Here is a 72,089-nt window from a genome sequence, read left to right on the forward strand (position 1 = left end):
TTTTCTTCATATATATATTTTCTTTCTCATATTTTGGCTTTACTGTCATTGAGTATTTCAATTTTAAAGGACCCATGAGCACCAACCATGTTCTTACTAGGAGCATGCAAATTGTATGTCAAAAGAAAGCCAGAGAAGAGACTGTTGTATTACTGGTACTATTAAACTCAATGCTATTGGTTTGAAATTCATAAATAAACTTAGATACAAGGCAGGTGATTGGTGAGCTGTGGGGAAGAAAAAGAGTATCCTTCAAAATGTGTATAAAAGTGTCTATTTGCCTGCACTCCTTCAAAGCTTACCAGCTGATCAAATGTTCGAGTTCAAGTCGACTGACAGGACCAGAACTCAAGAACTGCAATACTGATTTACTGTACAGGCCTGAGGGAGACGCTTGGTTAGATCAGTGTTAGATCAGGGCCACCCCTGCCCCTATACACATGCCTCCTAATGGGACCTCGTCTGGGGAGGTATTTGAGGGCTCTCAGGTAGCAGCTCGGGGTGAAGGCCAAACATAAAATAGGTGAATAAGGATGTGTAACCAGGCAAGGCTGGAAGATGGAGGTGTAGGAAGATGGCCAGAAGATGGAGGGTGCAGAGACCACCAGGAGGCCTCCTCCCCATAAAAGGGGTCTGTCTATTGATTTCTCCCTCACCTCAACCCCTTGCACATATTTTTTTATATAAAATTCCCACCAGGGACTTGAACACATCATTTTCTCTCCCTGTTACACACGCTAAAGGGATAGTTCACCAACACTATTTTTGTGCTTGTTGATTTTTCTAAACCAATTCAGCACATGATGTCATCAATTCAATGGTCATTCAGTATGATCTAAATATAAATGGTAGCAATTACTGAGTCAGTCAACATGGTGTTCTGTTGTATAATGAATAGGTTTGGAGGGTTTGGAAGAATTGTATAACATTCTCAGAAATATTTTTGTAATATATAATAATAATAATACCAAAGAATGGTTTTAGGGGAGGGGGGCTATGAATAAATGTAATAAGTGTAGTCTTTAATTGGGGTAAACATTTTCAAAGAATATACAAATCCAGCCCATCAGTTAATACTTTTTGTACCCTTTCCTTGCCAAGACAGCATCACTGACTCTTTCAGAATGTCGGATGAGCTGAGAAAACACGCTATATTTTTGCTTATACAGTGGGGTGAACAAGTATTTGATACACTGCCGATTTTTCAGGTTTTCCTACTTACAAAGCATGTAGAGGTCTGTAATTTTTATCATATGTACATTTCAACTGTGAGAGACGAAATCTAAAACAAAAATCCAGAAAATCACATTGTATGATTTTTAAATAATTAATTTGCATTTTATTGCATGACATAAGTATTTGATCACCTACCAACCAGTAAGAATTCCGGCTCTCACAGACCTGTTAGTTTTTCTTTAAGAAGCCCTTCTGTTCTCCACTCATTACCTGTATTAACTGCACCTGTTTGAACTAGTTACCTGTATAAAAGACACCTGTCCACACACTCAATCAAACAGACTCCAACCTCTCCACAATGGCCAAGACCAGTGACCTGCACAAGGCTGGGATGGGCTACAGGACAATAGGCAAGCAGCTTGGTGAGAAGGCAATAACTGTTGGCGCAATTATTAGACAATGGAAGAAGTTTAAGATGACGGTCAATCTCCCTTGGCCTGGAGCTTCAGAAAACGATTAGTAACACATTACGCCGTCATGGATTAAAATCATGTAGCGCACGCAAGGTCCCCCTGCTTAAGCCAGTGAATGTCCAGGCCCATCTGAAGTTTGCCAATGACCATCTGGATGATCCAGAGAAGGAATGGGAGAAGGTCATGTGGTCTGATGAGACAAAAATAGAGATTTTTGGTCTAAGCTCCACTCGACGTGTTTGGAGGAAGAAGGAGGATGAGTACAACCCCAAGAACACCATCCCAACCGTGAACCATGGAGGTGGAAACATCCTTCTTTGGGGATGCTTTTCTGCAAAGGGGACAGGACGACTGCACTGTATTGAGGGGAGGATGGATGGGGCCATGTATTGTGAGCTCTTGGCCCTCAGTAAGAGCATTGAAGTTGGGTCGTGGCTGGGTCTTCCAGCATGACAACGACCCGAAACACACAGCCAGGACCACTAAGGGGTGGCTCTGTAAGAAGCATCTCAAGGTCCTGGAGTGGCCTAGCCAGTCTCCAGACCTGAACCCAATAGAAATTCTTTGGAGGGAGCTGAAAGTCTGTATTGCCCAGGGACAGCCCCGAAACTTGAAGGATCTGGAGAAGGTCTGTATGGAGGAGTGGGCCAAAATCCCTGCTGCAGTGTGTGCACACCTGGTCAAGAACTACAGGAAACGAATGATCTCTGTAATTGCAAACAAAGGTTTCTGTACCAAATATTAAGTTCTGCTTTTCTGATGTATTAAATACTTATGTCATGCAGTAAAATGCTAATTAATTACTTAAAAATCATACAATGTGATTTTCTGGATTTTTGTTTTAGATTCTGTCACTCACAGTTGAAGAGTTCCTATGATAAAATGTCCAGACTTCTACATGCTTTGTAAGTGGGAAAACCTTCAAATTCGGCAGTGTATGAAATACTTGTTCTCCCCACTGTATTACCAATTTTCCTAAGGTATGCAAACTTTTGAGCGCAACTGTAATTTTATGGGAGTGAATTTACTGAATAGGTATTGTTCACCTTTTGATACTGCTAGACATTGCTGCAAATGGAGGAGTATTTTGGACATTTGATCATGTAAATGAACAAATGTCCATTACATCCAGTGTAGCCTGAGTTCGCCACTTCATAATCATATTACAAAAGAGAACCGAACGATTGAGAAGCTTACAACATTTATTGAGATGTTCTTTCAATTCAGCTACTGTTGTAACAATTATTTATTAACAATTAAGATATCTTTAATGAAGCAATAATGTGCCGCGGGTCAGTGCTGTATAGAAATAGCTCTGCTGCACGGTATGCTTAATTGTCCCACAGCATTAAGATGTTACTGTTGTTTTTTGGCTGCATAAGCCACTGTATTTCTCATGACTTTCTTTAAGGATAATGATGAAGGCTTTGTTTTATGCTTTGTTCCACCAAATCTGCACATTTGGGTGGAATAGTCAGGAAATGAAATCACAGAGAATTTAACTATTCTGTCATTGATTTCATGGAATTATTTAAGCCACTTGATTCTCTGTATAGTTAGCTAATGTAAGTGGGGCATAGTATTCTGTTACTCCTCAATAGCTACAATAGATATTATCTTTTTCCTGAATGTATTTTTAACAGAGCTGAGATTTACTTTGAAGTGTGAAGTACAGTTAAAATCAGCCATCGCCACAGAAATTGTGGCGTAGGAGGAAGATTGCAATCCCATGAACCAAATCCCTTTACAAAACCGTGACATCCTGGGGATATATTTTTGTTTGCAGAGTAGACTTTCTTCATCTTAGGAGGAAGAGAGCAGGACATTAGGACTCTATGATGTCAAGGAGAAGATTACAACAGAATGAAAGTATGAGACATGTGATTGTGGGTTGTTTGTTTTGAAAGTAGTCTCTCAGACAATAAGTATAGTCGGGAAAGTAATCACAATAACTTTCCCGAGCGACTTATATGTGTAATTTAGGCAGAGTTGCTCAAAGGCAAAACAACAAACTAGCTCAAGGATTGAAACGAGCAACATTTCAATCTCACCCTACCACCCTAATACCTACTTGATTAAAAAACACATACACTGATGAACCAAAACATTATGACCACTTGCCTAATATACTTGTTCCTCCATGTGCCAAAACAGCTAAGGCATGGGCCCTATAAGACCCCTGAAGTTGTTCTATGGTACTGTATCTGGCACCAAGACATTAGCAGCAAATCGTTCAAGTCTTGTAAGTTGCGAGGTGGACCTTTTGGTCCAGCACATCCCACAGATGCTCAGTTGGATTGAGATCTGGGGATTGTGGAGGTCAGTGCAACACCTTGAACTCTTCATCATGTTCCTCAAATCTTTCCCGAACAATGTGTGCAGTGTGGCAGGGCTCATTCTCCTATTTAAATAGGCCACTGCCATCAGGGTGATACCATTGTTATGAAAGGGTTTACCTGGTCTGCAACAATGTTTAAGTACTATAGGTGGCATGTACCAAATTGAAAATCACATGAATTCCCAGACCCAGGGTTTTCCAGCAGAACATTGCCCAGGGCATCACACTCCCTCCAAAGACTTATCTTCCCACAGTGCATCCTGGTGCCATTCTTTCCCCAGGTAAACAGTGCCTACGTGTATGTGGCTGTCCATGTGATGTAAAAGAAAATGGAACTTCTTCCACTGCTGCGACTTCCAGTTCTAACGCTCGAGTGGGCACTCTGACCCATGGCTACGCAGCCCCATATGTAGCAGGGGGCAATGCACTGTGTGTGGTGACACATTCATCTATTTCATTTCATAAAATGTTTCTGTGACGTACCAGATTAGACCTTGGTTCTGGCCAGACAGGATAGCCTTTGCACATCAATGAGACTTGGGCACCCAACACCCTGTCATCACTGTTGGTAAGTACTCACCACTGCTGACCAGGAGCACCTCACTAGCCTTGTCGTTTGCTCTGACCCAGTAGCCTGAACATAACAATTTGGTCCTTGTCCAGGTTTGCTCAAGTCTTTACTCCTGCCCATTTCTCCATTGACTATGAGAACTGATTGTACATTTACCATCTAAAATACACAGACCTTGACATGTGCTCTTGTTAAGAGATGATAAACACTATTCGCTTCATCTGTGAGTGGTCATACTGTTGGGTTCTTCAGTATATATACAGACGGGTGACAAATTAAAAGAAAAAACTATAAAAAGTGTCTCAGTAAGGTGTTAAGCCACCACAAGCCGCCAGGACAGCTTCAATGCGCATTAGAATAGATTAGAGTCTCTGGAAATCTACTGGAAGGATGTAACACTATTCTTCCATAAGATATTCCCTCATTTGGTGTTTTGATGATGGTGGTACAGAGCGCTGTCTAACATGTCAGTACACAATCTTCAGTAGATGTTGAATTGGTTTGAGATTGGATGACTGTGAAGGCCATTACTTATGACTCACATCATTTTCCTACTCATCACACAATTCAGTACCACCAACAATGAACCTATCAGAACTCAGGTGAGGACCCAAATGCATGACACAGGAGGCAGAAACTACCGATTAAGTGTTTAATAAAAACGGAGTGGGCAAGCAAGAATCGAACAGTCAAAACAGGCTGGGGTCCGCTACACAGGTGATCTCAGCGAAGGTACAGGCGGACGATGAGCAGAGTGGATAAACAAGCAGGAGTCTGGTACACGGGATAACTAGACACAGAGCCCTGGGAAATACAAAGAACCGAGAACGCGGTAGGACTTGGAAGAACACAGAAGATGAACTGGCAACTGGAACAAGCAGAGATGAAAGGTTAAGTAGGCAGGGATAATGAGGTGATGGGAGACACCTGGTGGGGGTGAGACAAGACAACATAGGTGAACACAATCAGGGTGAGGACATGACAGAACTCTCAAAGTCATTTAGATCCTTTCCTCTTTTAATCTTGATCTAAATTCGCGCTCAACTGGAAGTGCTCTGTATTGTTATACATGCCAATCGGGTTGAGGCTGGGTGATTGAGGAGGCAAGGTCATCTAATGCAGTACTCACTCTCATTCTTGGCCAAATAGCCCTTGCACAGTCTGGAAATGTATATTGTCACTGTCAAGTTGAAAAAAAAATTATAGTCCCTCTAAACAAAAACCAGATTAAATGGCATATCGCTGTAAAATGTTGTGGTAGCGATGCTGGTTTAGTGTGCCTTGAATTCCAAATATAATAGTGTGACCAGCAAAGCACCACCACACCATCACACATCCCCGTCCATTCTTCATGGTGGGAACCATACATGCAGATACACTGAACAAAATTGTAAACGCAACACAAATCTGACTAAATCAGTTTAGACAAATTTAGACAGATTTGTGAACAATACTTGAGATAAATAGGTTTTTTATGTACATAGAGAAAGTCTTAGATCTTTGAGTTCAGATAATGATAAATGGGGGCAAAAAAAAAAGTGTGGCGTTTATAATTTTGTTCAGTGTATTATCTGTTCACCCACTCTGTGTCTCAGAGACATGACAGCTGGAACCAAAAATCTCAATTTGGACTCATCAGAGCCGCACACCCGCCTCATGTTGAGACCTTGCTTGGGGAGGTATTTCAAAGCTCCCAGTGAGCAACTTGGGGCAAAGGCCAGTGAAAGCAAAGAGAGGGAACATGGACTGAAGAAAAGGCTGGAAGCAAGAGCCAGAGGAAGACAGATGGAGCAAGCTGCCAAAGCTACGACCACCAGCACCCACTCTTCCCAAACCCCAACCGGGAGACTGCCCCAGAGTTGACACTTCCTCCCTAAAAACTGGGTTTAACATTTGGTTCTGGATTTTTTCTTCTATATTGAGCTACTTGGATTAATTGACTGCATTTTCTACGGGCTGGTGTTTTTTGCTAGACATGCTACAAATTCCGTTGTAATGTTTATACAACATTCCTTAAAACTGACATCCCAATAAGACAACATAAATCATTAGAAGACTATTCAAAGGTATGCATTCCTGATGGTGCCGCAGGAAATAGGTATTTTGTGCAATTGGTTACTATTTCACAGATCATCTAAATTTAAATCAATACCCTTGAGGATAACTAATTTAAGACAGAATATCCTAATTGAAACAGAATGATACAAAAGTGTTGCATGCTTCCACAGGGAGGCAGTATCAAGCTCTATACTGCTGTGTTGGAGTTCAGCAACTGCATGGCCACACATTCCAAACACCCCTCCCAAATTCAGGCGTGTATGAGACACTCCAACACAGAAAAAGGAGAGAGAGGAAGAGGGAGAGAGAGAGATGCCTCTGTCAAAATGTTCACTCCCTCATTTTCTCTCTGTGGTAGAAAGTCTGGTCTCTGCGCAACAATGATGCCAGTGCACTCCCAGTGACTGTACTCTGCAAACGGATCGGCATCCTTCTGCATCTTTCACAGATTGCCTACAGAACATTTGTTACGTCAAGTCGACAGCAGAGAAGGCAACATTTAAAATTATCATCTGGACCTGAATTTGTTAGTGTTTTGTTTTCTTTGGATGGCTTGGCAAATATATTTTATTACATATAGATGAAAAGTTATTTCAATTGATTTTAATTGTTTGAAGACCAGGGATGAAATATGGCTTTACAAACTTCAAATGACTGTTCTTCATTCACATTCCTGGACTGTCAGCCTCAGATGCAGAGCAACACATCCTTGAACGGAAATGGAAATATGAGTGTGGAAGTTACCAATACCACCTGTTGCAATGCATCTGTCATGACAAAAAACCCATCCACACGACAGAAAGGTAATACTGAAAGACTGCTAAAGATTGTCAATAATTTTCTGTTATTTTGAAATTGACTGTTGAATTGTTTTGTGTACATGTTATTTATAGGCTACAAGTGAGAAATTCTAGTGAAACGACTGTTCACACCAAATCGATCAGTAAAGTAATGTGCACAAGTGCAACATTTATTCATCAAGGCAAAAAATACCAGACATGTTGTATTTTAACAACAGCTATAAAAAACATATTTTTCACTTGGCTAGAGTAATTTCTTCAATCTCAGTAACGTATGTATTAATTGATTAAATATGCTAACAAATATTGCAGATATACTATTTTGAATACCACATTTTTTCATGGATAAAATAATACATAATACAATTGCAGATTAAATAATCATATTCTATAACTAAATCTAGTGGAAGTAAGTTTAAGTTAAGTTATATATAAGTAAGTTATTATCTGGCTGAAATGGACCTTCTGGTAATCAAGGTTTATTCACCATTCTCATTCTATGTAATTACTATCTACTAAAGTTAAATTAAAGTGGTCAAAAAAAAATTACCACTGCTGCATCACTTGCCATTGCCTAATATGCTGAAATAGCTTTTGCCACAGAACGTCAATATTAAACTTAGAAAACAGTTACAATTTAACAATCACCAGACAGTGGTAAATAATAACACGTGGAGGTAACAGTATTTCTTACAGATTTTTTATTGAAAACAGGTATAGAGTTACGGACTGAAATATGGTGATATAGGATGTAACTGCACCCATAGACATATAGCAACCCACCCCCCATACAAGCAAGTGCGTAAACTCGCACGCACAGTCCACATAGTTTTCCATAGAATGTGGACTTTATCTAGAAACTCCATGTATGAAACTCATTTTAGCTGACCAGGCTTTGCCAGTCTGCATTAAAGACAGAGCTATGTATTGCCCGGTGGTAGCTGTCCTTTCCATTATCATCATCACACTTGTTCATTATTTATGATGAAAGGAGAACAACCAGAATCTCGCTATCTGCACAAACACCTTTGAACTTGGTTGCGGTAAAGTTCTATGTGCAAACCAATCACACAATGTTAGGTGTTAATGAAGTGTAAGGTTATTGTATGTAAAGTTATTGTACTTACAGTATATCGAGTTAAGTTATTAAAAGTTCTGAAATCTGTTAAATGTGGTCTATTCGATGCAATTACATTCCTGGATAGGTATTTCACAAAAATTACAAACTCGTAAAATCTCATAGATGAATAACAAGTTGTTTGCCATCTTAAGGAAATATCAGTTTACTAAACTAGAGTTTTAGCAATATTGCTAGGTTTCTATTGGATAAATGTCATTTTAGTGAACCATTACTAAAGTGAATAAAAATATTTGATATTATCAAAAGGAAGGGTATTATCATACATTTCAATTATAATCAAAATACATATACATGTATAATATTTTAAACATGAAAACAAAGACAGACATAAAACAAGGACAGACGTAATAAAGACAACAACAACAATAATAATTATAATAGTAAACCATTCCCATCCATTTTCCCAAAGACAGATCAGGTCCCTCCCCTTTTGTTCCCACCATCCCTATACCTTACACCCCCCCCCCCCCCCCCCCCCCCCCCCCCCCGCTGCTCCAGTGATGAATACAACCACTGGAAATTAAAATGGAAGCACATTCAATATTCTAATTTAGAATGCAGTTATGGTAACATTTGTCATTCAGACTATACTAAATTATTTTTTATTTTTTGGAGGAGACTGGTCTTTTAACAAAAATATATATTTTTTGCCAGAATGAGACCACCCAAACAGAACTCCCCAGCATCTTCAAATACATTTCCACTTTAACCAATACAGTCATGGGTGAAAACTTAGTCATTCACCTTATAAGACACACTATTCCACTACACTTGAACCAATGTTAAAGTAATGTTTGTATATATAAGACCACTTTAAAACTTGAAAATGGGATGTGTATCACACATTAAACCTCAGAAATGACCTGACTCTGTTCCAACTGTGTCAGAGAGAAATCTCCTCAGGAAATAATCCAGTCTCTCTGGATTATTGGAAGACACAGATTTAAACAGAAACACTAATTATCCAGCGCCTATGTGAGTGCATGGGACCTTTGATCAAGCAAGGTAAACCTATACTCGGGTCATGTTAGGTTGTGAGGCGGTCATTGGAGTTAGATGTTGAGACTGTGCCAGTCAATTGAGACCAACTAGGGTGGACGCAAAAGCTTCAGTCCTTCTAGTGATGACAGCTGCCATCATCATAGTGTGAAGTGTTTGCAAACCTTGAGATAAGTCTGAAATATCCACCATTTTCACAGATTCTGTTCATTCTTGTGGAGATTCTGCTTTAACTGCTTTCTTGTCTTTAAGACAAGGTTTGTTTGCCATTTTTGTGAAACAAAATACTGTTGTAAAGAATTGATGAAAATAAGGAAAATTAAGAGATTTTTAGGTCAGATTTAGGTCAGATTTTTCAAGTCAAGCAGATCCTCCAGAGCTTGACTATTACTCCTACCGTTAAGCATTGACTGGGGAGAATTGTGGATGGAAATAAATTTCTCCTTGGAAACTGGGCTGAGCGATGAAGAGGGAGGAAGCAGCATTTGTGAAATCCATATTGGTCCCTCAGTGGAATACTGCTATGCACATGTCTACATCTGTGCCCTTGGGAAATCAAGAGAGGCTATGGGGTGAAGGATTGACTATGCAAATTGTTAAGTGTGAATACATTTTCACTCTTAATATTCATTGGGGTATGATGAATACTTAAATTTTGTTATGGATAGGGAGAAAATATAACCAAGATTGTGCATTTTATGAAAGAATAAGTAAACTTGGTACAGAAAAAATTGATGACTTAAGGAATATTTTAAAGATCAAAGAGAGCCCGGGAGTCTGTCTCAACCAGGCTTTTGAATAAATGTAAACCTATGGCCTTGACGTATCTCACCAAACTGTTTCCGTTCCTCATAATACTGCTTGCTTCAACCAGAATGTATTTGCAAGCACAAAGTTGCTTATAGAACACATTTAACTGATAAAAACAACTACTGAGCTTGCAGTCTTCCAACCTACCACATGGAGTTGCTAGAGAGAGATGAGGCAACCTTGTCTTCCATCAACCCCACCAACCCTGGACAGTGCTCAGCCCATTTTCACCCCTGCATGCAAGGCCCCAGGTATTTTTGGTATGCCGCAGTCAGAATATAAATTAATGTCTGCAAAGATGCAGGTGTACTGCAAGCTAGTGACTTTACCACATTCAGAAACTCCCCCCAAAATGATGCAAATAGAACCATACAGAATCCAGACATCCCACATTTCATAAATCTGTGGAGCCAAGACCAGTAATAAGGCATTTGAAAACAGCTGAAAGCTGGCAGCTGGAAGCAATTGATACACAAAGTTGATTATATTATGCAGATTAAAGCCTGTTGGCCTTTCTGTAGGTTGTTCATTGCATATGAAATCTCTAAGTTAAATTTTCAATGTAGTATCCTTTCATAATATTTACTAATAGCAGTGAAAATCAAGATAAATGACTTTGAACTCATACGAAAAACGTTTAGGATATGAAACTTTTTTCCTTAAGAAATGAAGGAAACAAGCTGCCATCTGATTGGTGCACCAGCTGAATCTGGCAAAGCTATCCTCGTCTTTGACTTGCTGTAATTACACTGAACAAAATTATAAACGCAACACTTTTGTTTTTGCCCCCATTTATCATGAGCATTTTAAAGTGGCATTTTATTGTGGCCAGCCTAAGGCACACCTGTGCAATAATCATGCTGTCTAATCAGCATCTTGATATGCCACACCTGTGAGGTGGATGGATTATCTCGGCAAAGGAGAAGTGCACACTAACACAGATTTAGACATATTTGTGAACAATATTTGAGAGAAATAGGCCTTTTGTGTACATAGCGAAAGTCTTAGATCTTTTGAGTTCAGCTCATGATAAATGGGGGCAAAAACAAAAGTGTTGCGTTTATAATTTTGTTCAGTGTAGTATAATGTGTATTAATTGTCTATTCCCTTGGGTATAGTGATTATTTGTGTTTCTGTGTGTTTTGTTAGTGTCTTGCAATTAAATGCCTTTGTCCATTTTTGGACACTGGAAATTACAATTGGTTCTCAACTGACTTGGTTAAATAAGAGTAAACGAAAAAAAGAATACACACCAAAGGAGGTTCCATGGATTTCTATTGATTTATTTTAAGGGAATCTCATTTTTTAGAAGCTGACACCACTTCATCTGCTTGGTTAAAATTAAACATATCATGAAGCAGATCTGATACTGTCAACATTTATTAAAGTCTCTTGGTTCTTCAGTGGAAGCTGTTTCCCCTTCAGGCACCAAGTGGGTTAAAAGAGAGAGAGAGAGAGAGGGAGTGATATGTCCCAGTGCTGCAGAGAAGTGCTGTACTGCACCATAATGAAGCCAATGATATCTTGTATTAGGGGCTACATATATCAAGTGTTCTTAGAGATCGACGACAGTCTTTTCCTGATTGTAATCTTATTCATTGTCAGAAATATGGTTAAAATGAAACAGCATTCTGTTGTGGAACTCAAACTAAGACTTGATGTAAGGAAAACATTTATTTCTAATTATTGTCCAGAAAATACATGCCAGTTGCCCCAAATGTCATTAGACTGAAATGGGAGATGTACAGGTTGAAATAAGGATATAGACTGTTTATCCTTTGTTGGCCCATAATATGCATGAAGGTACATTTTACTGCATGTTTTGGATGTGTAATGTAATTTTAACTTCTAGGATTCAGGAATAAGAAACATTTCTATTTCACTTTTCACTTGTGTCTGCTTGTTACTAACAAACTAATGTACTAGATCCATGGAATGAGCATAATATACATTATGCATCTTTCTGTTGTTGCTTGCAGCAAAGAATTGCATAACATTATTCTGGAAAACAGATAGTCCTCCTACACTTACACACTAGCTAAATTATTTAACTAGCGAAACTGCATACCTTCGGAAAATATTTCTATAACATCATGCATCATTAGCAGACTGCATGTTATTTATTTTCATATTAGTCATTCCCATATAATTTTCATGGCAAAAGGAGCACAGCATGTATTCAGTATGCCTTTTTTATTTGATGTTGACTGATTTATTTTTTTGATTAAATATTTTGCATTATAGGCCACTTGTACAGTTAGACTGAGATCTTAAAACTGAAGTGACAATATAAATATTTTGTAAGGAGTGCATGTGTACACCTGAGTATGCAATACAGCATGGAAAAATAACTAACCAAAAACATGCATCATTTAGTTACATTCATTTTTAAATATAAATAGGTACAAGTGTTCATTTTTGTCCCCCTTTTCTCCCTTTTTTAAATTTTATCGTATCCATTTGTGTCCAAAATCCTGTTCTCATATCAACTCCTGACAGATTTAGGAGAGTTGACGATCGAGGTAAACCTTCCTCCTAGGCATCCACACCAAGCCCTTCTGCTTTTACCACACTGCATGACCAATCAGAAAATCAGGTGTGAGCATGCTCAATGACCTCAGTTTGTTTTGTGCCCAAGCTGTCTTAGGGATACAGTGCGATAAGACTAGGAAATGTCTTCCTCCTGGGTGATGCTGGCCAATATGTATCTCTGACGCTTGTAAGGTAGTGGTACAGGAAATGTTGACCAATGTTGAGCTTGGTTTAACACCCTTTGTGTTTATTTATTTTGTGTAGTGTAAGTGTAAGATCAGTTCAGAGCCTATTTTATTATTATGAAGGGAGATACATACTGTGTATATGTATATGATTATATTTAATCTCAACATTGTGCTTAGGGACAATACAATGGGTTTGGGCTTGATGAAAAAAACAATATGCAAATGCATACTAAGTCTGCCAGCCTGTGGTGTCCAATGCTCTTGAAAATGAGGTTTCAAATTATGCACATTGACGTTATCAAGCATTACTGAGAAATGCTACGAGTACTTACAGTTCCAACAAGCCTACAAAAAATAAATAAAAAAAGTTCTCTCAAACCCTAAACATTATCCATTGCAAAATCCATTGCAAAAGCCTCACATATTACATGTAGTAGTGATATCTATGGACTGATGCAGCTGCTCCTGGTTTACTTTTACTTGGAAACAGCTGATGAGTTGATTAGATGTCAGCTGCCTTTAACATCAGCCTACAGTACATATCATAGATAAGAATAGTCCAGATACGCCCTATGTAAGGTCCCACAAGGTCGTACATTACAGAATCATGAAATTGCCACATACTGTAACAGAGTTGCTACAGCTTTTTTTAGTGGCAGTTACACTTACGATAGCATGATCTTTGAAGAAAATGGCAGGTAAGCTCAACACTTAGCTAGTCAATCTGGTTTCATAACCAAAGCTAGCAAAACAAACGTGTTTCTCCATTTATTAAACGTGATCTGTATTAGCCACATAGCTTGTGAACTTCATGCCATACAATATCGCCTTCCTCACTTTAACTGGTCCAGCACCAATGTCTTACTGACAGGCTGTTTCCAATGCCATTGCATGATCCTGCAATCATTCTCCATGAAATTGTTAGGTCACCTGAATATTCTAAAAGGTCCTCTTATTCGTAGTAAGATTGTTGGTCAGTGAAATGTACAGTAGTTTAAAAGAACAAGCAAACAAACACTAGCTAACTTTGCAGCATGCTCCCTAACATACATGTATGCATACCTCTTGGACAGAAGTGAGAAACTAGGAAGATTGCACATATGGACAGCAGTGCCCATCCTAATTTGAATGGCAAAATGTTGTTTCTACAACATCTACAATATTGAACCATGATACCAAGAGCTTGTAAAATTACATATATGGGTATTTTAGTTTGTGTTTTTTGTATGACCAGAAAGAGTACATTTGCCAAAGCCAATGGATTTTTCGAAATTAGAGTGTTCAGACATCTTTATCACTTTAGCTCCATTCAAAGCCAGTGAGTTAGAAACATCAATGTTATTGGATGACTGGAATCACTAAATGACAGTGATGACTCGGAATCAGTGACCACAGGTGTGGAATTATTCACACCTGGGAATTACATAAAAATAAAAGTCGGTCCATGTTTGAAACCACACCTGTCATTGTGACTTGCCATGTTAATTGTGCAAGTGTTTTCATTAAGATGCTTTTGTTTAAATTATCTTAAAACAGTGAGTGCTTACATTTCAGTACATCCCGCTCCATCAAGAATCAAACTTGCACCTCTGTCATTGTTAAACCCTTTTACCTACTGACCCAAACAGGAGTTCCAGTATGAACTTGTTTTAAATGTATATTGAATCAACTCAGTGCATTATACAGAGTGTAGCAATGTTGACAAAGACTCATGGGTAATTAAATGCATTTTTGGCATTGGGCCAAACAAGCATACATTTTTACAGTGCAGGCAATTAGACAGTATAATATGCTTGGGTCAGTCTTTCCCCTTCCACGGTTAGCATCACTCAAACAATGATTGCCTTAAATCATGCTGAGGTTATTCTTCTTTGCCTTTTTAGTCTAAGAAACTGAACTATAAAGACAGTTGCTGTTGGGTTCAGTGTGTTCAGCACAGTTTCAGCAAAGTTTCAGCACAGACTCATTTTGAAATGAACACTGATTCTGTATGTTTTTTCTGTTACTTTTATAAAATGGATGCTGGCTTCAAAATGTCAGGGACAGTTGCTACAGTAGCAGTTTTACTTTAGGCTTAAAGTAAGCCTAAAGTAAAATTGTTTACAGTTATACTGCGATGGACGAACTGCACCAACAAGGAAGATATTGCTCTTGATTTTGATTCACATTTCGTAGTGGTTGGCTGTACAACTGTCATTGTTTTCTAAAGAAAGGAACCATGGATGTGATGGAAATCATTGTTTTAATTATAAGTACTGTGTAGCTAGAACAAAACTTAATCCCAGGTACGGTGTGTAGAATTAAGAGGGAGATCGGTTCAGAGGCAGCCAGGTGGATGGGTGTTTGGGTATGTTCAGCCAACTGCCAGGAATTTGGGAGGGTAACCAGATGGTGTGAGTTCCCCACAAGCCTTATGTGCCCAATATTTGCATATGTGTTCCCATTTGGATAGGCTGTTGAAAAACGACTCATTCCATGAATGGCAGCAACACTTTTCTTCATATATATGTTTTCTTTCTCATATTTTGGCTTTACTGTCATTGAGTATTTCAATTTTAAAGGACCCATGAGCACCAACCATGTTCTTACTGTAGAAGCATGCAAATTGCTCAAAAGAAAGCCAGAGAAGAGACTGTTTTATTACTGGTACTATTAAACTCAATGCTATTGGTTTGAAATTCATAAATAAACTTAGATACAAGGCAGGTGACTGGTGAGCTGTGGGGAAGAAAAAGAGTATCCTTCAAAATATGTATAAAAGTGTCTATTTGCCTGCACTCCTTCAAAACTTACCAGCTGATCAAATGTTCGAGTTCAAGTCGACTGACAGGACCAGAACTCAAGAACGGCAATACTGATTTACTGTACAGGCCTGAGGGAGACGCTTGGTTAGATCAGTGTTAGATCAGGGCCACCCCTGCCCCTATACACATGCCTCCTAATGGGACCTCGTCTGGGGAGGTATTTGAGGGCTCTCAGGTAGCAGCTCGGGGTGAAGGCCAAACATAAAATAGATGAATAAGGATGTGTAACCAGGCAAGGCTGGAAGATGGAGGTGTAGGAAGATGGCCAGAAGATGGAGGGTGCAGAGACCACCAGGAGGCCTCCTCTCCATAAAAGGGGTCTGTCTATTGATTTCTCCCTCACCTCCACCCCTTGCACATATTTTTTTATATAAAATGCCCACCAGGGACTTGAACACATAATTTTCTCTCCCTGTTACACACGCTAAAGGGATAGTTCACCAATGTTTACATCTGGTCAATGTTTCACTCTTTTTGTGCTTGTTGATTTTTCAACGATGTCATCAATTCAATGGTCCTTCAGTATGATCTAAATATAAATGGTAGCAATTATTGAGTCAATCAACATGGTATTCTGTTGTATAATGACTAGGTTTGGAGGGTTTGGAAGAATTGTATAACATTCTCAGAAATATTTTCGTAATATACAATAATACCAAAGAATGGTTTTAGGGAAGGGGGGCTATGAATAAATGTAATAAGTGTAGTCTTTAATTGGGGTAAACATTTTCAAAGAATATACAAATCCAGCCCATCAGTTAATACCTTTTGTACCCTTTCTTTGCCAAGACAGCATCACTGACTCTTTCAGAATGTCGGATGAGCTGAGAGAACACATACCATGGGACCTGACACCCCTCATGTATGCCAAATCTCACTAGATCCTTCAATGCTTGGTTCTTGTTAGTGCTCTCTCCTCTTCAGCTGGTTTCCATATACTCTGATCAAGTGAACATTTGTCAAATCCTTCATGATTTATTATAACAGGCCCACAATGTACTTTAGTTTGATTTAAATGGGCATTAGAGTAATCCCTTGTATATACCATTCATTCATATGCATATTACCCTCATATGTATATATAAAATTCAATACTTCTACCATTCTGTTCATATGCCCTATCCTTCTCTTTCAAAAATATATGTTTGTTCATATTTTTTCTTTATTTTATTATTATTTTATTATAATATTTTTGCTTATTCAGTGGGGAGAACAAGTATTTGATACACTGCCGATTTTGCAGGTTTTCCTACTTACAAAGCATGTAGAGGTCTGTCATTTTTATCATAGGTACTGATAAAATCACATTGTATGATTTTTAAATAATTAATTAGCATTTTATTGCATGACATAAGTATTTGATCACCTACCAACCAGTAGGAATTCCAGCTCTCACAGACCTGTTAGTATTTCTTTAAGAAGCCCTCCTGTCCACACACTCTACCAAACAGACTCCAACCTCTCCACCATGGCCAAGACCAGAGAGCTGTGTAAGGACATCAGGGATAAAATTGTAGACCTGCACAAGGCTGGGATGAGCTACAGGATAATAGGCAAGCAGCTTGGTGAGATGACAACAACTGTTATTATTAGAAAATGGAAGAAGTTCAAGATGACAGTTAATCTCCCTCGGTCTGGTGCTCCATGCAAAATCTCACCCCGTGGGGCATCAATGATCATGAGGAAGGTGAGGGATCTGCCCAGAACTACACGGCAGGACCTGGACAATGAACTGAAGAGAGCTGGGACTACAGTCTCAAAGAAAACCATCAGTAACACACTACGCCGTCATGGATTAAAATTCTGCAGTCCACACAAGGCCCATCTGCTCAAGCCAGCGAATGTCCAGGCCCATCTGAAGTTTGCCAATGACCATCTGGATGATCCAGAGGAGGAATGGGAGAAGGTCATGTGGTCTGATGAGACAAAAATAGAGCTTTTTGGTCTAAACTCCACTTGCCATGTTTGGAGGAAGAAGACAGATGAGTACAACCCCAAGAACACCATCCCAACCGTGATGCATGGAGGTGGAAACATCATTCTTTGGGGATGCTTTTCTGCAAAGGGGATAGGATGACTGCACCGTATTGAGGGGAGAATGGATGGGGCCATGTATCATGGAGATCTTGGCCAACAACCTCCTTCCCTCAGTAAGAGCATTGAAGATGGGTCGTGGCTGGGTCTTCCAGCATGACAACGACCCGAAACACACAGCCAGGGCAACTAAGGAGTGGCTCCATAAGAAACATCTCAAGGTCCTGGAGTGGCCTAGCAAGTCTCCAGACCTGAACAAATAAAAAATCTTTGGAGGGAGCTGAAAGTCCGTATTGCACAGCGACAGCCCTGAAATCTGAAGGATCTGGAGAAGGTCTGTATGGAGGAGTGGGACAAAATCCCTGCTGCAGTGTCTGCAAACCTGGTTAAGAACTACAGGAAACGTATGATCTCTGTAATTGTAAAAGGTTTCTGTACCAAATATTAAGTTCTGCTTTTCTGATGTATCAAATACTTATGTCATGCAATAAAATGCACATTAATTACTTAAAAATCATTCAATGTGATTTTCTGGATTTCTGTTTTAGATTCCATCACTCACAGTTGAAGAGTACCTATGATAAAAATGAAAGACCTCTACATGCTTTGTAAGTGGGAAAACCTGCGAAATCTATTTCGCAGGTTTTATATTCTTCTCCTTAACTCTCACTACGTAGAGGTTCATTGTTTCATAAGAATTTCATTGTGCAGGATGACACAGTATTGTTCTGTGCAACAGTAGGCACATTTTGCTACGGGGCAATGCAGAGATTCACAAGCGTTTGCCCACTGCATCATTGTCCAATGGGTTGCCTTGTCATTTTCTTTGCTTGGGTGGTGTTTCATTTTCTCCAACACATCTATCTAGCTCAGACCTCACTGTTTGAATGCAGACAAGACCAATTTGTAAATTTTTGAAGGTATTCATTCCATGTCTTTGGAAATCACATCCAAACCTCACAGACACTGCTCAAAAGATTTAAGCAACACGGAATCATCACAGTAGTCAATTAAATTTCAGGGATATCAATATATCCAGTAAGAATGCATAAGCAATTGTGAATCAATGTCACCTGCTTTGGTGCAAATTAAATTGACAACAGGTGCACTGGAGAGGCAACAGCAAGACAACACCAAAAAAGGGAATTGTTTTGTAGATGGTGGCCACAGACAATTCCGCTCTCATTATCCTGCCTGACTGATTCGTCTCTAGTTTTGCGTTTTACTAGTGTCCTTGTCACTACAGGTTACATGAGGCAGTACCTGCAGCACAGGCAGTACAGCTCCTCCAGGATGGCACATCCATACTTGCCAAACACAGAATGTGCTGTTTTTCCCAGTACATTCTCAAAAGCATGGAGTAGATACCAGGAGACTGACCATTACACGAGGAGAGCAGGACAGGGCATCAACCAAGCAACAGGACCTGTATCTGCTCCTTTGTACAAAGAGGAACAGGAGGAGCACTGCTAGAACCCTAGAAAATGACCTCCAGCAGGCTACTGTTGTGCATGTTTCTGACCTGAATTCATGAGGGTAGACTGACTTTTAGACAAACAGAACCATATTTACATGTTGTAGTCAATTGCGACATTATAATGCAAGTTTCTGAGTCATATACAATGACACATATGCAGTTTTTAAAGGGGTGACATTTTTTCTTCTCCATTCAGCTACCCTTCAATACTTAATACAATTAATTTGAATGTGTCATAAGTAAACACATTTCAATGTCCTGCCAATTTATTCCATGAATATATTTTGGGCATTGTCTAATGTTATTGTTGGCTGGCTGTTAACCTGTCACATTGATATATTTTGGGCATTGTCATTGGTTTTGTCAGCTGGCTGGCTGTCAGACTGGCTGAGTATAGAACACTATTTATCTCCCATATTTAATACCCTTAGTAACTAATGTAATATATGTGCTCTCTTTTCTGAACTACACTTACTCTTTTATGCACATGCTCAACTACCTAATTTAGTCAAATAAGGATGGATCTTCACTTTTTTCTCTTGAGGGTTCATCTTCTAGGGAGTTTTGGTCAGAAATGACCTTCTGATAATGGAAGATAAATGGATAGAAAATCTTTACTCCAAGTACTTTTAGAAATGCCATAGGTACTTACAATTTTTTAGGGTTATTATTACAAAGCAGTATCGGAATTCCCAAGCAACAATAGAACATTTTGATGTACAGTGATTGCTAGCATTAAGGTCAAGTGGCTTGTGGCTTTGAGAACATAACTCTATTGATTGCTGAGACAGTGCAGGTTTCCCTTGCTGAAAGCTTTCTGACGCAGCACCAGAGCATGATAAGACTAGAGAGAGACTGATTAACTACGGCAGGACTGACCAGACCTCTGTCGTACAATCTGTGAAACCTGCAATTGCCACGCACCAGTTTTAATAATCAAATGTTTCCCCTTCCAATTGCAGCGGTATACCCTGTTGCTGATAGGTTACTTTCGTTTCTAATTTCTGTTATTTCTAGTGATTTTTTTCCACATAACTATTTAATGATTTGGCTAAAGCCTTTTACTTTGCAAACAATAATTTTCTTTTAAATAGACTGCAACTAGATATTTCAGAGGATTGTCTTTTCTGGTTTGAAAACAGATAACATTTGACCGCATGCAATGTGTCATGTCTAAGTATTGATTACTGTGCAGATGGTCATCTCTGTATAATTATTATTGTCAGGTCCTGGCTGGGGGACACCAAGCCATCTCTATGCGCCGGGGGCCACAGCCAGGTCTTGACTGTGGGGATGCCTCTAGACATCTCTACGCTACTATTAGCTGATCTCTGCAATCAAAGGCAGCCGCACCTCATTGTCTCTGATTGGGGACCCTATTTATGTTGCTCCTGTTTTTCTTTAGTTTGTCAGTCATTGTTTATTCTAGTCGTGCTACAGTTTGTAGTGTACCCTGCTTTTTGTTTTTGAAAGAAACTCCCTTTTCCACCTTCCACTGATATCACTATCCTGTGCGGTCTATACCACAATATAGTTTCACATGTAGAAATTACAGACCTTTTTATACATAGTCCCCCAATTTCAGGTGACCAAGTTATTGCTCAAACTGACAAACTTAATTGTCATATTTAGTACATTGTTGCAAATCATTTGCATTTGATGACTGAAATCTGCAACACAAACATCACCAGACACTAGGTTTCTGGCCTGGTAATGCGCTGCCAGGCTTGTACTTCAGCCATCTTCAGTTCCTGGGGGATTTGTGGCTTAAATGTCGGCTAAAGCTAGTTAAATTCATGTTCATTTGGATTTAGTTTGGCTGAATGACCTGGCTAGTCAAGACTCCTTGGTTGTTTTATCAGTATTTCTGGGGTGGGTTACTTGGAGTGCCGTCCAAAGAGTTTTGGGGCATTTGGTTGTATTTGAGCTGCCTGAAGTTCTCATGTGAAGTTTGTGTGAACTTCAGAATTCATGCAATTGCTGCCAACATCAGTTACATGCTACTGATGATATCATAGCTGCTGGAAAATTTTTGGATTAGGGGATGCTGATAATAGTTGAGTAAATGGTGGTATTGAATGGACAGGCAATGAGTGCCCACATTGCGAACAGACAGACGACACCCACCCATTGGTTTATACATTTATATACCCAAATTTAAGGTAATCGTTGGTACTTTTAGCCTTTAGCTTTTAGATGCAATGTGGCATATTTTACATCACAAGAACCTGGCATTTTAACAGGGGTGTGTAGACTTTTTATATCCACTGTAGATAGGTAGTATTTATATGAAAAATAAATGTGTACGTAGTGGGCTACCAGCTTTTTCTATCACTTAGCTGCCAGTTATGGAGATTTTAGGAACTTAAGCTGTGGAATTGCCTTGAAGTTTGTAAGGAATAGAAGATAAAGGAATATAGCAGTGCTGAGGAGGAGGACTCATAGTAACGACTCAGCCATTACCCAAGTTGGTGCCACAAAGAAGTGAAAATGAAAGCAGCTTTGAGATTAGAATTTTGCCAGGACTTGTCCTGGACCCCATCATTAACCTCGACCATCATATTAACACATTTCTTTGCTCAAGCTGTAACATGTTCAAATGAGCATTTAATGAGCTGCTTGAGCTGCCATGATATATTCCCTGTTACCTTTTTCCTCTTCAAACATTCTAAAATAATGTGAAAAGGGCTATACAAGTTCAATAAATTATTATTATGAATCTTGATACACATTTAGATTTTAGTCTTTTGTCTTGGTACACATTTTCAGGGCAATATTGTTTGTTTGGATTATTTGGTTTGTTGTATTTTTCACAAAATGTTGAATCAAAATAAAATATGCCATAAAAGGTCTTCAAATTATTCATACTCCATAAATTAAGTCCCTTACAGTCTGTTTCTGATAATGCACCTTGCCGATTTAATTTGAACCCTTGACCTTAGGGTGACATCACTGTTTGTAATTACCCAGCTAAGCAAATGGCCAGTAGTGACCTTGTCCTGTCACATATTGTCATCCTTAAACACAGGGGCCATCAACTTCTCTAGGACAGACTGGCATCTGAAGCTTTATGTCCCTGCAGTGCATTCTTAGATGATTGTAGATGGTTTTAGACCCACAAAGTGTATAAATGTATATAATGAATATATTCCTAACCATGCTGGTGAGAATGAATGATAGGGATATGAAATATATGTTCTTATCAATGCCGGTTTGGTGAAGGGAAAATATTCTGTGCCTGGAGAAAGTCTGCACACCCCTTGCATAATCTTCAGATTTTGATGCCTTAAAAACTAATTAAGTTTTTTCCCCCACAGATCTGAACATTCTTCTCCACATTCTGTAAAGAAAATTATATTACATAGTCCTATTAAATATAAAAAGATGGCTTTATCACAAAATGAGTCCATGAAGAATACTGCAAAAAAAGTGAATGCATCTAATTTACTACTGCTCAACTAGGCCTATTCATTTTAAACCACATTGAGTTAAAATGAAAGAAAACCTACAGAACTTCTGCTATTCCAGCATAATTTTAATTTATAATGTAATAATTTATATTTAAATTATCTAGCCTTATAGTCTAAAAGGTAAGAAAAACAAAAAATTGCTACTAAAAACATTTGGTCCAATCAACAAAATTATTTAATGTGGTTGCTCATAGTAAACTACTAATTTGTGTTTACTGTATGTGTTGGTGTGTATGTGAGCGCCGTGTAAGAATAAAGAATAAAGGTCTTGATTCACCCTGTCCATGAAAAGCCAGAACCACTGTCTTTTGGCTTTTTGTCATACCAGAGACAAACAATGCCCAACACTGCTGTATGTGGCTAAAGACTGTTCTGTCTGTTCTACCTACAGTATGGTTTGTTCACTATATACGTGGATATATTAGTCCAACACCTGGGTGCCTCTGACATATGACTATCATTTGGCCACATGGATTGTCCAGCAATAACCAACAATAACCTAGGTCTTATACTGCTATACTATTGTGCTGGGGGATTGGGTCAGTTCTCCTTCCCCACAAAGTTCTCCTTCTCCACTATAAATCGTTGTTGATATGATGAATACATTTTCTGAATTTTCCCAGTCTTCTCCCATTTTAAACATTTTAAACACACCTGCGGAGTACCTGGTTTGGGAGGCCCGTTGCTATCCCTGTCCTTGTCCATCTGGTCATGCTTCTGACCTAGTCTAATTTTAAATAGACTCTGGATTTAGCCCAGATACATCTATAAATTATTCCAAATTGGACTCTAATATCTCACCCAGCACAGCCAGAAGAGGACTGGTCACCCCTCTGAGCCTGGGTCCTCTCTAGGTTTATTCCTAAAATTCAGCCTTCTTAGGGAGTTTTTCCTAGCCACTGAAATCCAACACTACTGTTGTTTGCTCCTTGGGGTTTAAGGCCGGGTGTCTCTGTAAAGCACTTTGTGACAACTGCTGTTGTAAAAAGGGCTTTATAAATTAATTTGATTGGAAATTTGATTGGTTAAATAGCGTAGTGGTTAGAGGCTTGGACGTCCATGCCGTCGACCAGTGTTTTATCTGCGCCTCCGACAAAACAAAGTATGCATAAGAATTTGTTGAGGATTGCAGTAGCTACGTTATATAGTAAGCCTAAACTGTTACAAAACTGTACGGTAATATTGCTATTTCTGGTGGATTTACCACGGTCAAGATTACATATTCACACATTTTTCTACTTCCATGTACCGGTAAACTGTAGTTGGTCTGCCGACCACAGAGTGCTGAGTGTTGGACAAGGCTGTATCAACGTGCTGGAGAAAGGACCACTTAGGGACTGGGGTAAAAGTTAACTCATAATACAGTTGGTAGCTTATTACTTGAAAAGGATATTTCACAATGTCAGATTTTCATCTCAAATAGCAGTACTATAGTCTGCATGACATTGTCTAAGAGCGTCGACTTAGGTTTTCACAAATAATGAAGCACAGAGTTTTTGAGAATATTTTAAAGTTATCTTGTGAAATAGCTTTGTCAAATTTTAAGATATTCATCCCAAATCACATCCATATATTCCTCATAAAATTATCTAAGAGCATCAACTTAGATTTCTCACAAATAATCAGGTACAGAATTTTAACAAATATTAAAGTTTCTTTTTAAAATAGCTTTTTCATATTTTGAGATGTTCATCCCAAATCACATCCATATATTCCCCATTACATTATCTAAGAGCCTCAACTTTGATAGGTTATCGGAAATTGAAATAATCAAAGTTGAGGGTCTTAGATAATGTAATCAAAAGACTGCATTGATGCTAAAGGGAGCAGGACACAGTATTAGGAACTAAGGGTATGCAGACTTTTGAACAGGAGTCAGTTTTTTTCTTTATTTTATGATTGCGCCATTCTGTTATGAGTAGGAAATGTAGGGTATATTGGGTATATTTATGAGCCAGATTGATTTGACAGGTGGGCGGGACATTCGGTTTGCAGGGTGGGACTTCCGGTGTGACGTATGGACTTCCTGTATGACATGTTTTAGGGCTGTCTTTGTAATTGACGCTAACAAACAACACTTTTGAACTTTTTAAGAATGTTAAAATCAATTTTACGATTGAACAATCTGTCTTTCATGTTGTCTATTTAAATCTCTGGTTTAAGTTGAGTGGAATTATACCCAGCAGTGTTTGGTAAACACATTTTTGGGCCTTCAAATCTTGGTAAGTAGACTTTTGACATTATTGTTAATCAGCTTTATTTACCTGTATATGCTTGTTACACTTCTATTTATTTCAGACCAAGTGACCAGCATCAGTAGGACTGGGTGGTGGTGATCTTACACAACCTGAACAGATACTACTTGTGTTAGTCTAATTATTTACAGATTCTTTTAGTCTTGCACTAAAATGTTATTAACAATTACGAAAATATGCATACAGCTGAACCTTTGTACTCTATTTACCAACCAACAGATTAAGAACCCCCGGTGATGATACAGAGTACATCACCATAATGGCTTCAGTTATGGACACCCCACATTGTGGCTGCACAGCATCAGGGGATTGTTTTCATTGTTTTCTTTTATGTTATGTAATACATATTTTACCAATACATCAATACTGTGATGTATATAAATGATGTATACTCGCTTTTAAAAATATATTCAACATTCTTCCTACGCCTCGCAGGCACATTATCCAAAATGTCATCAACAAGGTTAACATTTCAGTCAGCAGTTTGATTAGTCTCAGTCATGTTTACTACATCAGCCCCAGTCTCAGACCCGGGTAGACTTAAAGTCAGTGTATTTGTGTCAAGCTCCCCCTGTCTCACAACAGTCAAATCTTTGTTAAAGAGCAGAGTATCTTTTAGCTTTCTCATGTAAATCCATATCAGGCTTCAACAGTATATTGCAAATCGATGAGTCCAAATCAATTTCAACAGATTGTCTTACAATTTTATTAGTCGTTTTGGATTCTCAACATTTTTCTAACTGATGTTGTGGCACCAGAAACATAGTTCTCATTCTCATTGATCTTAAACTTGGAAGGAAAGTAGCCTTTTTTCCGAATCCTTAAAACACATAGCACGTGGCAAGGCCCCCACCTTCAACGTAAGGAAGCAATGACTGTCAATGTATCTCTGATTGAATGTGCTGTCTGTAAAACTCATGTCATGTCATGCCAATAACATTGTTAGCAAGGTACTGCATCAAGATGTAACAATCGTGCTATAAATGTGTAGCCATTATATTTCGGTTGCTTACATTTTTTGAAAAAAGCAGCAACACAACCATCTCACGCTGAACACCACATCTCGACCTCTTGTCATTATATAGAAAAGAACACATAATGCTGTCCACACGTGGTTGAAATCATGTCCTGTAGTTTTTAACTGTATTCCACATTCTCACAGGTTTTCAGAAAGGCACTAATTGACTTGGGAAAATATGTATAATCTGTCATGTAAATAGCCAGCCATTGCCCCCCGGGGTGATTGCTTGGGTGTTTATTAACAATCATCCTTGATGCAACGTCTCGGACTGGTCCACTAGGTAGTTGGTCTCATGCCATCACACCATAGAAATGAGTCCTAGATTAAAATTGGTTCACCACACCGGTCAACTCTGCTGTATTCATTTCCACACCGTTTTCCTAATAGTAGTCAACCATGACTTCACGCACAAGTATTTGATACATCAGAAAAGCAGAACTTAATATTGCTTCTTACGGAACCACTCCTTAGTTGCTCTGGCTGTGTGTTTCGGGTCGTTGTCATGCTGGAAGACCCAGCCACGACCAATCTTCAATGCTTATATACACCCCTTTGCAGAAAAGCATCCCCAAAGAATGATGTTTCCACCTCCATGCTTCACGGTTGGGATGGTGTTCTAGGGGTTGTACTCATCCTTCTTCTTCCTCCAAACACGGCAAGTGGAGTTTAGACCAAAAAGCTCAATTTTTGTCTCATCAGACCACATGACCTTCTCCCATTCCTCCTCTGGATCATCCAGATTATCATTGGCAAACTTCAGACAGGCCAGGACATACACTGGCTTGAGCAGGGGGACCTTGCTTGCGCTGAAGGATTTTAATCCATGACAGCGTAGTGTGTTACTAATGGTTTTCTTTGAGACTGTAGTCCCAGCTCTCTTCAGGTCATTGACCATGTCCTGCCGTGTAGTTCTGGGCTGATCCCTCACCTTCCTCATGATCATTGATGCCCCACAAGGTGAGATATGCATGGAGCCCCAGACCGAGGGAGATTGACCGTCATCTTGAACTTCTTCCATTTTCTAATAATTGCACCAACAGTTTTTGCCTTCTCACCAAGCTGCTTGCCTATTGTCCTGTAACCCATCCCAGCCTTTTGCAGGTCTACAATTTTATCCCTGATGTCCTTACATAGCTCTCTGGTCTTGGCCATGGTGGAGAGGTTGGAGTCTGTTTGATTGAGTTTGTGGACAGGTGTCTTTTATACAGGTAACAAGTTCCAACAGGTGCAGTTAATACTGGTAATGAGTGGAGAACAGGAGGGCTTCTTAAAGAAAAACTAACAGGTCTGTGAGATCCGGAATTCTTACTGGTTGTTAGGTGATCAAATACTTATGTCATGCAATAAAGGGCAAATTAATTATTTAAAAATCATACAATGTGATTTTTTAGATTTTTGTTTTAGATTACTTCTCTCACAGTTGAAGTGTACCTATGATAAAAATTACAGACCTCTACATAAACTCCAGATTATAATGTTTGAAATTAAATAGATTTTTTTGTGTAACTTTCTGTTAAACTTTCACCAATCCAATGACAATGCATTTTGACAGAGGTCCTAAAAATAGGTTTTCCTGGTTGCAAACGTGACCCCCGGTAAACTAAATGTCCTCATACACACTCTTTCAATTGGGTACTTGGCAGTGGTTGAGAGTAGCGCTTGAGCGTGTCCAAGTTTCACGGCTGGTGAAACAGACAATTTCTTGACAAATAGTGACGCAGATAATATAACGCACATCCCCTTCCCCTCATATGACAAAACTCATCTTTACCGCGAACCATCATAACCTTTATGTCAACGCCGTTCAACATAAGTTTCTCTTGAAAGAAGATATCGCTATGAACAGGGCCAATCATTTCAAATTCTGTACTATCCGCTGAATAGGCACCCCTTTTCGTGAGTCCATCATTCTCGCCTGCAGGGTCCGTAACATCCATGTGACCTGTGGTGTCCTTGTAAAACAAACCAACCAAAAACTGTGTCTTTAATGTGTCACATCCATAATTCAGAATGCTCTCTATAACGGCTCTGTAGGAGTACGTGTTGCTACTCTGGCTAATTCAACGGTCACCCAAAGAGACACACTTTTTAAAATAGGGTGGCTATCGTGTAGTTTATAACCACAACACGTGCTCCGGCATCAATATTAGTTCTGTCCGGTTTAGTGACTTTTACACGTAGGTACAGCAAAGTATTGTTTAGATCAATGTAGTCTTTGCCATTTCTTGCAATTAAGAACTCCAGAGTGTTCCCTTTGAGAATGTCTTTTTTTAACCGTGGCGCTTGTTTTTGTCTCCTTTTCACTGCAATATGTGCAGTTCTCAACAGCAGGACATCACTGTCACCAACTCGTTGAAAATCAATTAAATCTGTGTAGATGTATAGGGTGTTAAACCCTGCCAGAATATCTGTGGGGAATGGTCAGTACCATGGGTCGTACCACCGATCGCCTGGTTTTAAGCCTAATATCTGTTCCAGTTTTGCACCTAATTTCCAACTAAAATGGGGCTCACCTTTTAGAAACATTCTATTTTTAAATTAATCATACCCCGCCTATACACCATGTGGTTTTATATAGAGTATCTCACAAAAGTGAGTACACCCCTCACATTTTTGTTAATATTTGATTATATCTTTTCATGTGAAGAAATGACACTTTGCTACAATGTAAAGTAGTGAGTGTACAGCTTGTATAACAGTGTAAATTTGCTGTCCCCTCAAAATAACTCAACAGCCCTTAATGTCTAAACCGCTGGCAACAAAAGCGAGTACACCCCTAAGTGAAAATGTTCAAATTGGGCCCAGACCATGACACTCACACCAGCATGCTTGAGTGTAGGTAAGACATACTAGTCTTTGTATTCCTCATCTGGTTGCGCCACACCCACTTGACACCATCTGAGCCAAATAGGTTTATCTTGGTCTCATCAGACCACATGGTTCCGGTAGTCCATGTCCTTAGTCTGCTTGTCTTCTGCAAAGTATTTGTGGGCTTTCTTGTGGAATCATCTTTAGAAGAGGCTTCCCTCTGGGACTATAGCCATGCAGACCAATTTGATGCAGTGTGCGGCGTATGGTCTGAGCACTGACAGGTTGACCTGCCCACCCTTCAACCTCTGCAGCAATGCTGGCACCACTCATACGTCCCCATAGACAACCTCTGGATATGACGCTGAGCACGTGCCCTCAACTTCTTTGGTCGACCATGGCGAGGCCTGTTTTGAGTGGAACCTGTCCTGTTAAACCGTTGTATGGTCTTGGCTACCATGCTGCAGCTTAGTATGAGGGAGTGTGAGAGCGACACCAAATTTAACACACCTGCTCCCCATTCACACCTGAGACCTTGTAACACTAACGAGTCACATGACACTAGGGAGGGAAAATGGCTAATTGGGCCCAATTTGGACATTTTCACTTAGGGGTATACTCAACTTTTGTTGCCAGCAGTTTAGACATTAATGGCTGTTTGTTGAGTTATTTTGAGGGAACAGGAAATGTACACTGTTATACAAGCTGTACACTCACTACTTTACATTGTAGCAAAGTGTCATTTTTTCAGTGTTGTCACATGAAAAGATATAATCAAATATTTGCAGAAATATGAGGGGTGTACTCACTTTTGAGTCTCCTGAACTCCAAACTGAATGTCAGAATGGGAAAGAAAGCTGATTTAAGTAATTTTGAGCGTGGCATGGTTGTTGGTGCCAGACGGGCAGTGTTTCACAATCTGCTCAGTTACTGGGATTTTCACACACAACCATTTCTAGGGTTTACAAAGAATGGTGTGAAAAGGGAAAAACATCCAGTATGCGGCAGTCCTGTGGGTGAAAATGCCTTGTTGATGCTAGAGGTCAGAGGAGAATGGGCCGACTGATTCAAGCTGATAGAAGAGCAACTTTGACTGAAATAACCACTCGTTACAACCGAGGTATGCAGCAAAGCATTTGTGAAGCCACAACACACACAACCTTGAGGCGGATGGGCTACAACAGCAGAAGACCCCACCGGGTACCACTCACCTCCACTACAAATAGGAAAAAGAGGCTACAATTTGCACGAGCTCACCAGAGAAGAGTGGAAGAATGTTGCCTGGTCTGATGAGTCTTCATTTCTGTTGAGACATTCAGATGGTAGAGTCAGAATTTGGCGTAAACAGAATGAGAACATGGATCAATCATGCCTTGTTACCACTGTTCAGACTGGTGGTGGTGATGTAATGGTGTGGGGGATGATTTCTTGGCACACTTTAGGCCCCTAAGTGCCATTTGGGCATCGTTTAAATGCCACGGCCTACCTGAGCATTGTTTCTGACCATGTCCATCCCTTTATGACCACCATGTACCCATCCTCTGATGGCTACTTCCAGCAGGATAATGTACCATGTCACAAAGCTCGAATCATTTCAAATGGGTTTCTTGAACATGACAATGAGTTCACTGTACTGAAATGGCCCCCACAGTCACCAGATCTCAACCCAATAGAGCATCTTTGGGATGTGGTGGAACGGGAGCTTCGTGCCCTGGATGTGCATCCCACAAATCTCCATCAACTGCAAGATGCTATCCTATCAATATGGGCCAACATTTCTAAAGAATGCTTTCAGCACCTTGTTGAATCAATGCCACGTAGAATTAAGGCAGTTCTGAAGGCGAAAGGGGGTCAAACACAGTATTAGTATGGCGGACGTCCCAGCCTGCAAACTGGATGTCTCGCCCACCTGTCAACCTACAGTTGAATGTGAATCCTATAAGAAATAAAATGTGTTTTGCCTGCTCACTCATGTTTTCTTTACAAATGGTACATATATTACCAATTCTGCAAGGGTATGCAATCTTTTGAGCACAAATGTATATTGCAAACTGGTCTCATTGGAAAACTATTTTATGAAAATATTTGACAACTGAATTCGTAAGATATTTTACTTTCGGGGAAGTAACGTGAGAATAGAAATCATTGGAATATGTAAACTATTTAATTAAAATCTTTGACAGATATATTACACTAGGTGAAGTAATGTTAGAGTAATAGTCCTGAAAGAAAATGCAATTGGCAGGCTGTGTTTTGAACCCATCTCCTTCAGCTCAGTAGACGTGCACTACCCACTTCTCCCAATAGGAACTTCCTGACCCAAGCCTATAACCTTAACCTTAACCGCAGTGCTGTGATACCTAACTTTAACCCAAACCTTAACCCCAGTGCTGCTTATTTCAGCTGATCCTGCCATAATATTGACCACCTATGGTACAGAGATAATGATGGGCTTCTGTATTCCAACCTTACCTTGTCACAACAGAACTGATTGGCTCAAAAGAATTAGGAAAATAAATTACCCAAATTAACTTTTAACTAGGAACACCTGTTAATTGATATGCATTCCAGGTGACTACCTCATGAAGCTGCCCGAGAAAATGCAGTGTGTGCAAATCTGGCATCCAGGAAAAGGGTGGCTACTTTGGAAAATATACATATAAAATGTATTTTTGTTTAACACTTTGTTGGCTGCTACATGATTCCATGGGTGTTATTTCTTCACTATTATTCTATAATGTGGAAATTATTTCCCCATTTGTTTTGCATGAGATCAGTATAAGTATTTTACATTTTCCAGTCTGTTTTTGCTAAGCTTAATCAAGATTTTAAATATAGACTCCTGACTGTATCGCTCTCTCTCTCTCTCCTAGAGATGGACTCGGTGCGGATCATGCTTTACTCTCTCATCTTCCTGCTCAGCGTCTTTGGCAACCTTCTAATTATCGTAGTCCTGACGGTCAACAAGCGTATGCGCACAGTCACCAACTCCTTTCTGTTGTCATTGGCCGTCAGCGATCTCATGATGGCCGTCTTCTGCATGCCCTTCACACTCATCCCCAACATCCTGGAGGATTTCATCTTCGGAGCTGCCATGTGCAAGACTGTCACCTACTTCATGGGTAAGATGGTGGCTGCATTCAAGATGGTCTGCAAAGCACCAAATTCACAAATGCAACTTAATTTACAGTCAGGTATCAAAATTGCAAAATTACTGAGGCTTATGATGTGCTGTGTTTGGATGTGGGTTGATAGATTTCCTGCCTGTTGGGTCCTGTCCGGGGCCTCCCCCGGGTAGGGCCACAGTGTCGCCGGACCCCCCCGTCTCAGTTCCAAGGTGTTACGCTGCTATATTATTGTGCTGGGGGATATGAGGAATGCACTTTTTAACTTTTCTCAGTCTCCTCCAGTTTTCCATTTTAGGGGGAGATGAGGTCCTGGTCCACACCTGCGGATTACCTGGTTTGGGGGGCCCGTTGCTGTCCCTGTCCTTGTCCACCTGGTCATACTTTTGACCTAGTCTAGAATCAAATAGACTCTGGATTTAGCCCAGAGAATTTTATTTATTATTCTAATTGGAATCTTAATATACACCCGGCACAGCCAGAAGAGGACTGGTCATCCCTCTGAGCCTGGGTCCTCTCTAGGTTTCTTCCTAAAATCCGGCCTTCTTAGGGACTTTTTCCTAGCCACTGAAATCCAACACTACTGTTGTTTGCTCCTTGGGGTTTAAGGCCGGGTGTCTCTATAAAGCAATTTGTGACAACTGCTGTTGTAAAAACGGCTTCATAAATTAAGTTGATTGATTTTTTACATTTGGCATTTTAGTCATAGTAGACACGCTTTCTTAACTTCAAGGGAGCAGTTTTGACAGAGCTGAGCAGCAGCAGCCCTCCCTTGAATCAGAAGGTGCAAATACCTGTCTCAGAGTTTGTAGAGAATGACAGGGTGTTGTTTAGGGTCAGGCCAAGGTTCTCTACAATCTGGGAAGGGGTGACATGCACTTTTTAACAATAATGGTGTGGCCTTTGAGTGCAGAAAAGCAGCTCCATATTTATTTCCTGATTAACTGTTTAGACGATCAGAAATATATTTTATAACTCAGCCAGCAATCACGGCAGCTCTGCTGTCACTATTCATATGCAGCTTGCGAACGATTCATTCTTTTGGAATTACTTTTTAGATTATAGATTAACAATAACTTTTTATTGATTCAACTGTATTGTTCAGTCGAACGGTTTGCAGCAGATTTCTACTACATCATGACAATCCTCCAGTTAAGTGCTCTGACCAACAACTGTTTGCAGAGAAAAATTGTTCATGCCAGACAGTACATGTTTATAACTGATAATTGGACTCATTAATGCTGTCATTAATAGTTGCAATCATTAATGCTGATAATTCATACTTGATTGTAATGATACACACATATTTATATGAAAACATACACAGGTGTTTTGTTAAACAGGAAACAAGACAAGCCTAGTTCAGCCGGCCCGCAATAAAATGTGTTAATCGTGGCTGTCCTTTTGAGAACCGAATCAGGGTCGCCCACGTGAAGGCATTGTCGTTAACCACCACGCCACCGAACTGCACACATGCAGCACCGAACTGCACACATGCAGGCATTAGTATATCCTCTTCGCATTATATTATTTTCACTCATTAACATCACACCAAGTTTGAATATTTTGTTAGACACCATAAACTAGTGTTAAACTGAGTAACGTTTCTTATTAAGTTTACCTCCACCACAAATAGTATATGAACTGCATGACTTTTGCCACAGGCCGTTTTAAAAACGTATTAGCCAGTAATATGTCGCTAGACGCTATTACGCACTCTAACCACTAAGCTATTTAACTAGGGGTAGTCAGCCAGTCAGTCAGGAATGGACTCACTCACTCAGTCAGTCAGTAAGTAAGAGACATTCGCTCTTCTAGGCCGGCTCCGCTTACGCAGTCCGGCAGAAATGGTAGAGATAGTTATTTATTTTTATGTTGTCATTATAACCAAAGAATTTAATGCAAATTGCTATCATTCATGTTACTATTATCTCATGCAATAAGATTATATAGTATCTCTGGAGACCCCCTTTCAATTTTGGTGGACCCCCCAAGAGTGTAGTAACTTTTCTCTCTCTGCTTTCTTCCTCTGTCACATTTGCGTCCAGTTTTAAAGCCATTGTCACTTCTGTGAAGCAGTATTATATTATTATGAGATTGATAATTTATGGTAGTCTATCTTCTGGTAAGGTCATAAATATATCTTGAACCAAATGCTGTTGTAATGGTCCCATTCAGCTTTAGCAACTTCTAATCTTGTTCCCAGACACTTCCGCTGATATTCGCAGAAGGTCTGGGGACGCTTGCTTCATATGTACCCATCCTAGTCTAGGCAAAAACAACAACAAATCGGCAACTTGAAAGCCATTTGCTCAATCTGCAAATTTAAACAATCAATCTCACACTATTTCATTTCTACCACCACTCTATGCAGCCAGTACGCTACCATAACGCATTCATAATTTGTACTGACCTGAACAAATGAAAAGCAAATACATAACTACAGTGGGGAGAACAAGTATTTGATACACTGAAGATTTTGCAGGTTTTCCCACTTACAAAGCACTTACAAAAGCAGTTGAAGAGTATCGTAGGTACTCTTCAACTGTGAGTGATGGAATCTAAAACAAAAATCCAGAAAATCACATTGTATGATTTTTAAGTAATTCATTTGCATTTTACTGCATGACATAAGTATGATAAAAATTACAGACTTCTACATGCTTTGTAAGTAGGAAAACCTGCAAAATCGGCAGTGTATCAAATACTTGTTCTCCCCACTGTAGGTTAAACTAATTAAAGAAGAGACTTGGCTATTCACAGTGTAGCATTAGGGTGAGAGTTTGAGTTAGAGTAAGGACAGCTTCTGTCATGTTTTCACTACAGAATTCTCTCCCAAAGTTAACTTATATGATAATGTTTTTGGAGACAGATTTATGATGATCAAGTGTTGTGCCCTAGTATAACTGTATCCAATGTCTTGTCAATAAAGAAGTTCATGTTTTTGCACTTCTTATTGGGATAGATTCCTTGACAAGTGAGATGAACCTCTACCACATTTTTCATCGTTTTAGCTGCCAGAACAATTTATCTAACTGGCTAGCTAGCCATCAAACTTAAATATCAGGGATTATATTCCAAATGTACATTCATTCTTCAAGATTGTCATCTGTTTCACAAGGCAGAAGTCCAGGGCATTTAAATATTGCATTTCATGTTTTTATTACACTGACAACCTCGTCTCTTATTGCCACCCGCCAGTGCCACTAGTAGGGTTGATCTGGGCTGAACGGTGGTCCGAGGGCGGTGTTTTCTGTATTACAGAATTTTGAATTGACACACTGTTAACAAGGCCAATCCAGAGGGAGCAAAGGAACATAAGCATACCTGAATCACAGTTCCAAGGGTTCTCAGAGATGTAGTTGTCTCTGAGTGTTGATCAAAGTTAAGAATGCATTAATATGTTTGTGAACTATAATAAAAAGTTTGTGAAATCTGATGTAGCAATGTTTTTTTTTTTAACTATTTAACTTTTTTTTGTGCAACCATGCCATGCTCTACCAACTGAGCCACACATGACACTTAATAACCTCCTTCCTCCATGCTTAGAAATCTAGATATTTGCACACAGGTTCCTGAAAACTGACCTACTGTACATATATACTTGCAGTGTTCTGTATGCTGGTCTCCCTAGATTTTTCCAGACAAGGTCCTGCATGCTGTCTCCCTAGATATTTGTCACTCTTGCTGCAACTTGTCTAAAATTGTTCACACTGTGCAATTTAGTAACAATGTCATGTATAGGGGGCCCACATAAAGTTCTGACACAAGGGCCCATGAGGATGTAGTCAGGCCACTGGTAATTAGCATTATAACAAATCAAAATAATAGCAGTAGTCAACATTTACCCTTTATGTTTGGTCGATTGATTTGAGTCAAACACATTAAATTCATCAGAAGTGAAATTTGTTTTAACCATACCACTTATGTAAGTGCACTTGGAATCCACATAGACTGTTCATCATTTTGGTCACGTCAGATAAAACTGCATATCTGCCTTCTCTATCCGTGTGATCTGTCTTGTGATCTCGTTCCCTATAATTAATCTACAGTCAGCCACATCACTCTGAGGCGGACAAGAAAAAGCCACGGGCAATAGAGTTTCATCAGCCAAAAGCAATCAATGCGCAGGGCCGTTGTGACTTTCTTTCTTCACATATTGATTTTGTGCCTGGGTCCAGCAAATTTGGCCATCAATGCCAGCACAATAGGACACACCATCAATCCAATTGACTGGCCAAAGGAGGATGATGATTTACACCACATTGACTTTCTGTTTATGTATTTATTGTTAATTACCTAATGTACTGATTCTTATCTATAGATATGTGAATCATGCATCCTCCAAGAAAATATAGATATGGATTACAAACCCACTCCTTTCTTTCTTTTTCCTGTTACGTGTCCTTCTCATTGTCCTCCATTTCATTTGCCTCCTTTACCACAGTAACCATCAATCTCCCAGGAATATTAGTATGGAAAGTATGCCTCCACTCACCCTCAAACTCGCTCTGCTGCTCTCTCTGCCGCTCTCTCTCTCATTCGCTTGCTTACTCATACAGACTTCACACTTTAATAGTTAAACCTACACTACTACACCACTCTCCCCAAGAGAGAACTCAGAGCTCAGAATTATTTGCCAAAACATAAGCCATATGGCATTGTACTCTATTTGCAGTATTTCCACGAACAGGATGTAAATATTAGGACTAGGATTTTTCCTTAGCATCACCATAGGGGATTTAATTGCAGACCAGAAAGGGATTTTAGGAGATAACATCTCTTCGTGAACAAGTAATATATTGCATTGAATGATGGATTTTATGGTCTTTCAACTTTTTTTTGGCTTGATACCACCTGCTCCAGATTGCAATGCACTAGTGACAGTTTATAGAACACTTAAAGGCTACCTGGGATAAATTAGAGTGATGGAGGGAAGCCACTGACTTGGAAAACATTCTTCATTTAACAAGTGTAATTCTTTTCTTACTGCCTGCCCTCCTAGAGAGATCATTAGTGAGCTCTTAGCTCTTGGACATACACATCAGCAAACAAAGACCAGACTTGGATTTAAATAATATTTCAAATCATATGCTTGAGCTTGATTGAGTGCCAAAATGACAGTGCTTGATTGAGTGCCAAAATTTCTTTAGCAAATCTGGGATTGATTCAAATGAGTTCGGTGAATCCTATTTGAACCCAGGATTGCAGCAAAGTGATGTTAACGTTGCTGTAAAGATGGAGATTTAAAACACTGCAATTCCTGGTTTGTTACCCGCACTGTGTATAAACCGCACCATTAATTTTATAGCTTTGTGTGTATACAAACCTGAGTATTAACCACACCCATATATAAACTCAATTTTCCTGGGGAATTATGACTTGTACATACTTAGTACATTAATATTAAACATCTGTTAAAGGGCAGTACCAAAATTAACTTGTTGAAGAATTTTGAAAACTGCCAATTGTATCATATTTGCTACATGAGTTTCTGACACTTTTATGTTATTTTAATTTTCTTTTCATATGTTCTCAATTTACATTTTTGTTTTTAAGCCACTCCAGGGTGGCTTTGCCTTTATGTTTGGGGTCATTGTTTTGGTCTCTACAAGACCTATGAAGGTTTTCATCCAGGATTTACTGTACTGCATCCATTTTGCCTTCTTCACAAGCTTTCCAGGTCGTAACAGATAAAAGCATAACCAAAGCGGGATGCTGCCACCACCATGCTTCGTGATAGGGAAGGTGTTGTCAGGATGATGTGCGGTGATAGGCTTGCAGCAAACATAACGCTTAGCATTAAGGCCCAAAAAGCTCAATTCTACAATAAATAACTATATTATGCAATCAATTATTTTCTGTTTTATATATGTAATTATTTTAGAACAATTTTATTTTAATTTCCACTTTGATTTTGTGAATCAGTGTCAAAAACTACTGATTTAATACATTTTGCCTTCAGGTTTTGACTCAATAAAATGTAGAACATTCCAAGGGGGTGAATACTTTTGAGAGCCACTGAATAGGCTTAAGCTTCTACTAATAATTACATTTTGCTAAGATATTAAGGCCAATTATGTGTCACCTTGAATGTGGTCAGACACGTAAATTAGTTCCCTAAGATTTTAAAAGGATAGTATTCTAGTCTATGCTGACGCAATGTCATGTAAGTATTGAGCACATAGCTTTACAGCCTACACTTCAAATGGGTTGAGTATTGGAGTTCTATTATCTAAGCATTAAGAGAACAGTTTGTCAAGTTTAGTGCTTATGGAAACATGGTGTGACTAACAATACAGCTGAGGTTTTCAAACCTCAAGGGAGTCATATTTGCTAATTTCTTGTGTGTGTTTTTTTTATGTGTGTGTGTGTGTGTGTGTGAGAAAGAGAGTATGTGTGTCCCTGATTTACTGCAAACGTTAATCCACAAAATTCACAAAATCCAAGCAAGCTGTAGGACTTGCCCGTAATGGTCGCCGGGATTGAAGACTGACTTCCTCTGGGCCAAGACAAACGTTGAAAACTGTATAGGATCTGTCTTAAAACAGGTAGCCTATGAAATGAATGCCTCTGTGAATCCAAGCATCATACAAATGCACAACCACAATGCATTTATGTGAGTAGAAACATGGAATAGTGTATTCTTTGTACTGGTGGTGGGTCATGCATTCATGTTCATTTTTTCTTTTCTGAGAAGGCAGAATTAGTGGGTGGAATTTATTTCAGGGAATCTAAGGGTGTGGGTAATCGCTGTCGGTGTAGTGCACAAATGCCTTTATTAATACTATTTGTCTTCACTGCTGACTCCTTGTCAGACAGCAGACGAACTGAGCACACTCCTTCAGTTAGATTTCATACCATACATATACTATATTTTAATTTAGGGTTTTCACTCGAGTTTGAGTCCAACTTCAATGGTGAATTTGGGAATTATAGAGATCATAGAGATCTATTACAGAGCAGGACCCAGGACAATGGTGTGATTTAGTGTGAGTCTATGTGTCTGAAATGTAATGGACTTCATATCTTGACTTAATAACAATGTAAACAGACTTCACCTTTATTTACTTTTGTGGTGGCCTATGGGCATCTGTTTGAGAGAGTAAGCCTGCTCAAATACATGAAGGGTGTGTACTGCTTTGTCACACGTTATGATTTTCTTAGAAATACTGTATAACATTTTATATTATAGTCATTTAATAGTTAGAGCTACACTGAGCTTGGCTTTTGCAATGCCAAAAACAGGAATTCTCCAAAAGGTGCAAATCCCTGCACATCTGGCACTCCAGACTGGAAGTGATCAAATACTCAGGTCTGATAATTTTTTTTCTAGATATATTTTTACCCATGTTCTTTTCCTGAAATTGGCAATTTATAATTAAACCCTGCATTATCATAACATTTCCCAGTGGATTGGGGATGGTGCCTTGCGAAAATATTCGGACCAATTTTCTATTTTTACTGATTTACAACTGGTCCAGGATGTTTAGGTAAGTTGGATTTTAAAATAGTAAACCATTTTCTCAATTGGATTTGGACTTTGACTGGGTTATGTAAGACATTCAGCTTTTTGTTCTTGACCCCCTCCAATTTAATTTGGCCTTATTTTTGCTCTCATTGTTTTGCTGAAAGGTGAATTTTGCACATAGAAGCAGATTCTCTTACAGTAGTTTTGTGTATTTTGCTGTATCCATTCTTCTTTCAATTTTAACAAGATGCCCATTTCCTGCTGATGACAAGCATTGTTACAGCATAAAGCTGCTTCCATCATACTTCTTCATAACAATGGTGTTGGTTAAGGTAGTGTTCATTTTTCACTACACGTAGCACATTGAGTTTTGGCCCCAAAAAGCATTTTTCTTAGACTCATCTTTCCACAAAACCTTGTCCTACATGGAAGCTGTGTCACTCTCATGCTTTAAGATGGTACTTTTTGAGTAACAGATTGTCAAGCTCCAATACAGGCTAGTGTTATGCAGAACTCTTGATATAGTTGACTCGTCCACTATTACTCCACTGATTCTGAGTAGAATTCATAAGAGCTTCTCAGCACCAATCTCTTTCTTTGGACACTGTGCCTACAATAGACTTAAGGTTAAATTGAACATTTTGTGATTAGCACTATGTACAGTATATTACGAGTGTAATCGATGCTGTTGTAATCATTTAGAGTGTAGAGTAATTCTATGTTCATGTTTTGACTGGCTAATGAGTCATCTAGAATGTGGATGTTCTTAAATGTTTGGACATGCGGTAGTCACAATGTAGACATTACAGGCTGAAGGTGATAGGAAGGTGCGCAGCCGCAGTCTTGTCATCCCTGTTTACATGTATGTAGACTGAAGGACAGGCCCAAGTAGCCAGGAGACTGCCTCCTTGTTCCAGAAGACATTGAATGTGTCTTTTGTCAGAGAATGAGAAATCTTTTAATGACGTTTGTGTTGTAAATGAAAATATAAGTATGATTATTGTAAGCAAATCTGGGTGCTTCTGACCATCATCGCAAACTGTGAGAACACCATTTAAACTTGCTTCTGAAAGGGATCAAACGACTGTGTTCATTCTTTATTCTGTGTATAAACCGTTCAGGGTAAAGTGGAACTTAACAATACCCAGCCACTGAACTCAGATCCTTTCAAAGTTATTGTTGGACTCTGTGGTTTCTCTCACCTATCTCCTTTTTGAGCGCTGAGTTTAGATGAACAACCTTTTTGGCAGTTCCCATGTGGTATGATGCAGCTTTCAGTTCCTGATTACTGATCCAGCAGTGCTCACTGGGATTTCCCAACTATTGGATATTACTGAAACATCCTTCTCCTAATCTATGCATTTGTATTACATTATCTCTAACATCTATAGAGGGCTCTTTAGTCTTGAAACCCCACAATTGAAACTTCAACTGTGGGGTTGTCCTCCAGAAAATATGACAGATACTCCAATAGTACACAGGTCAGGTAACTGTGTCAATATTAGGTCAATGCCTTTTATCTGTTTAAACATGGAGCTTCCACAACACAGGGGTTAGATACTTATGCAAGCAACATATTAAGGTATTTTAAAAAAGAATAAACGTAACAAAATGTAAATGTACTATTTGTAATTCAATATACATTAATAAGAGGGGGTCTTCATTATTTTGCATGTCACTGTGTGTCCATATATACAGTGCTGCTTGAAGGTATGTTGTGCCCTTGAGCAATCCTAGATTTTTTTAGTGATCACCATAAAATCTTTATTCAGTCAAAAACATTTTTATCTGACAGGTTTAGTGTGACCAGTTGAAAGACTAAATAAAAAGGAATTAGGGCCAGTGTAAAAACAAGTGAACAGTGGTTAGTTGCATTAGTTTGATAAATCAGGTAAGTAGAATCAGGTGGGTAAATAATTGCATACCAAATTAACCAAACAAAGGATTAATCTTAAGGACTCAAAACACACCATGCAGAGTGGAAAGGAGTTCTCAAGGGACATTAAGAAGGGTGTAGTGAGAGCACTACCTCTGGGAAGGTTATACAACAATCCTCACCTTAATTCAATCGAGATGCTGTGGCAGGACCAGAAATAGGGAGTAGAATGCCAGACACCCCTCAAACCTCTCTCAGTTGGTTGTGTTGTGTAAAGAACAGCCAATCACTCACAAATCCCTCAAAAAAGACGTCAGAAACTGATTAATGGATAAAGGATATGTTTACTCCAAGTTAGTTGCTGCAAATGGAAATGCCATAATCTACTGATTGAAGGGGTTTACATGAACCATTTATTTTGAATGAACAATGAAAATATATAATATGGCTTGTTTGTGTCCTTTATGTGGAATATGTTTATTACAAATAGGGGATTAGAGAAGGACTTCATGAATTTACTATAATATTTTATACAAAAATAATGACCATCCTATTAGGGTTCACCTACTTTCAAGCGGCATGTGTGTGTGTGTGTGTGTGTATACAGCTCTGGAAAAAATTAAGAGACTACTCCTAAGTTTTCTGTGTATGTATGGCAGCCATTCCATTCCACTGTCTGTTAAATTCCAACACAGGCACACCTCATTTTATTTAATGAGGTACTGATTAGGTGATTACCTGAACCAAATCTAATTTAATGAGGAAATATATAAAAACCACTGCTGTGGTCATCACAATCCTCTTGTAATAGGACCAGCTGGATTGCAAAAATAGTGCAAGTAGTACCTCAAAGGTTATTTGAATGAAAAAATAACTATTCAGCATGACAAAATAGTTGAAAAGAAAGGCTTTTGAGTGAGGAAAAGAAGGGTTCAATTCTGGCTTTACTGGCAGAGGGATACAGTGAGCATCAGGTTGCTTATATATACGTGAATGTTAAATGTATGTGTATACATGATATATATATATATATATATATATATATATATATATATATATATATATATATATATATATATATATATATATATATATATACGTGTGTGTGTGTGTGTGTGTACTTGTACTATATATGTATATCTTAAACAAATCACAATACATTTAGATATTATATTCTTCAACGTACCAACCCTTTGCTTTAATGACAGCTTTGCACATTCTTGGCATTCTCTCAACCAAGAAGTCACATGGTATCCAATTCCAACACTCTTGAAGGAGTTCCCACAAACTGGTCACATGTTGGCTGCTTTTCCTTCACTAGGGCTGTCCAACTCACCCCAAACCATCTCAGTTCAGTTGAGGTCAGGTGTTTGTGGAGGCCAAGTAATCTGATGCAACACCATCATTCTCCTTTTGGGTCAAGCAGCCTTTACACAGCCTCGAGGTGTGTTTGGGTCACTGTCCAGTTGTAAAACAAACAATAGTCCTACTAAGCGCAAACCAGATGTGATGATGTATTCCTGCAGAATGCTGTGATAGCCATGCTGAGTGAATTCTTGAATTATAAATAAATCACTGACAGTGTCACAGGAAAGCAATCCCACACCATCACACCTCCTCCACCTTGCTTCACGGTCGGAACAATTCAAATGGAGATTGAATGTACCCACTATGTGTCTCACAAAAACATTTCTCAAATTTGGACAGATTTCCAAAGGACTAATGTCCATTTTGTATGTTTCTTGGCCGAAGCCTCTTCTTATAGGTGTCCTTCAGTAATGTTTTCTTTGCAGCAATGCAACCATGAAGGTCTGATTGACACACTCTCCTCTAAATAGTTGATGGTTTTTGTAACTGCACTTCAAGAAATGTTTTATAATTACATACAGTGGGGAGAACAAGTATTTGATAAACTGCCGTTTTCCCACTTACAAAGCATGTAGAAGTCTGTAATCATAGGTCCTCTTCAACTGTGAGTGACGGAATCTAAAGCAAAAATCCATAAAATCACATTGTATGATTTTTAAGTAATTAATTTGAATTTTATTGCATGACATAAATATTCGATTCATCAGAAAAGCAGAACTTAATATTTGGTACAGAATCCTTTGTTTTCAATTACAGAGATCATTCGTTTCCTGTAGTTCTTGACCAAGTTTGCACACACTGCAGTAGGGATTTTGGCCCACTCCTCCATACAGACCTTCTCCAGATCCTTCAGGTTTCAGGGCTATTGCTGGGCAATACAGACTTTCAGCTCCCTCCAAAGATTTTCTATTGGGTTCAGGTCTGGAGACTGGCTAGGCCACTTCAGGACCTGGAGAGACTTCTTACGGAGCCACTCCTTAGTTGCCCTGGCTGTGTGTTTTGGGTCGTTGTCATGCTGTAAGACCCAGTCACGACCCATCTTCAATGCTCTTACTGAGATCTTGCGATACATGGCCCCATCCATCCTCCCCTCAGTATGGTGCAGTCGTCCTGTCCCTTTTGCAGATAAGCATCCCCAAAGAATGATGTTTCCACCTCCATGCTTCACGGTTGGGATGGTGTTCTTGGGGATGTACTCATCCTTCTCCTTCCTCCAAACACGGCGAGTAGAGTTTAGACTAAAAAGCTAAATGTTTGTCTCATCAGACCACATAACCTTCTCCCATTCAAAAAAAAAAATATATATTATCTAGGGTTATAAGACAAAAACAAAAATCTGAATCAAACCAAGAACCCTTTTGTTCCAGGCACCATGCCCTACAGAAATGTTTTTTTTTTTAAATCTCCTGGGAACCCCCATTCCCTGCATTAGATATTATCTCAGATACATAGCTTGGGGTCCCCGGGAGAGTTCTGAGAATCACTGCCCTACAAGTAAACCACACAGGACCTGCTAATAATTTGCTTTTCCTTGCATTTCTTAGGGCTCTCCGTCAGCATATCCACCTTCAGCCTCGTTGCCATAGCAATCGAAAGATACAGCGCAATCTGCAACCCGCTGAAGTCGCGGGCTTGGCAGACCCGTTCCCATGCCTACCGGGTCATTGCCGCAACCTGGGCATTATCCCTGGTCATCATGGTGCCGTATCCAGTCTTCAGCCACCTCAAGGCTTTCCACAAACCGGATCGAACCAAGGGACACATGTGTCGCTTAGACTGGCCTAGCGGTGAGATAGAACAGACATGGTGAGTGAGCTTCTGACCGTATAACTGGAACTTAACCGAAAATGGTCAATAGTATGAATTAGTCAGTTCTTCAAACTGAAGTAATCATCAACGGAAGCATAGCATAGCTTGCCTGTCTCTTGTACCAAAAAGTATATTTTACTTGTTCTGTTTAATTTATTCAGATTTCCATGAGTATATATATATATATATATATATATATATATATATATATATATATATATATATATCCATTAATTGTTTCTTTATTTATTTACAGGTACACTGAAAATTTCATGTTACTATCATATTATACTGATATTACATTTGACCCAAAACCCCACTCTTCCCCTAACTAAATGTTATTTGCACAGCCAAAAAAATTGAAGCACTTAGAACACATCTAAGGCAAAGCCATTATATTTTGAGGAAGAATAGTCTATATCACCTCAGGGCCTGCAAAGCAGATTTAGAAAGTAATTCCAAACTAAGACCAACACTTTATTAAACACTGGGTTTAGGGTTAATAATATAGCTTGAATAAAGGTCCAGTGTCCAACTGTGTGCATTTGCAGTGAAAGGCAAGCATTCTTTTTGTATAATTTCACCACAGAGGACTGTTCTTCAATTTGTTCATAAAAAACTGAGAGACTGAGGAGCAGAGCAATTAAAGGAAGATGGACATTCTCAAAGGGGTTTCCCTACAGCCTCTCTGCAGTAGCAGTGCATGAGTAAATCATTGAGAAAGCCATAGAAATAACTCATATTACCACCTATATTGCGTGTTGTTTGCCTAAAATCTGGTAGAAATGTGTTTGAGACCACTTGAAGTGACACAGATCCAATATCAAGACTCTAGCAACTTTTGTATGAGCCAAGAAAAAGTACAGAATATGTATGTGTGGAGGGGGGATCAGTACAATTTGATATGTTAGATTGTCAGCATAGAAGGAGCTCAGAATCTACAATATATTTCTCTGCATGGTGACTAATAGAAAGACTGCAAATTACCACTAACCATAACTGGTTTCACCAAATAAGTTTTCCAATTTCCTCTTATCTCCACGTGACGTTAGTATTAAACTTTGACAGTCACAAAGTAATTATTATGGCCTTGATTTAAAACCTACCCCTAGTTTATCCACACTGCTAAATGTTCACCTAATGTTTAAAGTAAGACCAAAAAAGTAAATCTGCTAAATCTTTGCAGTCGTGACATCTTTGCTCTTGACTGTCAAGCAGTTTGTCATTGTATCTCCCGATTAGCACTCTTGGCCAGATACAAACAACTGCATTTGGAAATACTTGATGGAATGATTCATTTGTAACCAACATGTCTTTATAACTTGTTTCTTTTTTTAGGGTCATTGTAAATGCAGAAAAAACTTCTTTTTTTTTGTCCAATGAGAAAACTACAATTATTTTGTAGACAGAGTAATAACTACATATTATATGTTGACCGTGGGTTTTTAAGCGTCTGAACCACAACTTGCTGCCCACTCATGCAGCTTGCCTTATCATAACTCTGGCAGATGAGTTTGGCTACTGGGTTGTATTTGCAGATAGTTGCTAACAGCAACCACAGTGATCACCTCAGTGTTTCTCTCTGAGCTCTCAATGATAAACCGAAGGAACCTCTTGCAATTAACAACCTTATTACTGACATAGCGTGCTATGCTTGCCAATTGCTGGATATGTTTGTGTTATCCATCTGGAAAGCTAGGAGATGGCCTTAATGCCTTACTTCTTGTATCGCATCTGCATTGTTCTGACTTATGTAATTGTAAATGGTGTTTGACTATATGACCTCACGGAGTAATGTCATATTGTGACACAATGGCATGTGGGTAATGTGTCAGTTATCCAACCCCCAAGTCAATAAATTGTATTCCTTTTGCCCAACGTTTTCCTAGTTATTCTGACTAAACTAGGACTTTGTCCACTTGATTATATAGGCCTACGACGTTTCTTAACACATTCATTTATTATTATTTAGTCACATTTATTAAAAAGCACAATATTTTCTTTGTCATTCCTGAAACATATATTTTTTAATGATTTAGAACACAGTAGATGTACGCTGCTATAGTAACCTTAATACGGAAGTTGTATTTTCCAAACACAACATAAACAAGAGGGTCACATAAACAGACAAGAGGGTGAGTTTGTTTTGGTAGGGATTGAGGGAAAATGTGTAAAAAGGTTGGGTCAAGGGTCTCGGTCAGGTCCACACCAGCAGCGCCCCCTCCAGGTCCATGCTAGCAGTGTCAGAAATACGTATGCGTTCACATATTGACAGGACAGTAGTATGCATTTGAGTACATATGAGACGCGGATCTAAAGAGATTGCATTGTGTTTGACAGTTGTAAATAGAGTACTTGTGCCAATGTGTTCAGTCATTGTAGCATCAAATTCTGCAAAAGCATCAATGAACCCGGCAGACGTAGGATCCAAACATACTTTTGTTAATGCTTGTTGCTGGCTGGTCTTGGCTACTGAAGTGCTCCAGTTTGTCTAGTACTTGCATTTGGTCATCAGCTGATAGGGGCCACTGCGAGCTTGTGTGTGTGCAATCCATAAAAGGACCTTTAGGCTGGATTGCTACAATTGTAATCATAAGTTTGCATACTATGGCAGAAATTATGAAATTTTGGCATTGATTTGGGAAATATGACTGAAAAACTTTTATTTAAGGATAGTGATCATGTGAAGCCATTTCTTATTCCATAGTTGTTTCCTTTTTAAATCATAATGATAACAGAAATTACCCAAATGGCCCTGATCAAAAGTTTACATACCTTTGAATGTTTGGCCTTGTTACTGACACACAAGGTGACACACACAGGTGAAAATGGCAATTAAAGGTGAATTTCCCACACCAGTGTCTTTTTAAATTGCAATTAGTGTCTGGGCATAAATAGTCAATGAGTTTTTTAGCTCTCACGCAGATGTGCGGAGCAGGCTAGACACTGAGCCATGGAGAACAGAAAAGACCTGTCAAAAGAACTGCGTAACAAGGTAATGGAACTTTATAAAGATGGAAAAGGATATGAAAAGATATCCAAAGCCTTGCAATCACTTATTAAGGAGTGGAAAATTCAGGGATCTCTTGATACCAAGCCAAGGTCAGGTAGACCAAGAACGATTTCTGCCAAAACTGCCAGAAGAATTGTTCGGGATACAAAGAAAAACTCACAGGTAACCTCAGGAGAAATACAGGTTGCCCTGGAAAAAGATGGTGCTCAAGGAGCACAATACGACAATACTTGAACAAAAATGAGCTGCATGGGCGAGTCGCCAGAAAGAAGCATTTACTGCCCTAATGCCACAAACGCCTGTTTCCACTATACCTAACAACACCTTGTCAAGCCTCACAGCTTCTGGCACATTGCAATTTGGAGTGACAAGACCAAAATGGAGCTTTATGGTCCCAACCATAAACGTTAAGTTTGGAGAGGTGTCAACAAGGTCTATACTGTGGTGAACAGAATACCATCCCCACTGTGAAGCATGGCCTTTTCTCATAGCTCCACTACTGTGGAATTATCTGCCAATTAAGGTTAGAAATGCAAACTCAGTGCAAACTTTCAAGTGTCTACTAAAAACTCATCTCTACAGCACGGTTTATAATTAGGTGTAGCCTGGCCCGGGGGCGTGAAGGTGACCAGTAGGCTTGATACTGTCCACCCTTGCTGTCTTGCCAGGTGGGCTCTTGTAGCCACTGGGATGCCCTCCCTCCAATGCCTTTCAGGGGAAGAGTCACTGGCTTGTTGTTGTCTCTCTGTTGCGCACTTGTGCAATTGGGCTGTACTCTGCTGGCAATACTCGGCCCTCATTCAGGGTGGTTGCGGTTGGTGTGTGTCCCTTTGGTTGATGCCTGGCAATGTGGATGGATTGATTTCCTGCCTGTTGGGCCCTGTCCGGGGCCTCCCCCGGGTAGGGCCACAGTGTTGCCGGACCCCCCCCGTCTCAGTTCCAAGGTCTCACGCTGCTATACTATTGTGCTGGGGATTGGGTCAGTTCTCCATCCCCACGAAGTTCTCCTTCTCCACTATAAATCGTTGTTGATATGAGGAAAGCATTTACTGAATTTTCCCAGTTTAAAAAAACAGAATGACATTTCTTAATGATTTCACACTTAATGCAAATGCAATGCACATATTTTGCAAAATCCAACACTCCACAAATGACTCAAAGGTCGAAATCAAATGCGAAACTCTACTACACATAGAACAACTGTTCAATTAGCAATTTGCTTTAATTTGTGTGTGATATAAGTCATTTTGTATTTGCAACAATGTCAAAGACCGTTCACAATTAAATGAGTTAGATCATTACAGATGTGATACAACAGGTAGTATTAACAGCACGATCAACTCCTTCCTACCAATCCAGGTCGACACCACAGACATCTGGAATAATGTAACAAGGGCAAGGATAAAGGGGTGGTAAAGTGCCTTGCAATGGAATTCGTAATTCAGTAAAATTACAAAATATAAAAAGATAATTGGTAAGGGATTTTAATTATTTTGCAAAACACCGTAGAGGGGCCCATGGAGGAAGAGCACTTCATATGTGTGCTAGTGGAGTAGCTCAGAAGGGAAGACAAAGATATGTTTGATATGCTCCTGAATTATTGACCTTATTGTCATTCTTCGCCTTTCCACGAGAGAGGCTGGACATTAGGTCCAATCCAATATCAGTACTTCAGCTGTGGCGTCAATAGTAAGAATATTCAAGTATGACAACTGGTAAGTTAGAATGCTATACCACAGTTAATTATTGTTGTATTTATTCTCTGTATATTTGATCTCTTTGGTCACCTCTTTGATCAGATCGTTTTAGTGAAAAACAATACAGTGCATGCTTTGACAATGTGTTTACTTGCCTTTTATGGTGCATACTATAATTGTAACATTTTGGCCCATGTATCTAGTTTTGAGAGTCTTAGTTCATTTGACATATAAAAGTGTCATTTTGTATTTATGTTTTATGTTATTTCTGATTGAAGTCCGCCCAGGAAATCAAAAATATTTATATACTTGAAAGGAAATGTAAAACATTGACATTGTATTTAAAACTTAATATAAAATTGTTGAAGAATATCCAGAAAACAATGGGTGGGGGGTTGGAATTTTAATGTTTGCATTGTGGAGGGTATTGTTTTTTTGCAGGAATGACAGAGGGGATGACAGGGCAATTCTTTAGGCTTACAGTTGAAAGCAAATGTTCTCATTCTTGTTTTATGATGTTCTCCAATATTGAAGCTATATTGGAAGAAGCTGTGTTCAGTAGCCTACATTTTTATTATTAGGTATAAATATGCTATGTAGTAGAAACGTGCCTCTCCAAGTGAAACAGGAATCCCATCTGCTCTATTTTTTAAATTTCTGTCTGCAACTCAGTGGAGGAAGCTATTCTGTTAGCAATAGCATATCAGTTTCGTGATGTGGGCCTACTTAACTACCTAATATCATTTTACTGTGGTTCTAAATTTAGAGAGAGAAGGTGTTGCAACTCTTTTTATTACAAAGGAAGGGTCAAGTGGAAATATTTTTTTTACATTGGAGAGGGTGATGCATTTTTTGTTATTGATACCTACAATTTGAAAAGTCCTCATTAAATATTAAAACACTATTTAATGTTAGCTAATTTACATAATTTTGGATTAATAAACACAAGAGCCAATGATCAATGATGACATGATGACATAACGCTTGCATCTATTTATACATACCTACATATTACATTTTACATAGCATGTCTTGAACATGATATGGATTCATTTCATGAAACTGGAAAAACGCACTTTGGAACCTTGAATACATTCATGAGATGCTTGTAGATGTTTAATGCATGTGCTGTGGATAACAAAACACTGGCTCCTAAAACACGGTCTGATCTTCATCGATTGGAAAAATAGATATAAGAGTACACACAAACATTTGTACTTCTATATATCACAATTGTACGCATCAAACCATACATTTGAGTTACTATTAGAACCTCTTTTCGTAGCATTAACCTCAAACAAACATTGTCTGTAGTGTCTGAACAGACCTGCACAACGGTTAGGAGTTATTCTGGACAATTCCTCCTTACAAAAGGAGGTTTTGAGGTCAGGACTCTGACTTGCCATTCCAAAATACCCATTTCCTTCTGTATGAGACATTCCGTTGTAAATTATTTTTTGTGTACATGGTAATTTTAATGTTGCATGACCCAACCTTTTTTATTCTTTAGGATGGACTGCTACCCTAAAATTCTCCTGTTGTAATGTTGAAGAATGGGGAAGCAGGACACAAGCGCAGGGAGAATTGACTTAATAAAATAACTAAAACATGACAAAACCGAAACTAAATCGCTAGACTAGAGAAAACAAAACAACGTTACACATAGTAAATCCAATATAAAGACAGACAGGGAATATTGGCAAAGCTGGAACTAAAATATGGTCCGTGGTGAGGGAAAACAGGTTGTGGGCAATAATCAGCAAAAACAGGTGTCTGTGATGAAGTCAGGGAGATAGGGAGTTGGATTCACTGGCTCTGCAGGCTCCTGTGCCAGAACATGATACCTGTAGAATTTATGATGGCAGAAAAGCAGCCTAACCATGATGTTACCTCAACAATGCTTCAAGGTGGAGTTGAGGTTTTGGAGTTGACATGGAGTTGGCATTCCCCTTTTTCAAACATAGCTTTGTGCCCTTCTGCCAAAAATTTCATTTTGAATCTTGTCTGTAACATTTTCACATGAAGTTGGATTATAGGGGGTGCTTCTTTGCATTTTCCTCAATTTGCTTCCAGAAGTTGCACATGAACACCAGGTGGGTGCATTAATTGCACCTACCTGGTGGCCCTACCTGGTGGCCCTGTTCTACCTGGTGGCCCTGTTTAGATGGATGCAATGGAAAAGTTGAATTGAGGTCCAGAGTTAAGTTTGTGGGTCCTAGAGGTTTACACACTTCTTCCACTTTATGCTGTTTATGTTTGACCAATGTGTTCAATGATGACAGGTTCACAAACCTTTTCTCGCAACTGTATGTATACATCTGCAGAACTCTTATTGTAGTTTTACTTTGACTGTGGCCTGTCAAAACTCTGCACCTCATGGCAAGGGATATATTTTTTGCCTTTAACATAATGTTCTCTCTAAGTCCATTTCGCTCTCTATTAGCAAACTCCTTTGATTGTGCTTTCAAAACCTTCATGATGGAGGGAGACAGTGAGAGAGTGAAATAGAGAGAACTGAGAGTGCGAAGATAGGGAGAGATGTGCGAGAAACAATTGTTCTTTTTGTACCCCACTTGAGAGGAGAAGTAGTCTGAGTTCTCCAGCTAATTAAAGCAGGGTTGCTAAGGAGATATGTACTATGTGCTCTTTAAGTGTGATGTCCAGCTAGCCACTAATGATCACATCTTGCTAAAACTTCCAGGCACATCTTGACACCTTAAGCGCATCAAAATAATCATCTGGGGATGTATCTGTTAACAATCCTTATTATCTGGAGACTGAAGCTAAGGTTTTATATTCTAACTTGGATTGACATTGAGATGCAGAGTGATGAATGCAGCGTTGACAAATGTCATCAAAAAGCACAGACAATCTAATACCATTATTATTTAATTACACATTTTTCACTTCAACTGCTATTGAAGCTTAACTGAACTTTGAAGAATACAATTTTAACAGATGGTCCAACCTAGTTTCAGGACACTATGTAAGACAATTTTACGTAAATCCATGGCACCCGATTTAGTATGATATGTGACGTTAAGTTAAGGTTACATTACAATGCACCATGTATGATACATAACAAAATTATTCAAATGTAACATATCTTACGAACACCAGACAAACGTGTGATATTTACAAATGCTATGAAAGACAAATTTTATCAAAATGTTAAACCTGTGTTTCGTACCGGCAAAATTTGGATGAGAAGGCAGTCACCCTACCCACTGCCCCACGCTAGAATATGTTATAAAAGCATTTTATCATTAAAGCTTGGTTAACATAAGGTATCACAGCACTGGGGTTAGGGTTAAGGTTAGATATCACAAGGTTTGGGCTATGGTTAGGAAACAAAAAAGGTTAGGTTAAGGTTTGGTTAGGTCACACAGCTCCACGGTTCAAGTTAGGCTTTGGGTTAAGGTTAGGTATCACAGCACTAGGGTTAAGGTTAGGGTTATGGTTTGGGTTAGGATTACAAAGAAAATCGCTTCAAACATATTTATGTTGTGACAACACCACTCCCCCTCACTGATTACATATTCCTCACTGGATCAGTGGGTAGTGCACCTGTCTGGAATGTGGAAGGTCACTAGTTCAAAAAAACATTTTCCACTTTTTTTTCTCCATTCCAACTCTGAACGTAATATACCTTACAAAATCCCCTGGCTAAAATTTACGTAAAATTGTCTACGTAGTGTCCTGAGACCAGGCTGGACGGTTATATGGACTCTGTTCATCTACTCCAAATTGGCTACTGTGTTGAATCAAGGTGTGTAATTACGATTATGTCAACTAATGATGCCATAACAAAACCTCAAGAAATGTGAAACGGAAATGTCAAGGCTTTGCACCTGTTCATAACCAATTCCATGATCTACTCTGTTGATAGCGAATCAGGATCAAAGACAAAATAAAAATAAACCTCTAACCTTTACTTCCTCTCTATATGTCTCTGCTTCCTGTCACCTTTTTCCACAACCCAAAATGTGTGACCCAGTATCAAACAAAGTAGCGGCACTGATCAAAAGCTTGAGGATCAGAGGCTGCACTAATAAATGAATCAATGAATGAATGAGCCTAACCTGCTGCAAAGGTTGATGGGAGATGAAAAAGGAAACATCTGAGAAGGTTGTTCAGAGGAAAACCCCCACGCACCTATTAGAATTTCACGCAACAAGAATTGTGAGCTTCCTCCCTCTCTCTCTCTCTTTCCTTATATTCCAAGTGGGTACTAACAAAAGTGAATTTTAACTTTTTTGGGAAACGGACACATTGATATCATCTGAATAGTTAAAAGATCATTTAGAATTGTTAACAAACACTGTAACAATATTATATTTTCTATCAGGAATACAACAGCCAAAGTCTCATTGCCTTCAGTTTTTTTCTCCCCCTCATTTTCCCTGCATCTATTTTCTTCCTTTCTCTCCTATTTGCCCATTTATCCCTTTCTATTTCAATCACACTCATTATGTCTCTTTGCCAATTAATTTACCAATTCATTAAACCAAATTAATTTTATCTCCCTACTTTCCCTCCCTCCTTTCTCTTTCTTTTCCTTCCTCTGTCTCTCCTTTCTCAGGTACATGCTGCTGCTTTTCATCTTGTTCTTCATCCCGGGGTTGGTTATGATCGTTGCCTATGGTCTAATCTCCAGAGAGTTGTATCGTGGTATGAAGTTTGAGCTCGACCTGAACAAAGAAAGTACCGGTGAGATTCTTACACCACATCTGCTGCTATGGATTTTTTTGAACATGGGCCATGTTTGCTTGTTTGTCACTAGAACATTTTTGCAAAAAAAATTTATGTTAGGGTTTTAGGCTATGTGTCACGATTTTGAAATAGTTATGCTGGGCAAATGCAATGATGAGAGCAAGCATTTGAAGGGTTTTTATATCAGCCAAAAACATGTCTGTGGATTGGATAATGGATTTATACACTTCATCTTTTATCATTATATTATTGTTCATTTACTACCTTGATGTGGACTATTACCCCTACTTACACACATGTACAATCCACAGCACTGAAGAATGGTGTGAACACCAATGTGAAAACCAGCAATACTGAAACCGACGATGATGGCTGCTACATCCAGGTTTCCAAGAAGCCGCCGGCCATAGAGTTCTCCACCCTCACCGCCCCCACCCTGGCCCCACCTAAACCCAAAGTATCAGCCGAGCACCCCCGTAGTAACACATCAGAAGCCAAACTCCTGGCCAAGAAGCGTGTGATCCGTATGCTCATTGTCACTGCTGTTCTCTTCTTCGTCTGCTGGATGCCTCTGTACTCGGCCAACACGTGGAAGGCATTCCACATCAGCTCGGCACACCGGCTCCTCTCAGGAGCTCCCATCTCATTCATCCACCTGTTAAGCTACACGTCGGCATGTGTCAATCCCATTATCTATTGTTTCATGAATACACGTTTCCGCAAGGCGTTGCTCGCCACCTTTGCCCGCTGTCGCCCATCATGCTGTCAACGCCGCCGGGGCAGACGAGATGGCGGGGACGAGGAAACCGGGACCATGTGTCCTTCATCCATGTCGAAGTTCAGCTATACCACAGTGAGCATTGCAGGGACCTGCTGACTGTGTGTGGAGTCCATAAAACAGCCTTAATCTCAGTACGACTTCCTAATTTGACACTGTATAAAGGGGAATCTCAGCAGGCTATAGCAGTTGGAAACAAAGGTAGCCGTACTTGTGAATAAGGGTGACCAAGCATGACAACAAGCAGATGTGTTTCTTTGTTTGTTGTGCCTAAGTAGTTGCAGCTGTTTATACTCTTTGTGGAATTCTTTATGAATATCAAGTGCCTGTGGCCTATGTGTGGTTTATTTATGGGACTCATTACCCAGAATGTTGATGTTTTAAGTAACAAATGTGTATGTGCTGTGAATATATAAATATCCTTGTTGTTTAAATTTTTCTTTTATTTTTTAAGGAATCAATGCTACACGGTAACACACAATAAGGAAAGTAAAGCAAGATATGTGACCGAAGACTAGATGCTGTTGCTGGGCAGTTGATGTTTGATGATACCTCACTGGAAATGACCATGTTGAAAACAAGTTGAAAATAACTATATAGCTGCAATGCTCAATTACCCATTTTTTGTAACAGAAATGTAATTGTGACATGCTAATAATGCATTATTTCTCAAACTTGATTTTACAAAAACCTGAATAGATAATTTGGTGTTTTTAGTTCCTATACTCATCAAGTATTGAATAACAGGTTATCAAGTAATGTCCCATGCATGAAACGTTACAAAAGCAAATGTGTAAATCATGCGTAAAATTTTCAGTAGGGCTGTTTCCCACATTACGTCCTCTGAAAAACTTTTATATTTACCACAGACACTGTATAACTAGCCAAATGGGTCATTTGTTTCAAGTCTCTTAGCATGATTAGAGCTAAGAAAATTCCATTACTTCCCTTTCCTGCATTACATGACACCAAGTGGCCCACATATTGACTTGTATATAACTTGAAAAATATATGTTCAATTGCAGTCTTGCAATTGGAGTCTTGCTGTGTCAAACATCTTAAATTACATTTGGTAACACTTCACATTGCATTCTGATGAATTATAACAGCATGCTTAAATTAACGTGTTACTAGGTAGTAATCTCTTTGCTTTCATTTTGTTTGCTGATCAGCATACAGTAGCATTTGCCAGAAGTCTCAATATACCTTGTTTTCTCACTTTTCTACAATTTTAATAACAGGCATACAACTGTGGTGTGGCTCTCACTTGTGCTTTACAAAAAATATATGTATTACTTAAAGCACATTTCATTATACAAGGATAATCTCAAAATGCATAAAAAGGATAATGAAATATTTTAAAGACTTTATCCACTGTAAATACAGTATTATAATATAATTAAAGAAAGTAAAGAAAGAATCAAACTCTAGGAAAAAAGGTAGGTCAGCTAATAAAGATTGTTCTTCAAACCAACCCAACAGCCAATATGTCCCTGTGATTGTCAGGATGTGAGGTGCGTGGGAAGAAAAGGCTTGGTCCCCCATTGTTCACAGCCAGGTCCAGGGAACGTAAAGTAGTCTGGAGTGCCTTGACGATAAGACCATAAAGTGTCTGGAGTATATAAGGGTAGAGAAGATCAGACAGTTTAACAGGTCCAGTGCCATTTGTAGGGAAGGCAATTACATCATTTGAGGGACAGTTAGCCAATAGAGGTCAGAAAGGGTGGGGATGATGTTTGTGTAAGAATCCTTGCAGGACTATAAATAATTAGTTTTAATTAATTTCTTGAGTTAGCTGGCAATAACTCCTTTCCCATAATCAATTCTGGCGATAGGTTGTGTAGAAATGACTAATGTGGTTGTTGAAGGAGAGAGCGGGGTCACATTTCATATCCAGGATGTTATGACTGAGGAAGGGAAATAATGAGGTATTGTGGATCCTGAAGGAGTTGGTGCTGGGGGGTGTCTATCAGTACTGATTATGTCTTTTAAAGTTGTAGGAAGTAGTTCTGCATTTCTCTTCCAGACTGTTGAACATCCACAGAGCTGTGTCAGGGTTCGTACACCGGGGTATTCTCTGCATAGCATTGGAGTTGGTTACTGTGCTGTCTGAACATTTGGCCCAGTGGGGGAAAGAAGAGAATAGGTCCTAGTGGTACACCACAGGTAATGGTGGACTACTCTGATATTGCCTCACAAGAGTGACAGCTTGTGGTTTAAGACAGTCCTTTTGAGACACTGGAGAATATTGGTTTGTTGAAAACAACCCTTAGGACCAGATGAAACAGGGTGGTGGGGGATCTTGTATCTGCAGCAAAGAGCAAGCCATTTTCAATCTTCTTTAAGGCTGTCTTTACTGTGCATGGGTCTGAAGCCAGACTGAAGAGCTTTATGAAACTGGTTAGTGCTAAGGGTGTGAAGTTAAGAGTGAAGTTCATTAGTCAGGTTAGAAATCCAGGTGTTTCCATGCAGTATGTGCTTCCTTGGTGTGTAAAAAATCAATCACTCTGTTATGAAAGAACTATTGTCTTTCATGTGCAAGCAGTAAAAGCATTGCCATGTTAATCTCTTAATACCAACAAGGATGCCGCAAAATATGTTGGCAGTCTCGAACACTTTTGAAATATTGTATTTACAATATATATTATTCCATTTTATGAAATATACAATGTGACTACATTACACATTAGTAGAGTTTGGTTTTATTGGTTAATTAGAAGCATAATATATGATATTAAGTAATGTACGTATTAGCATGTATGTAGCCTTATTCTCTATGAAAAAGTTACTATCTTGTACCTAAAAGGGTTTTTCAGTTGTCCCCATAACATTCTTTGAAGAAACCTTTTTGGTTGTAGTTACAACACTTTTCTGTTCCATGTAGAATACTTTCCACAGAGGATTCTACATAGAACTCAAACAGGCTCATAGATTAGATTAAACTTTATTGTCACTAAACAGTACAACTACAGAACAACGAAATGCTGTGAAATTCTAAATGTGCAGTGAGGGCAAATTGAAGGTGCAACATTGCATTTGCAACTGAAATGTAGGTATAACAGCAATGAGGTTCCCGAGGTAGACATGTACATGTAACAACTGAGATCTTATTATACTTGGCAAGGCAGTGTCAGAGTCCAGTAGCATAAGGGAGTAGTGCAACAAGGTCCCTGAGAGGCAGTACAAAGTGGTGGGTGGGTATCGTTAGGGATGTGTCTCTCGATGGTGCAGCAGTAGAAGTTCACAAGGATGTTGGAAGAAAGATGGGCCTTCTTCAGCCTCCTCAAAAATTACAAGCACTGCTGTGCCTTTTTGACCAAGTGTTGAGGGTCCAGGAGAGGTCCTCAGAGATGTGGACAGCCAGGAATATGAAGCTGGGCACACGCTCCACCTCAGTGCCATGAGAATTGGGGCGTGACTGCAGCCTTTTAGACTTTTTATTATCCACAATAAGCTCCTTGGTCTTCTTTGCATTGAGGGCCAGGTTGTTGTCAGCGTGCCATGCCGCCAGGCACTTGACCTCTTCCCTGTAGGCTGACTCGTCATTGTAACTAATCAGGCCTACCCCCGTGGTGTCCTCTGCGAACATGACGATGGTGTTGGATCTGTGTTAAACCATGTAGAGTTTTCCAGGACACATGTAGGGTTCTCCCATGTGGACAGTCAAAAAATACTTTTTCTAAATGTGTCATCTATGAGTCAGCACATTATGACAAGTCAAGAGTAACAAGCTCAATTGCAAACCCGGTGGAGTTAGATACAGAGAGACACACATTAACCACCATCATAATAAATATAATCCCTGAATGTAAATGAGAAGCTAACTGAAGTTTGCTAGGTTATACAGGTCTAGGCAGATCTAGCTTGGTTCATAGTATAACCTACATTTACACTGTCCAACTTAATCCTATGCTAAACGACGCAACATATATTGATTGCTTCCTTTCTCAAATCCAGCGTGAACCAATTACAAAGGCTGAAGATGCCTACTTGGACTTTTTTCAAACCATTTTTCAACAAAGTGTTCCTAACAGAAGCAGTATGCCTGCAGGGACAGCGAGTCACTTGCGAGAAACTTTTAATGGAGAGATAACGATGCTGTAAAAACCACTGGGAACTCTGAAATCTCCAACCTAACCAACGCTTTCAAGACAAGTCAAAACTTGGAAATTCAGGCCAACAGCATAAATCTCAGACTTTTTAATCTGAAGATCATGGACTTCATGTTTTGCCCTTGTTGTTATGCGTGTTCCAATTAGTTTTTCTTATTTTGTTTTATATACTTCGGGTAGAACCAGCATATGCATCTATTTTAATGTAATTCATTTACTGTGGAGCACAGCTTTTTCAGATCTGCAAGTTCCAATTTCACTTACACTATTTCTCATATAACATATAATATATTTAAACTATATTACATTATTATTAACATATCCCAATATTTATATCCAACGTCAGTATATTTTTTACTTACCGATTGCAATGTTAAAATGTGCAAAGGAATCCTGGATGTTCTACACTTTTGTAGGCCTCATTAAAGCTACGAAGTGGGCTTATCAGGTGGGGCACCAGTCCAGCTGTTAGCTGATGAGTGCCTGGGAAGCCTCATGTGCAATACATATTGGGCAGACTTGCCCAGGGATCAGAGAGCTGTCAACAGCAGGGAATTCCAGGTGTCATCACACTCCCTCAGTCAGCTAGGCGCATGCATAGCTGACTAAATGAATGCAAGTGAATGCAAAAAGAAGAAGAACTTTGCCAAAGACTTAAAACTGACAACTCTTTGGAAGGGATAAGGCAGAGTGTCTAAAAATAAATAAATATATACTGTAAATAAAAGAATAAGTTGCAAAACTGTCAGTGTCCAACCTTAGCATGGGATAACAGGACAGAACTAATTAACCAGAAACAGAAGTATTCTCAAGCGATACATTACAATAATATCATGACTAAGAGCATTTCTTAAGTTTGAGGCCCTATAGAGTGTCTGGATACAGCACATAGCCCATATACCACAACCTACCCATATGCTGACAGGAGGTCAAAGTAGAAAATAGAATTATTTGATGCCACGCCCCTACCAAGCCACACCTCCAGTCTTCTGATCTGTCCCAGTGGAGCGTATCTCAATAAATCAGCAGTTTGTGATGAACACACCCCAACTAAGTGAACGAATGCCTGCAAGCCAGTGGTTGGGTTATACCAATAATACAGCATTTTTTTAGGCTGTGCTGTTTTAGTGGCGATTAAGATACACCAAAACATGCGGCAACAATGCATAATTAATACAGTCCTGCAGTGCGTATCTGCATTGCTGCGGTTACTTACTGGCACTGTATTTTCTTTGGATATTGATGCTTCAGTTGTGCTCACTGACATTTTTTTCTTTCTTCTTTTTCTAAATTTAGAAACCTTCCCTTGTCTGTTTTTCTAAGAACAAATTTTTCTGAAGGTTTGTTAGTAATGGTTGGAGCAAAGACAAAAACCAATAATAGCTACAAAGTGATTTAATGATAATAGATATTTATCCTCCAAGGTATAAAAACGTATATACAATTCTGTAATGTGATTCAGGAAATGACTCTTGGTGATCAAAATGAGACCCACAGTAAAATCCCGCAATATAATGTCTGCAGCTTATTGTGATGCAGCATTAAAATGGAAATTTTAAATGGAACCGAGCTAAGGGGAACATTATTTCTGTAGAAGCATTTACTCAGGATAATCTCATGTTCCTTTTATATAATCCTTAAAAAGTAAATGCAAGTGCCATGGAGAAAGAACCCCATTTGTACATTTTGAAGCACCACATTTGGCACAAAATTTATTACCAAGAGGATTTAATTTACATTACAAGAATTAACAGCCTTGTTTTCTTTGTCTATTATTTATTTTCTGTCTGGTTTATACAGACTGCTTATTTAGTTGGGGATCTATTGCTGTCTCTCCTTGCTCAGTCTCTTCATTTTATCCACATTACAAAAGTCAAAACGAGAAACTTGATTTAAGGTTCTACACAAATAGTTAATTTCCCAATAGTTCATTCAGAGGTGGCTTTTTTTACACTACAGTGTGCCAATTCAATTCATCATCTAGAACTTGCTCTTGTGCAAACCATATAGGGGTAATTATTTTGCAGACATTTGTCATTAATCTTGTTATGGGTATACCTTTATACTGAAGGAAGAAATGTGATTGGTTAATTTGATAAAGGCTGGCTTTCCCCTCAAAAGTCACTCCAGTAAAGTTACATTTAATAGTCAAATGTTAGTGTTATTTAAGGCTTATGGTTAAAAGATAATTTCACTATTTTACAACTTGATGTTAGTTAGTATATTGACCAGTAAAGTGTATTATATGGTTACATTTTCTAACCAGGAAAACCTTCAATTCTAAAAAAAGACATTTTCAGCATAGGTCTTATGGTTAGGATTAGGACAAGCATCCTGAAGCATTACTTCAGAATTAGGAAATGTTGGGGTAAATAACTTCTTACCCAGAGTTAGACAAATGGATAGATTCAATCTTTATGTATTTATCTATCCATTAGGTTAGTGCAATTGCTGGTTGCAGTTGCTCGTAACCAGCAATTACACTAAGCTAGTGTAATGCTACACTTTCATATTATTTAGATTGCATACAGAGATGTAAAGATGTCTGGGTATGTAATGAATGAACAAAAATCTAAAAATCATGAAACATCCCTTTAACATGGGCCAAATAATCTATCAGTTTCATTGATCAGATAGCAGTTTGGTTGGTTTGTTTTATGTGAGGTGTGATGAAAATTTCATGTTCAAGGACAATTTGTTCTAGAGACTGGAATTGGAGAACAGATATAAATGACCAGTTTGAGAAATGTGTTCAGTTCTAAGAAGCTGAAAGTCCATTTAAGACAATATTTGTGTGTGTGACTGTGTGGTGAACTGCAGTTGTCAAATCTACATCATTAACTTTTTTAGCATTATACTTTTTTTGGCCAAAACCTTTGGTGACAATTATTTCCTGCAAGTAATTTTATTTCTGCATTACCATTTCACAGTGACAATATATCGTCACTTGTGTCCTCATTGGTTTAAGCATTCTTTATTGTTTAGCTGTAGTGCCCCGAATTGGAAATGTTTTTATGTTTTTTTTTCATGTGAAATTATATTGAAATGGAAAACAATAAATGTTTAAGTAACTAATTTATGTTCCTCTGTCTGCCTTTGTGGGTACATACATATAGAAATAGATGTGTGCCTGTTCATGGGAAGTTGAATTCTATCAGCAATTAATTACAATATAATGTCACTGGATGAGACTTCTGTGGATACAGTTACCAAAAAACAGCCTTTCATGATAACATCAGTCAGGTCTCAATGCTTCGATCTGAGGAAATTATAGGGAGACAGTTTCTCTGTTCAGGCTCAGCTTGTTCTGAAATCAATGCAAATTATAAAACAGTTGTCATCCAATTAAGGTTTTGATGATTGTGTTAACATTTTTGGTCAGTGAAAACTCTTTTGCATCATAAAAATATAATTGTGTTTCATGCATTTTACAAACATTTTCAACTGCAGTGTGTACTAATGCAGTGTGGGTAAATACATTGCTTTTTGTGTGGGTATGTGTGAGCATTTAAATTTTTTGAGCATACATTTATAATCATTCCACTTGTTCATCCATACATTGCATTACTGAAGTTAGTCCTCAGTAAATTTTGGGAATAAATTCTCTGATGTACAAACATGGGACATCCTAAGGATACTCAGTGATATATCCATTAGCATCATAAAAGGGTTTTTAGGGAATGTAATCAAAGGGAACCTTTCTAGAAGGTTAAGTGGACATCACATGATGGACTCAAGATAACTATATGTGGGAACCTTGTGTAGTTCCCTACACATTTCAATGACATAAGTAAAGACACTATCAGTTCTCAGTTCTCTAAGGATGTCACTGAGTATCAGGACTTTTGTAGGCTGTTCTCAGTACTTTATGTTAACTTTATTTGAAGTACTTTTGTGTGATTTCTCAAATACTTTTATCTAGTAAGTTCCCAGGACATCACTGAGGAACATGTCTGGATAATGTCCCAACATTTTTAATTGTAGTATACATAAAACATTGTGCAAAGCATCCTTCAGAGATTCAAGCAAAAACCTGTGGATTACTGTATGTGACGACCTGTTAAGACGTTATCAGGACAAATTAGTATGTATAGATTGCCATCATCAATTCACAATGGCAATGGTGGGAAAAAACGGAATGACAGGCTAAAAAATAAAAAAAGTTATTCATGCTGAATGAAAAAAATTTGTAAGATTTGAAGAATCAATGAGGAAACATTTATAATTTTGGATCAAAAAGATGTTTGGGATACCTATTTTCTGTTGCTCTTCATCATTTGTGGGATTCCCCAGAATGCAGTAATTAACATCAGAGCCAATGCTTCAAGCAAATTTACTTTCACTGCCAATCAGCCTTTCTCCTTGTCCTGATTCAAGAAGTAATTCCCCTCTTCGCTCTCCTACGTTTTTGATGACATTTCTCCGTCCTCATCTCTCTCTATCCTCACTTGATGAACCACTTACAATTTTAAAAGACATATTTAATGGCAGTCATTTTGTGTAATAGCCATGACGGCTGAAAAGGACACACTTTAACATGGTTGCCATTTGTATGGCTTATTTCAGGGTTCAGTGGAAGGAACGGCTTCTACACAAGGCCAATGGTTAATAGCTTGAACACACTACTAGAGTTTTGCACATGACTGTAAATATACACCTTTTAGCTTGGTGGAGCTAAATGCTTTTGAGAATAAAATGCAAAAGTACTGTACATAAGATTGTTAAATATTTAATTAGACTAGTAATATAAAACACAGATGGATAGATTCAATGTGTTTAGGGAGAGATTGGAATTTGACATGATGAAACACGGAGGGAAATGGGGGGATTGTCATGCTTTTTAATTTCAGTCTTGGGCAGGCACAAGTCTTGGGCAGGCACAATGGCACAGCTCCAAAGAAAAACATATTGCTTCGCATAGTGGAACAGAAGAAGAGTCACCACTCCATGCAGAATTTGTACATTGGGTCATTCACTTTATTATAAATGAATACTATAGGAAGGTCGCAGACAAATCACATACAGTACAGGTTCAGCGAGGCTAGGCCTAAATCCTACACATGCTAAAAGGGGTTGAGTGATCTAGAGGAAAGGCTATAAGCATGGATGCCAGCAAACTGCAGCTGAAGACACTGTGTTAGCTGAAGACACAGAATTAGGTATCATTCTCAGCCCGAACCCGATCACAAAGGTATTTTCAGGCACCCATTTCAGGATAAACCATCTAAAAATAAACTACCATGCAAGGTTCTCAGACTAAAATACCATGTAAGATAATGTATTTGTTTAGGATCTCAATTGATAAAGTCCATAGGACTTCAATTTCATGAATGACACAACCATTCATACCTTTCATTTACAAAAACACTGATGTTTACAGTATGAGTATGCCTTTTAAATTACATGTATACAATTTAATAGGTAAGGGTAGTTTATTTGTTAATTATTCAAAGAATTTGTGTTGCCTTTAAAGAAAAATGTAATCAAATGCAACACCCTCTAAGCTGCCAGGAAAATCAAGTACTAAACATGTAAACAACATTTTGTAACCAAGCTGTTTTAAATCAAATTCAAAATGTACTTGTTAAAAATAAAAATAAATTAGACACAAAATCCTAGGTGTATTGCCTGTACCCAGTGGAGACATTCTGATAGAATTTATCGGCTGAGACATGGTGTTCTTTATTTCAAACAGAACGGTACTGGGGCAATATCGAGTGCCACCATTCTGGCATGCTCCGTATGACCCAATGCTCCAGTCAAATTGATCCCTCTCCACTTCTCGCAATGCTCTCCCTCCACTCCGCTCACATACTCTGAAGGATAATAACTCAACAATTCACTTTAAAGACCAGACACTTTGAAATATTCAAATATAGTTCAACACTAACCTGTGTAATAATTTAACAGTGGATCCAATAGACCAGAGGTGGGAAAACTAAGGCCCATGTGCCGAATCCCACCTGCTAGGCAATTCCATCTGGCCTGCGGTAGGTAAGAAAATAGTTTTAAGAGGAAGTAAAAAAAAAACTCACCAGTCTATTCTTATGCATCTGGAAATAAACTTAAATCATTTAGACATTATAAGGAACCTACTGTATAAATGTTTTAATCTCTGACCATTTCTGGCCTCAAAATCATTTATGATTACCAAATTACAAAAACAATTTGGCCCTCCAAATAATATAAAAATCCTGATTGGTCCCCCAAGTCAATAGGTTTGCCCTCCCCTGCAATAGACAATGGGTTTAAATAGTCACCACTTCCTTTCAAAATGTTTACCGTTTGTTTTCTTACAGCCTGAAATTAAAACTCATCAATTCAGACATATTCCTATTTACACACAGCAATATCCAAGTTAAATTATAGTAGCGTATTTTATGGTTTTTGTTTAAATTAATGTTCAGACTTTATTTATACTCACAATTTTAGGATACTTTGTATAAATAAAGCAGGGAATTGTCTGATGTTATGTGTTTAATTTCAGGCTGTAAGGCAACAAATGGTGAACATTTTGAAAAGGTGTGATGACCTTCTGCACCCACTGTACAATCCCACTGTAACACTGTTGTTTTGTTGTTTTAACATGGGAGAATGCACCGATCAGCCATAACATTAAGACCACCTGCCTAATATTGTGTAGGTCCCCCTTTTGCCACCAAAACAGCCCTGACCCGTCGTGGCATGGACTCCACTAGACCTCTGAAGGTGTGCTGTGGTATCTGGCACCAAGATGTTAGCAGCAGATCCTTTAAGTCCTGTAAGTTGTGAGATGGGGCCTCCATGGATCAGACTTGTTTGTGCAGTTGGATTGAGATCAGGGGAATTTTGAGGTCAAGTCAACACCTTGAACTTGTTGTGGTTCATTCCTGAACCATTTGTGTTTTGTGGCAGGGTACATTATCCTTCTGAAAGAGGCCAATGCCATCAGGGAATACCATTGCCATGAAAGGGTGCACATGGTCTGCAACAATGCTCAGGTAGGCAGTACGTGTCAAAGTAACATCCACATGAATGGTAGGACCCAAGGATTCCCTGCAGAACATTGCCCAAAGCATCACACTGCCTCCGCCGGCTTGCCTCCTTCCCATAGTGCATCCTGGTGCCATGTGTTCTCCAGGTAAGCGACGCACACGCACCCGGCCATCCATGTAATGTAAAAGAAAACGTGATTCATCAGACCAGGGCACCTTCTTCCATTGCTCCGTGGTCCAGTTCTGATGCTCACGTGCCTATTGTAGGCGCTTTTGGCAGTAGACAGAGGTCAGCATGGGCAACCTGATTGGTCTGCGGCTATGCAGCCCCATACACAACAAACTGCAATGCATTGTGTTTTCTGACACCTTTCTATCAGTACCAGCATAAACTTTTTCAGCAATTTGAGTAACAGTAGCTTGTCTGTTAGATCGGAACACACAGGCCAGCCTTCGCTCCCCACATGCATCAATGAATCTTGGCTGCGCATGTTTGATAGTACATACCTAGTGTAATCAGTAATAACTTAGTTTAGACATGGAGGATATAGCAAACCAGAGACCAAGGTCTTTTGTAGGGAAGCACTTTTCGATGCACCCAGCTTCCAGATCTGTGACCAGCCATCAGGCACAAAATCAACCAACATCACAGGTTCATTGTCATATATTTTTCATGTTGTAGCATTTTGAAATTCTGTAACAAAAGTTGTATGTAATTAACTTTACTTATGTACTGTGGCTCCATGGATGATGACAACCTGTGGTCACTCCAAGACGACAGAGTGAATGACACTTTCCGTGTACAGAGTGCCACAGCCAACGCTACCGTTGAGGTCCAACAGTACTAAACAGATGCCTACCTAGCGAGAGTGAATGACCCATTAGTGTACTGGGCCAGAAATTAAGGGCTTTTCCCTAACCTGTATAAACTGGCAATGGTACAGTATATCTAGAGATCCCTACAACGTCTGTACCCTGTGAGCCTGTCTTTTCCAATGCTGGCCAGGTGGTTGAAAAGAAAAGGAATCGCCTGAGCCCTGGCACTCTTGAAAAACTTTTCTAAATAAAAATCTTCGAAATAGTATTGTCTAATTGCACAAGCACATGGAAACACAATTCCCCTCAGCATCACCTCAGTAATGTATAGTCCAGTTACATCACAAACAATTTACTGACTCAGGTTTTGATAACAGGGTGCAATACCAACAACTTGAGTGAGTGGTGTCACTCTGTTTGAAGTTAGTGTAGTTGGTAGTAACCATAGAAATATTCAATCATCTTTGGCAGTAACTCATTCAGTATGCATGGTGGCCTTTACCTTATTACCAATTTCAGTAGGCTACTACACCAATGAGTGAAATTCAGCAATGGTCCAGTAGGTAGTGTTCAATTCCTGGTTATTTTCTCCCAATTTAAACTTCACTATTTCGTTTTTAAATTATCAATTTCATTTAGAACATCCGATGGCTCTGACTTTATAATCCAAATCATTATAAGGGATGCATTGTTTGAAAAAGCATGTTGAAAAGTTGCGATGGACTGTTCCAGTTTTTGACACTGCATGTGCTGCTATGAACACGCTCGATACTGTTCCAAGTTTTCCGACAGCCTTCTGACACTCACTGAATCGGAACGATGTTCCGAAACATTTCTGGTCACCTGACGTCAGGTGACCAGACATTGTCACGTGATATTTAATGAAACCACTAGCGTCAATTGAGTGTCCGAGATCTGACTGCCTCAGGCTTTGAATATTGAGATGCCAGTACCAACAACTTTGAAAGAATTGCGTCAATTTATTGCAAGATGAAAATGTGTGAGATGAATCAGAGATTGTGGGGGTTAGCTGTGTGACAATTGTTTGAAATTCGTCTGGTTAGTAGAAAGTTGTTTTAAAGTGCTTGTTGCAAAGCACAGGTTTCCACAATTCCCCCACACCTGAGCGCCCAGTCGATTGGTGTCAACACGGAGCTCTATTTCGCATCTGAAGTAGGAACGTTTCACCTCAAATTACGGCACTTGTGGTGTAGTGTTGCCATCAACTGAGTAAAGCCACCCTGGTTCGAATCCAAATGAACAATATTTATTGTTGTTCAAATATTGTCTCATTTACTGCAAAAGGAATAGGAATATGAATGGAACCCTTCCCACCCACACACCTTTTTCATCTAAAACATTATGATGGAGGAATAGTTAAATGAAAGGCAAGAGGAAAGCGGGATACGAACCCCATATTTTACTTTCACTTTTCAAGTAGCACACGCACCAAATTGCTTAGCGAAATGTTCTGGCAATATGAGAGAATACGTCTCTATGAACACTGAACATCAGATTTTTATTTCTCACTGGCAGATATCACTGTCAAGTAAATGTTTAGAGCATTTCGTAAAGCCACGACACAAATGTTTCGATTGTCACTGTTTCGGAAAGCATATGTTCTCCCCATCATTAACTCTGACTCAGTCATCTAGACCTCCAAAATGTTGCCCTTGTAAAAGAAGCTCAGATCCTTTAGCTTTGCTATTTTTCCTGCTTCTAACATATCTACTTTGAGGACGGAATGTTCACTTGCTGCCTAATATATCACACCCACTGACAGGTGCCAGGATAACGAGATTATCAGTGTTATTTACTTCCATAATGTTAAGGATGATCGGTGTATGCTCTGCACTTTTACCTAAATCATAAAGGACAACAACTCAATAACACGTCCCAGAAAAAATAACTAGCAGTCAAAACAACGTAACATCTTTGCAACCAGTGGTACAAATATGAAAACACTCAGTTTGTCACTAGGCTTTACCCATTCCAACTATGGGGACATTATTTCCACCTCCATTCCTGTGTTCCCTCTGCACGTTGACGTTATTGCTCTGAGATCACATCCTATACAATATGTCTGTTTTAACAACTGTAAATTACTAACAGGCAAATAATAATTATGCAACCAGGTTATTGTAAGGTTTTTATTTTTCATTTTCCCCCCTTGAGGATTTCAGTTTGTTTTTCTATTGAATTGTTTACATTATAGGTCACATTAAAAGTGGAAAAAGGTCTGATATGATTTATCTTTGTCTCATTCTTTTACATCACAAAAACCTGGCATTTTAACAGGGGTGTGTAGACTTTTTATATCCACTGAAAATCAGTGTAGGAACAGAAAGTGGTTCCACACCCTCTTAATTTGGAAGGTATTGTACTGCAGGAAGTCTATTGCTATCATAATGGCGACAAAAGGGCAATTAACAAAGGATCACAGAAGGACCATTATAATAAAAGTCTAGGACTTTCCTTTTGAGAAATTGCAAAGATAGCCAAGCTGTCATTGACTACAGTTTCCTACACCATAAAAAGGCACCTGGAAACTAGAAGAAACTGACAGGAAGAGGTCTAGCAGATGCAAAGCCACAACAGAATCAGAAGACAAGTTTGTGAGAGTCAACAGCTTGCATGATAGGCGGCTCACAGTACAAAGGCTTCAAGCACAGCATAACACTGGTCAAAGTAAGCAAGTCTCAGTTTCAACTGTGAAGAGAAGACTTTGCAGGTTTAACAGGTTGGGTGGCAGTAAGAAAGCCATTGCTAAGATGGTTTGTCTCAGCAATGAAATACAGCCAGTGGACTAATAAACACTGGAAGGTCTTATGGACTGATGAATCAAAATCATCACGCAGGGTATTTGTACACCACTGAGTAGGGGAATAGATGGTTCCTCTGTGTATGACACCAACTGTCAAACATGGAGGAAGAGTGATGGTCTGGGGCTCTTTTCCTGGACCCAGAGTCAGCGACTTGCACAGAGTGAGAGGCACCCTGAACCAAAATGAGTAACACAGCAAGACAATGACCCAAAACATACCTCCACAGGATATGTCAGAACTAACCTTAGAATAACAAGACAGTAGGCTTCAAATCATGGAATGACTTAAACCCCATCAAGCTGGTTTGGGATAAACTCTGCAGAAGGGTAAAAGAACAGCAACCTAGAAGTGCAACACATTTCTGGGAACTTCTGCAGCATTGTTGGGAAGAACTTTCCTAACAATATTTGATTTCCATTGCAGAAAGAATGCCACCTCAGTGTTCCTGCTGATGTCTGGAGAAGTTGGCTACTTTGATGAGTCATAACATTCAATAATTTTTGTTAAACCAAACAATTCCATATTTTTTATCGACAATTGTTTTATTTGTTCTATGCTTTATTTTCAGGGTATATTAAGACATTAAATTGTGTGAATATCAATAGAAACTGAAAATATTGTGTTTGACCAGTAGTGCACATATATTTTGTTCTACTCTGTGTATTAAGAAACAGAACTGTGGATAGTTTTGTTAAAAATAAAAAGCGCAAAATCAATGTTGTTACGGATACAGAAAGCCTGTGCGTGTGTGTGTTTTCCCTCTCCTCCTTTTTAACGAGTCGCCCTTAGGCATACAAAACCCATAGAAAAACGTTGTCAAAAAACACTAGTTAGAACTGAGCGGATCTCCCCCTGTATTTGTGTATAGTTAGCTAAGTGGTTCTTGAGGCAAGGAAGATCAGTTTAGTTTTTTTTTTATTCATTATTTCTTTCCTTGGGTCAAAGTCAGACCCTTTTCCCAAACCGTTTATCGTGGGTTTATAAAAAACATTTTGTTTTGGTGTTTTGGTTGTCTTTATTTTGTGCACACTGTTCCTTTTCACTACTATAATTTGCATGATTTATATTACAGGTCTAATTACCATCCACTTTGACTTTCTAAGCCATGGGGTATGTAACACAAGGTGGGGGTTCGTCCGGGATCTTCATTGGTACCCATGCCACTCATGCAAATTGGTGTAGTATTCTGGTTCAGTGATGAGATTTGCAGATGTTATTGGCAGGTTTAATGTTTGGTCTTCGATGGCTCTTGTGTTCCCTCTGTTTGTCTGTTTATGGCTTGAGATGGCTACATTTTTGGATTTAATGGACAGAAAAAATTAATGGACAGATGGTAAGCTATGTTGGATACTTTTTTTCTCCTAATAAAAAAAAAAAACTATAATTTTATTAATTTGATTGTATTACTAAGGCTAGTAATACACCTACTTAGGGAATCATGTAAAAAAGAGGGTGTATCTTTCAAAACGGTATTTTCCAAATAAATTTTATTGATAAATAAGTCACACTACAACGGCCAGTTACAGTACACCAATTTTATTTAGTTAGAAATTAAAGTCTAGATATTTAATTAAATAATATATAGACTAATATTTTACCTACATATATAATTTACAATCCCACATATTAGTTGCCCCTCCCCCCAATTCCATGATCACAGTATAATTAATATAATTTATGGATAATGGATGCACGCGCAGAGCGTGGTGGTAGTTTTATTCAGCGCCAACAAGGACAAGTATACGAGAACTAGTTTAGAGGGCAGGCAATTGACATACACAGGTATTCCTAAATAGACTGGCATAAACACAGAAGAGCTTGGCAGGAGTTGATGTCAGGGCAGGCAGGAGGTCAGAAACCGAATCCAGGCAACGGTACAGGGCTAATCTGGAATCACAAACTCACGAGACGATGCAGAAACTGGTAAAACTTAGGTAGGAAGAGAAGATTATAAAGCTGGGAAGATAACGGGCTCAGTATGTTACAAAACTCAAGCAATACCTCAAGAAGAGGAAGTGACGTTCAGGACAGGGAGGATGAAAATATGTGAGTTAAGGTTGCGCAGGAGTAAGACTTGGTGTCTGGCTAGACCTTACAGTACCCCCCCCTCCCCCCCATATGTGAGTTAAGGTTGCGCAGGAGTAAGACTTGGTGTCTGGCTAGACCTTAGAGTACCCCCCCCTCCCCCCCATTCCACCACGTAGTGGATACCACCCCTGAGGTGCTTAGAGTCGAGGATAGCGCTGATGGAGTACGCCGGTTACCCCCCAACGTCAACAAGTGGTGAGACACACTGGCGCGTAACAGGAGGATGGAGAGACACGGGCTTCACCAAGGACACATGGAAAAAAGGGGAAAAGCGATAAATGGTGCAGCAACTGGAGCCTGTATGTGACTGGGTTGAGATGATGGGTGATCTTGCACGGGTTCTGGAGTTTGATGTCACGCAAGGATATTCACACACGCTGTCCAGGGTGCAGGAAAGGAGTGGGCCGCCGGCGCCGATCAGCAAAGCATTTCTGGGTGAGAGATTCTTGATGCAGCTGACGGTGAGCAG

At 39.1% G+C, this 72,089-nt stretch overlaps 1 protein-coding gene across 4 annotated transcripts; it reads left to right on the forward strand.

The window, feature by feature from the left end:
* Positions 1-6,988: 6,988 nt before the first annotated feature.
* On the forward strand, positions 6,989-57,862 carry si:dkey-1h24.2 (7tmA_CCK-BR domain-containing protein). 4 transcript variants are annotated; one of them, XM_020044387.3, is made up of 7 exons: positions 6,989-7,142; positions 7,302-7,419; positions 31,829-32,077; positions 44,340-44,601; positions 53,897-54,024; positions 54,339-54,880; positions 55,260-57,862. In XM_020044387.3, exons 2-7 carry the CDS (start codon positions 7,308-7,310, stop codon positions 55,287-55,289), a joined length of 1,323 nt encoding a protein of 440 aa, XP_019899946.1. In that variant the 5' UTR covers positions 6,989-7,142; positions 7,302-7,307; the 3' UTR covers positions 55,290-57,862. The 4 variants fall into 4 exon arrangements, 3 of the variants coding, with proteins under 3 accessions (XP_019899946.1, XP_019899945.1, XP_028972311.1); XR_002196314.3 differs by lacking the exon at positions 6,989-7,142 and having other exon boundaries at positions 7,155-7,419; positions 54,339-55,006; XM_020044386.3 differs by lacking the exon at positions 6,989-7,142 and having other exon boundaries at positions 7,155-7,419.
* The last annotated feature ends 14,227 nt before the right edge of the window (positions 57,863-72,089 follow it).

This window comes from Esox lucius, chromosome 22, assembly GCF_011004845.1.
Source record: "Esox lucius isolate fEsoLuc1 chromosome 22, fEsoLuc1.pri, whole genome shotgun sequence".
In the NCBI taxonomy this organism is placed as follows: Eukaryota; Metazoa; Chordata; class Actinopteri; order Esociformes; family Esocidae; genus Esox; species Esox lucius.

Coding starts and splice junctions, on each gene's coding strand:
- si:dkey-1h24.2 (XM_020044386.3), top strand. CDS start 7,248: ATGGCTTTACAAACTTCAAATGACTGTTCTTCATTCACATTCCTGGAC. Junction 44,602..53,896: donor GGTGAGATAGAACAGACATG/GTGAGTGAGCTT, acceptor CTCCTTTCTCAG/GTACATGCTGCTGCTTTTCA. Junction 54,881..55,259: donor CGAAGTTCAGCTATACCACA/GTGAGCATTGCA, acceptor TTATTTTTTAAG/GAATCAATGCTACACGGTAA.